Source organism: Talpa occidentalis, unplaced genomic scaffold (assembly GCF_014898055.3).
Source record: "Talpa occidentalis isolate TD23 unplaced genomic scaffold, MPIMG_talOcc4v2.1 talOcc4.13, whole genome shotgun sequence".
Classification (NCBI taxonomy): domain Eukaryota; kingdom Metazoa; phylum Chordata; class Mammalia; order Eulipotyphla; family Talpidae; genus Talpa; species Talpa occidentalis.
The window spans coordinates 4216521-4277468 of NW_023601322.1; the positions used below are offsets into that span (position 1 = coordinate 4216521).

General features: G+C 45.4%; 1 protein-coding gene across 5 annotated transcripts; it reads right to left on the reverse strand.

Moving 5' to 3' along the window:
* Positions 1–2694: 2694 nt before the first annotated feature.
* SOCS6 (suppressor of cytokine signaling 6) lies at positions 2695–36056 on the reverse strand. Of its 5 annotated transcripts, none has more exons than XM_054693991.1 (2): positions 36020–36056; positions 2695–8285 (listed from the first exon to the last, which is right to left on the reverse strand). In XM_054693991.1, exon 2 carries the CDS (start codon positions 8159–8161, stop codon positions 6554–6556), a length of 1608 nt encoding a protein of 535 aa, XP_054549966.1. In that variant the 5' UTR covers positions 8162–8285; positions 36020–36056; the 3' UTR covers positions 2695–6553. The 5 variants fall into 5 exon arrangements, with proteins under 5 accessions (XP_054549966.1, XP_037364311.1, XP_054549967.1 ...); XM_037508414.2 differs by lacking the exon at positions 36020–36056 and adding an exon at positions 34993–35065; XM_054693992.1 differs by lacking the exon at positions 36020–36056 and adding an exon at positions 33762–34165.
* Positions 36057–60948: the final 24892 nt, after the last annotated feature.

Sequence of the window (60948 nt, forward strand, 5' to 3'; positions counted from 1 at the left end):
GGAAAGAAGTCATCAGGATTTGAAAGTCGTGAACGTCCGTGAACCACGCCTTACCCTTGTGCCCACCTTGGTAGTGCTTGCCATTCCGCAGCTCCAAAAATTATATGAATTTTAATGAGAGCTATTTTCATAATAGGTATTTCGTAACAGCTATTTTTATAATCAAAGGGTATAGATCAAAGTCAGTGTCACAGTCTTGCTGCTCTGAGAAGCATTTTCACAAGAAAATCAGCTCATAACCTGGGTCAATCCGGAGACCGATTGGAAAATGAGAGCCACGAGAGCATGATTTCGTCCATTATTTAGGGACGTGCAGGTACATTTGGGGTCCCAATGTCACGGCAGGGAAAAGCATGATGTATCTTTTTACCTCCTGCTTTTCCATATATATATATATATATATATATATATATATTTTTTTTTTTTTTTTTTTATTTAAATGGCTTCATTTGGAGATCCGTGAGAACGCAGCGTGGTACCAAAGAAAGGAGAACAGGTTGTGAATTTTTACCTTTAATGGGATCATTTCAACAACTGAAATTTCCTTTTAATATATTCGCATGCTGAATCTCCACCCCACCATCCCCCTCAAAATAGAAAAACAATTCTTGTCTCTGAAAAGGGAGATTTTTTTTTTTAATACTGGAACATCATGCACGAGCGCAATGCAGAATTCGTAAAATGGCAGTGCTGGAAAGACGGTTTTGGGGTGGGAAGACTTCCGGCATGGGGATGGCAAGAGAAAGAAAGATTAATTCCATGATGTTTTGCATCCAGAGTAGAGTCATCCATTGGCTATGAAAGGAAAAATACTCCTCTCAGTTTGGGATGGGGTTTGTCTAGAATCTTTAAACCACCAAAAGGCCATTATGGGGTCACAGGCACCACGAGGAAATCACTACAATTAAATATTTAACTAAATGGGGAAAAACGCAAGTTCTTCTCATTAGGCAAGCCCAAGTTTTATGCTTGTTAGAATAAGCCATTCTTTAAATAATTTATGGAGACAAAACTTGCACTTCCATAAATGGGTCAGAGGGTACATGCAGTTCTTAAAGTTCCTAATGTTGTCTGCAGGCTACAGACACAGCAGAATCTTTACAGCCCTTGAGGTACTGTTTTTAGGAAAAAATGAAAATGAGAGATGAGGTGACGTAGGAACCTTTATGCCAAGGGAATCTTGTCTATATCCCGTAATTCATATATCTGAAAATTATCAATTGAAGGATTAGTAATCAGACTTAAGACACTTAATTTTTTTTAAAGATTTATTTATGCATACAAGAGCTGGGGTGCAGGCCAGAGGTGTGGAGGATAAGAGGATTCACTAGGGACAGAGCGGGGAGCAGAACAGGCAGAATGACTGAAACACACTGCCGAGGGGAGCAGCGGGCGAGTCAGGAGAGGTCTGCTGCGCCATGTGGGTTGCTCCCTGGCCGGCCTGGGATTGAACCCGTGCTGCAAAGGCTGCAGACAGCTTCACAGGTTGTGTCTTAACCCGCTGTGCCACCAGGGAGAGGCCCACTTAAGATACTTTTACATTTTAAAAGATGTTCCCATGTAGGCAATATTCATTAAAATTAAAAAGAGTACTAGGCCCAGCAGTACCTTTCAGATAACCTCATCTCTTTCTCTGCCCCTATCTTAATGCTCCTTAAAAATTATTGATTTATTGCACTGAACTTGAAAGCGTGTTCCTTTTTCTTCTCACTCTATGTTATCCATGGGCATAGACAACTAGCTTTATCCTGACATGCTTTTCATGTTTCGATTTCCATCAAAACAAAGAGCAACAGATTTGACAGGCAGGACTGGGGAGGCGTCAAGCAAGGGAACACAGGAGACAGACTATTCTGAAGCGTCCAAGTTGAAAGTGGTCTCAGTGGGTAAAGAGACCAAAGACAGTATTTGCAGCTGTCAGCTTTGAACCACTAAGGAGCAAGTCATGGAGGAAGAGCCCAAAGATCTTCATGGAATTCCTCACAAATCATTGTTTGACTCTTTAAAATTTTCATGCGCTGGGAAGAAGGAGAAGAAGGAATTTCAGAATCAAGATGATCTGCCAATTTTCCAGAGAAGGTTAGAACTTGCTGTCACGGAGTCTATGCAAGTCAAAATCTGTGATACCTTCTGAACAAGCTGAGCTTAAAATTCATCTTTGAACTAGCTAGGATGAAGAGGATTTGTTTCAAGGTAATAGAAGAACAAGAATCTAAAGCGAACGTTTAACCCTCTCAGCGTTTAAGAACTTCAGAAATGCACCACTGGGGTGGGGCGGGGTGGTGGGGGAGGACTGGACGCCATGCACACCGACAGCCTCCTGACCGACTGCGGCTCGGGGCGCGCTCAGCGCTAGCTCCCGTCTGCAAACACCAGCAAGTAGTAAGGGGTGGTTTACAAAACATCACAGTCCAAACGCTGTGCCACTCAGTCCGACCTGCTCGTAGTGGTTCAGTGTTAATTTTAGTCTTTGTTTCGACCTTGTGCCAATTCACTCCAGCCTTCTGGTTGGAGGCTTCAGGGCACGAGCCACACGGCTGACCCTCAAGAGCCTGGCTCCCGCGCGCGGTTCCCATTTCACTTCCCCATTTTTATCAAAATGTACTGGCTCCCACCCTCCGCTTCGGGCTCTGCCCTGCTCATGAGACAACCAGGATGAGGTAACCCCACGCTGGTCAAAATCAGACTCTGTATGTGGGTATCAAGTAGGAGAGGAGGCAGAGGTTGTGAACGAAATTTTTATTTACACACCGTATCTAGAAGCAGATACATAAATTCTTATACAATTAATTTCCAAAAATGTGCAAGAAATTACTATAATTTGTTTACAAACCAAAACACATATTAAAATCAATGGACTTTGGATAATTCATTCTGTGGTGTTCTCAGTACAAATGGTACACACCTGATTTGAAACATACAGAAAAAGTGTAAACTACAGCAATCGGGATTGCAAGTATTAATTCCATGGCACTCCGACGACTATAAAATTTCTTTAACCCAACATGTATACTTATTACAAAATTCTATAAGAATTTTTCATCATCTCTGGACGTAGTTTGGATTACTTTTCAGAAACAGCATCGATGCATTCACCATGTTATGACTGATTAATAAAAAGGATGCTTATAAAAACCTTCTTTACAGGATTACAAAAGTATTAAAAGAAATCAAATTTGTGATTACTAGCGTACCAATACTTTATTTTAGAATTTTAAAGTTACATATGGAACTGGTGATTGTTCCTTATTAGAGTATTCAACAAAACTGACTATTGCTGGTAGTGTGATTTCTTTTTCAAATTAAGACTTCACATTCCATGAAAAGCTATTAAGATTTAAAATATATTATTTTGGATCATTCATAAAGCGAGAATCTCTCACACACAATGTGAAATGTACAGTGATTAAAATTGGCGTTTCTGAAAGCACTGTCAAGATGGAAATTGAGATTTGTAGCACTGACGGACATTGCATATAACCTATTTAAGATTTTAGTAACTTTCACCCTCTGTCAGAAATACTGGCTCAGAAGTTACAAGGTACACTCTGCTTTCTTTCCCACGTGCAATCACTTAGGCTTCTGGCACAAGATCTTCCACGTCAAGATGGATGCCTTATGTAGCTGGTTTCCTTAAACACTATTTTTAGTTCTATGACCATTTCCTGGGATATAATATTTTTGAACTTCTAAATTTTCATATTATTGCACCAAGTAGAAAGAGGACAGTTTTTTCTTAGAAAGAGAAAAGGTGAGCTATTTTTCAAGTACTTTCTATAGGTTTATTATTTATAAAAATGCATAATAGTGTCCTGGAAAGCCTAGACATAGCTTCTTGCCTCCATCAGATTTTGTGAGGAAGTATTTAACAAAAAAACAACAAAAAAAACCCCTCTGATTCATTAATTGTGACAAGAGAATGCAGTTTTCCTGCTTTCTTTTTCTTTGTAGAAATAAATTTGTAGAAACATCTATTTAAAAATTGCTTATGGGTTCACGTCCATCCCATTTAAGCCACCGTTCAATAAAATCCAGAAAGTTACTCAAATCATATCTAAACCAAACTTCATTTCTTTTCCCCGAGCCCCTGTTTAACCAGACTGTCTCAGAACCACATAAAGCCAACCTCCACGTGATGTTGCGCCACCTCCTCGACGCAGAAGCAGGGAACGGTGCGATACACCTTCGTTGGTAAAGAACTACTTGCCGAATGTTTCATTCAAATCAATACACATTGAAACCCTAGCAATTTCAAACTGGATTAGAATAGGTGGTTTTGAAGTGTTTTACATTACGAATACACAAAAGCAGGCTGAAAGATTGGCTTTCTGATTAGAACAGCATCAAGACTTGCATTCCACAAAATAAAAACACAAAGGACAGTTTTCAAAAGAGTAAAGGAAGATCAGCATCGTCTGAAGTTGGAACCAAATGGCTGGATCGTAAACACACGGGATCGGGAGGGAAACGCGGGGAGCAGGCTGTGCCCACCTAAGACGGGCTTCAGGGCAGTCCAAAGACCTCTGTGCACCAGGATCTCACAAAGATACACATAAATGCTTCTAGACACAGACAGAAGCCATTTCAACATTTATTAACAACGCACAGTGACTCTGTGACTATACCTGTCATCTAATGTAGATGCACAGGGGCTTTTAACTCACCCTAGATATATTCTAAATTGTTTAAAAATAAATAGTTTTGCAAAAAAATAGTTTAAATGTCTTGCATTAATTTGATAACAAGTTTACAACTCTGTAATAGTTTTTAATCCAAATAGCTTACAGTGAACACTTAAGTTATATTATTACGGTTTACTCCATACTCCATCTTATTAGGCGAAAACATGACAAAGAAAGGAGACTCTGTGACAAGGTACAATGGACTTTTCCACCAAGATCAAGTACCTTTCCCCCTTGGACTCACCACGCCCTAACTCGGTATTACGGCACGGTGCCTTTTCTGGGTAATCCCAACGGCGACCCTAAAAAAGAGGAAACAAGGGGACTACGGATATGATGAATGACAGAGCCATGAGGGGTGACTTGAACATCTCCACCCACGTTATCAAATGGCGAAGAGAGGAAAATTGAGCAACAAAGGAAGAAATGGTGTAAATTACACATTTCATCTGAGAGGGAAACATCTCCTCTAAAGCTGGAAACAGTCTTCAGGACGGGGCAATTCTAAAACACTACGCTGAAGAAGCACGCGGTCATCAACACTGACTTTTAAAACAAGTAAAAAATATCGGGGAGAACGCCCCCAGCCCCCCAACACCTGAATCAAAGAGAGAGAAGAACTAATGATGCCAATTTACTTCTCAGCTAAATTAAAAAGAAACAAGCAGAAAACCTATTTTTAAATGACAGTACATATGGCAGGCAGCGAGGCCTCCGTGTCTCACACATGGTGTTAATTAATACTTCTCTTACACGAGGCTCCACAATTTCCTTAACTCTTCAGCTCAAGTCACCAGTTTCTGTTTTCCTGGTAGGGGGACGGAAGGCTCACATCTAGCATATCTTAATAGAAACCACAGAAAAGAAAAAAAAAATATGCTCACAGAAATGTTTTCTTTCTATTCAAACCAGTTTAAAATTTTGTGTACGAACTTTGTGATATAAGAGAATCTACTCCATGTATGGAAATCAGTTCTAGATCAAATTCACCCAAGAAAATGTTGGCTAAGGTACAGAAATCACAGATAAAAATATTTTACCTAAAGAAAGTATAGGGAACACAAAAAATTACTATCACAGAAACGAAGATCCGCTAGTATTTCTTTAATAGTTCCAAGTTCCTAAGTCTTCATAGGTTATGCCCATTTGTATCAGTTTAGTGACAGAAAAAGGCAACAATTTCTAAGTTGGTGGTATGCTTCTATGACTTTTTAAAATGTAAGGCCATTTTTTAAACTAGACAAACTAGGAGATGAAAATGAAAGGCCACAGAGAAACCTGACTTTTCGCATCCATGAATCAGCACAACCTCAAACAGAATTTAGAGGGGAGTGTCGTGGAGGGCACGGTGTGGACCTGCGTTCCCTCACGTCACCCAAGATCATGTCAATTCACAGCTGTGCATAAATCCTTCCAAACAATGAGATTAAAAATCATTTTCAGAGTTAGGTGTAAATTTTGTACTTGATTGCACGGGTGTTTCGTGTAACGCTACTTTTGAACATGGGCCACTGAAAGGAACCACCACTGGTGTTCTGTGAGCTTCATTCCACTTTACTTAGGGTTGAACACACATGAAATGTGCTTTTAATGCATAAAAATCACAGTGGATAGCAGCAAAGGACTGGTGGGGGGGGGCGAGGGGACTCTGACCGCTCACACCGCGATGACTCGCACACGGATGAAGACAACTCACACCTCCGAGACCTCAGAGAACCGAAATGAAGCCAAGACACGGGCGCAGCGCCCGCCTCACACGCAGACTGAACTCACACGGCACGACGGGCTCTGACAGCGAGGAACGTCTGTAAACTGTGTTTCAACCTCCTCTTCCCACCCCACAGTGCAAGACACAGAGTTGTCACCCGCGCTCAGTAGTGCTTCTCCTGCAGATAATCCTTCATCTTGTTTGGCAAAGGCAGTTTCTGGATCAAGTCTATCCGGGTGTACTGGCGGATCACGAAGCGGCACAGGTACTGCAGGGAGCGCACCTGCATGAACCGCGACACCGGGTTGGTGAGTCTCACGGGGTAGGTGGCGGAGCCGGGCAGGCGCGACCGCGAGTAGCAGAACGCGCCGTTCTCGGAGTCCCTGATGGAGTGCTCGATGAGGTCCACGATGGACGTGTGTCCCTCCACGTCCGGCTGCTCGTAGAAGCTGAACCTGCCGTTGGAGTGCTCGATGCGCGTGTGCAGCGTCTTGCCGTGCGAGCGGAAGCTCAGGCTCAGCAGGTAGCGGTCGTCGGAGCTGTCGCGCACGAGGAAGGACCCGTCGGGCACGCTGGCCAGCTTCCCCTCCGCCTCCCAGCGCGTGATCGGGCCCCAGTACCAGCCCTGCTTCGCCAGCTTCTTCAGCTCCTCCGTGAGGCTGGTCACCACCATGGGGCCGCTGCTCTGCACCGAGTCGTACACCCGCGCCACGCCGGGGGCCGAGTTGGGGTCGAAATTCAGGTGGCAGCGCACGCTCTCGGCCACGTGGGCGTCCGGGCCGCCCAGCGCGCCGAAGTTCCTTTGGATCGGGTTGGTCTGCAGTGGAGGTAGCAACGGTGAGAGCGGGGGCGCGTCGTCGCGGCCCGCCCTGGGGCTCTGCAGCATCACCCCCGTGGAGCCGATCAGCAGGCCGTCCACCGACGGGTCCACGAAGATCTCCGGGGCCACGACCAGGTCCTGCTCGGCCGGACCCTCGTCCTCCGAGAAGGCGCCCCCGCCCCCGCGGGCCGGCGCGGCCGAGACCTCCATGGGGGAGGAGCCGTCCAGACAGTAGGGGCGCGGCCCGTCCAGGGGGAAGAGCCCCTCGTCCAAAGGCACGGTGTACTGAAGGTAGTCCTGAGGCACGAGTCCAATGACGACAGGCACGTGGTCTTCCAGGTGCAGGCGCAGGTCCCCGTTCTGCGGCTCGGCGCGCCGCCCGCCCGGGCTCTGCGCGGGGCCCCCGGGCTCGGGCTGCAGCTCGCCCAGGTCCCTGCGCACGCCGTTGAGGGCCGCGCCGGGGCCCGCCGCGTGCACCAGCGCCTTGACGCGCACCTCCATCTTGATGCACGTCTCCTCGGAGGCGGTGGGGCGCAGCGGCCACGGCGTGGGGCTGTAGTGGTGGCTGCGCAGCGAGGTGGAGCGGATGGGCCGCGGCGCGCGCGCGTCCTTGAAGACCACGGGCGCCGAGGCGCTGGAGAAGGCGTCCTCGTCCGCGGGGCCCCCGGGGGCCGCGCCGCCCTTGGCCTTCGGCTTCTGCTTGGCCGACAGCCGGCGCTTCAGCGTGCCCATGAGGCTCTCGCTCTTGGCCCGGCCCTTCGCGCCCCGCTCCTCCTCGCCGCCCACGTCGCAGCTGGCCACGTCCTTCCCATAGCAGCCCCCGAACAGGGGCTCCTCTTTCGCGAAATCACCGGCTAGTGACGGCGGTTGCACGACCATGAAATCTGTTTCTTCTTTACTTTTATTCAAGTTGAAAGATTTTCGGAAGGTTTTGAGACTGATTTTCTTCATTATGACTAGCGACCTAGTCCACGGGATCAAGTTCTCTCTGCAGTATTATCCTCCAACATCTGGAGAGGCTGCAATGCTGCATCTACTTATTTTCCCAGCTTCATTCACCTACTGGAGCCATTTTCTAAAAAAAAAAACAGAATAAAGAAGACCAAATTAAAAAAATAAAAACATCACATTAGAAAAAAATATTTCCACAAATAGCTTAATTTATAGCTGCTGAACCAGGCCAGAGAGTGTGTTCATGGCAAGTCTGACAAAAACGTGGCCCTTCCTCAACATGAAAAAGAGGATAAACAGCAACATACTTTGGCTGGCGCGCCTCTCCTTTAAGGAGACAACAGGTTCTGCGCCCGAAGCGACAGATCCCAATACCCAACCTCTCCTGCCTCGAGTAAGAGCCCCGGTGGATGCAGAGGGACATCTGAAATGGGAAACCACCATGCAGAGGAATTGAGCGGTTCTGTTGTATACTATTAAGATGAATTGCTAGGGCCTCCCCGGTGGCGCAGCGGTTGAGCGCTGGGTTGCGAAGCTGCCCGCAGCCTCTGCGGCGCCGGTTCGATCCCCGGCTGCTCCCCGGCCACCGGAGGAGGGTCCCACATGGCGCGCAGACCTCTCCTGCCGCCCGCTGCTCCCCTCAGCAGTGTCCTTCGGTCCTTCTGCCTGCTCTGCTCCCCGCTCTGGCTCTGGTGAATTCTCTCACCCTCCCGTGCTTCTGACTGTCCCCAGTGCATGTATAAACAAAAACAAAGAAAGAAAGAAAGAAAGAAAACATGCCTCTATTAAAAAAAAAAAAAAAAGATGAATTGCTAACCTGCCCTTAGAAAGAAGCCAATATGAAATATAAGTAAAATAATCTTTTCACCTGGGAATAACAGTATATATAAAATTATGCCAAAATGTAAAAGGTCAACACATATTAAAAAAAAGAATCAATTAGTAAGAGGCAATATCCTGCATCATAGAAATAAACAGTAAGAAAAATGAACAAATTGTTTCTGGTAAAAATGCGGGGAACGTGTCTGCGCCAAGTGAGCCTGTTGGTGGCCCTGACGGCTCTGTCCGCGCCCCAACGAGCCAGGCGGGTCTCTCTAGTCAAGCAGCCGACGCGACCGGTGACTCACCACCCCTCCCACACTCGGCAGGTACTACTGGCTTCCTAGCCATTTGCCTTGGCCAATAACTTCACTATCAGAGAGAACTTCTGAGTATAATTCTTCACAGTCACAGAAATGATACTTATTTGTCTTAATAGGCTAAAAATGATCAGCTAAGGACTAATAAAACCTTGGTTTAAGTGATAATTTCCTGGCTCACTGGCAAATGAATCCAATTTTGTCCACCAAAAAAACGGGCATCAACTCAGCGATTTAAAAAAACATAATTACCAACACCCATAAAATGAAAGGATGTGAATATAAGAGAAAACAAACACCTTTAGCCTCAATAAAAGGAACGCTGCAAAGAATTATTTACAATAATCAAAATCAGTTTTCTTAAAAAAAATATTTATTTATTTATGCATACAAGAGCTGGGGTGTGGGCCAGAGGTGCAGGGTGGGGGAGGGTGAGTCGATTCACCAGAGACAGAGCGGGGAGCAGAGCAGGCAGATCCACCGAGACACACTGCTGAGGGGAGCAGCAGGGAGACAGGAGAGGTCTGCTGCGCCATGTGGCCCGGGATTGAACTCGTGCCACAGTGGTTGCTGATAGCTTGATTGTGCTGAGACTTAATCCCTTGCGCCACCAGGGAGGCCCAAAAAAATCAGCGTCTTTGATAAACTAGATCAAAGGACCATCATGACCTTATACACTCTGTGGAGTGTCACACAACACCTCTCAAACCCAGCTTGACCTTAAGGGTCAGGGCAGTGAACTTTCTAGAAAAGGTGAAAAATATTAATTCAGTTTCTATTTTAATTATAAGACGTTTGAACTCTGTCCCTGGCTTATGCTAGTCCCTCCTCCTGACAAATGCTTTGCTCTTTCTCATCCATCTTTAAGGGAATTCTTTACAAAGAATATATACGTCCTCATGAAATCCGCTCTGGTCCCCCAGCCAGCAGGAAGTTCTCACCCCCTTTTCTGGACTCCAAATACTGTATCTTTTTATAGCATGTCACAGTATGACTTAAAAATTACTTGTTTTTTATTCTTTTCTTACTCTGATAGCTTCCCAACCAGATTGAACTTCTAGAGACCTTTCTTATTTATTTGTCTATTCCTAACCAGGAACTACTGGTTCTACTATGTACTGCTTGAATTTTCTGATACTACATAAATACTTCCCTTTTTTAAAAAGATTTATTAACACATACAGGAACTGGGGTACAGGCCAGAGATGTGGGGTGTGTGAGAGAGGATTCACCAGAGACAGAGTGGGGAGCAGAACAGGTGGACTGACTGATATACACTGCTGAGGGGAGCAGTGGGCAAGTCAGGCGAGATCTGCTGCACCAACTACATAAATACTTTTTTTTTTTTTAATAGAGGCATGTTTTATTTATTTGTTTGTTTGTTTGTTTGTTTTGTTTATACAAGCACTGGGTACAGTCAGAAGCGCGGGAGGGTGAGAGAATTCACCAGAGCCAGAGCGGGGAGCAGAGCAGGCAGAAGGACGAAGTACACTGCTGAGGGGAGCAGCGGGCGGCAGGAGAGGTCTGCGCGCCATGTGGGACCCTCCTCCGGTGGCCAGGGAGCAGCCGGGGATCGAACCGGGGCAACAGAGGCCGTGGGCAGCTTCGCAACCCAGCGCTCAACCGCTGCACCACCGGGGAGGCCCTACATAAATACTTCTTGACAAGTAACAGAAAGAGGAAAATCCTTAGTGAATAAACCACAAATCTGGCTAAATCTCCTCTCACGAAAACAAAGCTATCTTTCTCCTGTTAAAATCTAGAGTCATTATCACAAATGATCAAGGACTCGCGATTCCAAAGAGTCCACACGGACACACCTGCACACATGACACAGCATGCATTAAGGCAAAGGAAATTCTTCCAAATAAGTAACGAGAAAGAGGTAAACATATGAAATAATCCCCCCCTCAAATACTTAATACAACAGTTACCTAAGCACACCTAGAAATAAAAACTTGATTCCAGAAAGATGAGGTGAAAGTAGAGCTGGCCATGGCATTATTTATACAGGGACTAAACTGTCCTCAGGAACAAACATGTAAGATTGTACTAAGCATCCCATAAGGCACAAGTCAAAGACTGTCGTTTATGCTTCCAAGCTGTTTTTCACAGAGCCCTCTACCACCTGTCTCCCTCCATCTGTAAACTACTCTACAAGATCCAAGAGGAATTGAAGATGTTCCATGCAAAACCAAGAGATGACACCTGAGAGCTCCAGAACAGGTCAGAGAACAAAATGACAAACAGAGACAACTCTGTTCCGAGGCAGTAACTTGAAACACGACCAATGACTCAAAGTTGTTACGTCCAAATAGGCTGCAAACAGACACAGGAGAGGGTATGGCGAGTTCTGATCTGCTTTCTAGTTATACTCTAACCTGGTACATTTCTTTATCCACCATGACGATCAGCTCCTCAAAGGACTCGCGACCATAGACATGGCCGTCCTCAGAGAACACATGGTCAGTGGGGAGAACACCCCGGGTGTTCACGGAGCCCGGCGGCCCTTGCGCACACTCGGGGAAAGGCTGTGTGGACAGTGCAGACAGGAAGCAATAAACCAGGAATCTACTCAGCACCGGTGACAGACACCACGAAGGAAAGGAGGCAATCAGGGAACGCTTGGGCTCCTACTGTAGATTCCGTGAGCACTAAGACCCCCTCTCAGGCCTCCTGGTGAGCCAGTAAGACCAAGGCTGGCATGATAAGAAAGAGCCAGTCGTGCAAAGGAAGGGTGAGTCAGCGAGAACAACTTTCATGATTGTGCACGCGCAAAGGCCCTGAGCTGGGGAAACACCACGTGCGAACTCCGAGAAGCCCAAAGTGCCAAAAGTCTAGGGTGAGGAGGAGGCGGAGGAGGAGGAGGAGAAGGAGGAGGAGGAGGGTGGGGCACGGCTAAGCCGCTGATTCTCAGTGAAATGGGATGAAAGAAAAGGTTTCAAATACCAACACAGTACGGTGTCTACATGCACTTCCCAGTTTTTTTCTTTTTTTAACGATTTTGTTTATTTTTGCATAGACAAACTGGGGTGAGAGCCAGAGGTGTGGGGGAAGAGGTGAGAGGATTCACCAGAGACAGAGCGGGGAGCAGAACAGGCAGACTGACTGAAATCCACTGCTGAGGGGAGCGGCAGGGAGACAGGAGAGGTCTGCTGCGCCGTGTGGGTAGCTCCCTGGCTGGGGATGGAACTCCGGCCGTCAAGATGGGCCTTCACAGTGGTAGCACGGAGCCTTCACCCCGAGGCCGCCGGGGAGGCCCACGCTTCCTGTTTTGAGTGTGTACACCATCTCACGCATACACAACTCCACCAGGAATTAACTTTGATGACAAAATAAAAAATGTAAGATGCTAAATCAATCACTTGGAGCCATCTGTGCTCTAGGACAGCACGACCCAAGCTTCTCGAAGAGAACACAGATCGCCCCCATTTGTGTCGAGACTTCAGGTTTAACACGTAATCATCAGAGAGGCTCACACATGACACAACTGCATATGAAGGTTTTATTCATAAGTAATGTCCATTTCCAAGTAATTCTTCATAATGCCCTGGGTTTGTGATATCATTCTTTCCCTGGCCGGCCGGGAATCGAACGCGCGCTGAGGCTGCAGGCAGCTGCACAGCACAGCTCAGCGCTCAACCCCCTGCGCCACAGCCAGGGGGTGGTGGTGGTGGGGGGGGGGTTGTGATATCATTCTAATGACATTAAATAACATTCAACTTCAATTAGAAGTTATTGATTGAAACATGACACCCAGAACAACAGGGTCTATAAACCCATTTGGGTGTCCCAGTTATAACAGCCATTCCATTACAAATGTTTAAGCGCACACATGTGTGCGTGCGTGCACGCATGTGTACAAATAATGCAGCTAGGAATACATACAGACTCATCGTGGGGGTGGGTGGGAAACATCTGGAGTCCAAGTCAAATATTGTAAGCTCAGGTTTTAGGATTCCTAATTAAATTCCAAAAAGTAGGCAAATAAGATGAAGGTGAGGAATGATCCAGAACATGGAGTCACCAGCAGCCCTGCACAGAGAGAGTGCACTGGAGGCTCTGGGCAGCCTGAACGGAGGCAACAGCGCAGATTCCTCATCACACACTCCCCTCGTTCCCCAGGCCAATCAGCAAACTGCAAGAAGAGTAAAGCCCTGCGGGCGCTTCCACTTTACTCAGTGAGCATCATCAGTCTTCACCTCAGTTAGGGTGAGGCCCGCAGGCTGGCCCTGATGGGGGGGGGCTCCCCTCTTCCACTGTCCTTCCCCTGCCCTCTCCCCTGGGGGCTGGTGAGGGCCTGTGGTGCAGGCTGCAACCTCCCTCAAGTCTGTGCGCAACTTCCCTCTCCACAACACCTGCATTATTTCTGTACTCTTTTTCCCCAGCAGACAACAAAACCTATGTTGTGTTGTCTTTCTTTCCTTCCTTTCCTTAAATAATGCAAGATTTACAAATGCAGGGATTTTAAATCTGCTTTATTCACAGATGTCTCCAAAGCTTCCGGACAGTACTAAGAGTACATGGGAGCCCAGCACTTTCCTGAGAAAATTCAGATGTTCAAATCTAATCAGGCACGGTGATCACACACCTACTCACCGCTTCACACCACACTTTACCATCATTTAGGGTAAAGACGTAAACGCCTTCACGGGCGGGGAAGGTCCTGCTTCCCCTGGTCATGTCTGCTCCATTCACTGATATTCTTCCTCAACACAGAACTTTTTAACATACTTCTCCTTTGATGTGTTTTTCATTCTCTTGGACTAATTCCTTTACATATCACGCCACCTGAGCATTCCCAGGGAACCACACCCCACTCTTCCTGACTGGGAGAACCCCCCAATTACACAGCCCCAGAACACAGCAAGTTTCTCCTGCCCAGGATTTCCAGCTGGGAAACACACTTAGATTTGCCATAAAACCTAATTAACACCTATCACCCCAGCAGATTACAGCCTACACAAAAGCACAGACTATCTCAGGTGTTCCTCAACATTTTATCTCAGCACCCACTTTGTACCTGCCCCAAAGGACTCCAGGAAGGGACTCAGTCGACATCTGGTGATTACCGTGTGGGAGAGGAACGACAGCCCTGCTCCAAGGGCCAGGCAACTCGCCCCCGCCCCACAGAGACTGTACCTGATGCTGAGGTCTTCACTTTTAAATTAACCTCATTAAATTTGGGGTACGAATGGTTCTGCTTCTTTATTTTCACAGAAAATAAAGAGACTGATGATCACAGCTAAAGTACTTGGCAATTGTTTACTTGATATTATTCCCTTTCAACTATTAGTCCATATGCAACTTAATACTAACATTAAATAAACAAAAGTCAATTCTAGACATTAGAAACTATAAAAAGTTCTATTGAGCCATACGGTCTTTTATCTCTTCCCTTCATTTTCCAGGCAGAGATTACTCTGGAATTTTTAAGAGTATCTGTTTTTCTGTTTGCACTTCCAAAAATATATGCCATCTTTTTATAGGATTACCATCTGTTTCATTATGCCTAAGTAAATGTTCTGAATTAGTTTTACTGCTTTTCTAATTGTAAAATTTTAAATTTACACATCCTTGAGAATGTGTGTAAAGGTTCAAGGAAGAGGTTTTCGGCATGAGTACTTTATCCATACGTGCAGGAGAAGGTAACATCTTCAAATAACCACCTTCTAAGGGAAGGATTAGAGGCAGTCATGCCTGTCACTGTAGCACCAAAGAAAAAGTATAAAGACAGCACTGGACAATGACTTAATCTTCAATGAATGAAATAGCTTTACTAGTCACATTTTATAAGTGAGGAAGCTGGATCGCAGAGATTAAAAATTACCCAACAAAGTTATGCAAAATGAAACAGCAGATTCAGAATGTGGATGTGAGACCAGAGTTCACATTCTTTTCCTTGTGACAAGCTGCCCAAACTTTCTGGTTTCAGGGACTCCTTTATACTCTTAAAAATGACTGAAAACCGGGCCTCCCCAGTGGTGCAGCGGTTGAGCGCTGGGCTGCGAAGCTGCCCTGCAGCCTCTGCAGCACCAGTTCGATCCCCGGCCCTCGGGTGAGGGTCCCACATGGCGCACAGACCTCTCCTGCTGCCCGCTGCTCCCCTCAGCAGTGTGTTTCAGTCAGTCTGCCTGTTCTGTTCCCCGCTCTGTCTCTGGTGAATTCTCTCACCCTCCCACGCTTCTGACTGTACCCAGTGCTTGTATAAATAAATAAATAAATCTTAAAAAAAAGACTGTAAACCACAAAAGATTTTGTCTACGTGGATTGTATCTATTGAAATGTACCCTACTAGAAATTAAAATTGAGTTTTAAAAATATTTAATCATTAATTCATTCTAAAATGGCAATATAGGGCCTCCCGGGTGGCACAAGGGGTTAAGACGCAACCTGTGAGGCGGTCTGCAGCGACTGCAGCATGAGTTCTATCCCCAGCCAGGGGGCTACCCACATGGCACAGCAGACCTCTCCTGTCTCACCAGCTGCTCCCCTCAGCAGTGTGTTTCAGTAGATCTGCCTGTTCTGTTCCCCACTCTGTCTCTGGTGAGTCCTCTCCCCCCCCCACATCTCTGGCCTGTACCCCAGTTCTTGTGTGCATAAATAAGTCAATCTTTAAAAAATAAATAAATAAAATGGCAATATATTAATTATAGGCTAACAAATAATATTTTTATGAAACCATTTTCACAAACCACAAAAATTCAGTAGGAGAAGTGGTACTGTTATTACATTACTGTAAATCTCTTTTCTGTCTGACTAAGACAGCTGGGTTCTCCTATTTGCTTCTGCATTCAATCTGTTCTTTGTTAAAAGTTCAAGATCAAGGCCTCCCTGGTGGCGCATGGGGTTAAGACTCAACCTATGAAGCTGTCTGCAATCTCTGCAGCACGAGTTCAATCCCCGGCCAGGGAGCTACCCACATGGCACAGCAGACCTCTCCTCTCTCCCCACTGCTCCCCTCGGCAGTGTATTTCAGTCAGCCTGCCAGTTCTCTTCCTCACTCTGTCTCTGGTGAATCCTCTCACCCCCCCTCCCCCACCACTTCTGGCCTGTACCCCAGCTCTTGTATGCATAAATAATCTTAAAAAGAAAAAAGTTCAAGAAGAAAATCCAGCCTCCTATATTTAACAAGCTTTTATTTTTTTTTAAAGATTTTTTTTATTTATGCATACAAGAACTGGGGTACAGGCCAGAGGTGCGGGGGGGGGGGGGCGGTGAGAGGATTCACCAGAGGCAGAGTGGGGAACAGAACAGGCAGAGTGATGAAACACACTGCTGAGGGGAGCAGCAGGTGCGGCAGGAGAGGTCTGCTGCGCCATGTGGGTAGCTCCCTGGCCGGGGATTGAGCTCGTGCTGCAGTGGCTACGGACAGCTTCATAGGTTGAGTCTTAACCCCTTGAGCCACCAGGGAGGCACCTATTTAACAAGCTTTTTGTGTAACTACATATAGTCTCCCGTAATACTATACCAAAACTCCACAAGTGAATTTCTTAAAAATTAGCTACACCATAAAGCCAGAACCATATCAAGATTTTTTACCCTCGATTAATTCACACTGAATATGCTTGCATATTGAATGAATCGTTTATGCATGTTATTTTATCAACTCTAATCTCATCAAAAAAAGTCTTTACATACCAGGAGCGGTCATGTAATAATAGATGAATGTTTTCCACAATTCTAGCCTTTGCCAAAAAGTTTGAATTTTACCATTATCACATCACTCAGTTGTTGTCACTGAAGTGACAGGCTCACTTTGATCATTTATTACAAAGTATCATTAAAAACCCAGGTTAAGTAACCACAGCTTGTCCATCAATTGCTCTTTTAGGTCAAAGTGGTATTTCATGGGAAACGTGGCTAGTTCAGCTAGCCACTCTAACAAGGGTGAAAAACACCTCCTTTGAGACCTACTCTGTTCTTAGTATGTAGCTGAAAGTGCTTTTTTCACACATTTCATCAGAAGATGTATACTCAAGATCAAAATGTAATAAAAAATTTTTACACTTGCATCAGCAACACCCTTAAATGTAACTGGAATTATTCTTTTTGGACCCTAAGTACATGGAGGTAAAGAATCACTAATATGAATATTTCAAAGTCCAAGCCACTGCCTAGTTCATGGCAAGGAACCATCAATTTTATCCAGCATTGCTTCTGCACTATCAGTGCAAATGGCAATACAGTGAAAAAGGCAAATGTTTGTGTAAAGGGACCCGCAGAGCACACACTTTGAGAACTGCTCGCATAAATGATCTGTAAAGACAGTACGACGGGAAAAAGAGAAAGCACGTAATGTGAGTGAAGCACCCATATAAACCCTCAACAAGAAAAGGAGTTTTTCTGCTATAAATGTCTCTCTGTAAACTGAAGGTTGCACTGTCCGTTTCTAAGCAAGTTTCTCAGCAGCCAGTTCATACCTTTCCGTTTCAGTTCCTCGGGTTCCACTCTACGACGGCTGACTGTCAGCACTACAATTTCATTATAAAAGGAAATCTTTGTTAAAAAAGGAAAAAGAAAGAACAGATACTAAAAACCTTCCAAAAAGGAGAGAAAGGTAATTTTAAAATGAGGGCAATAGCAAGTATAATATATGACAGAATTTAGGTTCCAATGTTTGTTATGCCAAAAAATGATGGGGATAAACACAACTATTAGAAGAAAAAAATTTCTGGTTTAAAAGAGTCTCCTCTTATTCTACTGAAACAACACTAAATCCAGTAGTCTCCAAGTTTTGAAATACCATAAAATCTCTATTTGCCATCACTTTCCACTGTCCTCCAGTTCAGGATGCCTGTGATTTTCTAAATGCTGTCAGCTGAATGACATACAGTGGCATCCTACTTGAGATCAGGAATGTCAGCAGACTCAGTCACATGTTATATTCCCAGTACCTAGATTACTCTTGGCTGGTCTAAACTTTTCTGAATTTCACTTGAGGGCATTATTTCAACATGAAAGCAATATTTAAAAAAAAAAATTCTTCCTACAAAAACAAATAATTAATTTATAAACACTAAAGATACAGATGACTGAAAAATTTTCTGTGGAAATGGGCACAGACAAAACCACTCTAAAGATTACGAATGGACCCTGGAAACCACCTCCCCCCCCAAAAAAAAAGATTACGAATAGGGCCTCCCCTGGTGGCGCAGGCTGCTGAGCACAGCGCTGTGAAGCTGCCTGCAGCTTCTGCAGTGTGGGTCTGATGCCAGCCGGCCGGCGAGAATCCCACATGACGTGGCAGACCTCCCTGCCGCGCCCGCTGCTCCCCTCAGCAGTGTATTTCGTCAGTCTGCCTGTTCTGTTCCCCACTCTGTCTCTGGTGAATCCTCTCACCCTCCCGCGCATCTGACCTGTACCCCACTTCTGAAATAAATAAATTAATTTAAAAAAATAAAGATTAGGAATGTGTTACATAGGAGAAATAAAAACTAGGCCTTTGACGAAGATTGCTTGGCAAATATGATTAACTTCTAATTCTACTTAAAAGTGCCAAATCTAGAAATCACAGATGATGCATTATGTAAGGACCGAGATTACATAATTCAGATTGACAGAGTTCAATGGATATATAAACATTGGTACTTCATTTACTTTTTTTCACTTAGAACAAAATATTTGCAAGTACATGAGTCCATACATCAATAGTCTGACAAAGAACAATCCTAATTTTTTTGTGAAAAAAACTCCTATAACAGAAAAGAATGAAAAAAAGACACACCAGCAATAAGAGAGCTAGGATAACAATAGTAATATAAGACAGTTATGGAAGACAGACAAAGAGAGTTGGTCAGATAAAACAAAAGGCACATGACACAAGGGATAATCTATAAAGATAAACCTGGCAATCATCTTTATACACAAAGCCTAAGAAAAGGAAATAAACAAAAATGAAGAATGCAGCAGATTTAAGTAACATCATTACTCTTTCTATTTAGCTATATGGGATTCCATGGTTCTAAAAAGTGAGACTCTCCTGTTCAAGAACTCATGGAGTAGTTATTACTACATGTGACAATATATTAAGCAACAACAGTGAAAACTTCAGTAGATTTTAAAAATCAGAACATTCTTATTAAATTATCTCAAGATAATAAAACCGTATAGAAAAAAAAAACAGAAAAATTAAATGAGAGAGGAAGAAAACAGATCCACGGGGTCAATAAGCACCCCAAATGATTCTCAATCCACTCACCACACAAAGGTGGTCAAAGGATTTGGGGGCTCTGGGTGCTGTTCCTGATCTCCACCATGGCATGCTTACAAGATTGCATGTAATGTGCATTCATTAAAACTCAACCAACTGTACATTAGAAGGGTGGGTTTCACTGTATGTAAATTGTATCTCAACTATAAAAAAAAAAAAATCACTAAAACGGAAATTCAAAACAAAACAAGATAACACCTTTCAGAGTTTGAAAAAGTGAAATACATACAGTATTGGCAAGGGTATGGAAAACTGGGTTCTCTAAGGAAGTGCAAACTGGTGCAATTTGTGGGGGATTATTTGAAAATATTTATCAAAATTTTAAATTTGCATATGTTTTAAACAAGTAATTATGCTATTAGAAATTTGTCTTCTGGACACACAGGCATGCAAAAATAAGGACATATGGAAAACAATATTCCCTTAAAAAAAAAAAAAAGGCTAATTTTACTTGTTCGTTTACTCAGTACTGGTCTACTGCTGGTAACTACAGGTCAACTATCAGCCTGACATGCAAGAGACCTTGGGGCAAGCCTTCTGAATGTGTGGCACCTCACTGAATACTCATGACCCTGGAAACTTGGTACTATGCAGGAGGCAGTACAACAGCAGGACACTTTCATCTAGAATCAAAACACCTGAGTTCAGGTACATCCAGCTCCCCCATTTAACAGCTGTGTGATTTCAGAAACTACAGTGTCTACCACTGAAGTTAGTTGTGAGAGGTTCAAGTGTGTTAATATATGTTTGTTCAATAATACCTGAGTAGCATGTGTGAGGCTGTGTGGGTGATTGTGGCTAACAGGAGTAAGAGCAGTGAGATCCCCACTGCACGGAGAGCAGGCATTTGTCTAAGATCACACAACTGAATCCACAGAATGAGCCCTCTTAGCCACTACACAGGCCTCTTTACTGCATAATTTGTGGCAAAAATGTGGACTTAACCTAATATCTGGAAATAATACACATCAAAAATCAATGGACTAGTTTAATAAATTGTAATTCATGAATATTATGTAGATAAAGAGGTGAAAGTTAGATGGAAAAATGCAAACTAAAAGCAAGTGCAAATGTGATGTCATTTGTGTACATACATAGTTTCTGTCTAAATACCTAAATGTCTCCAAAAACACCCAAATATTGGTGATTACAGCTCTAGTGAACAGAACAAGGGATCAGGAAACCCAGCAGACTTAAGATTTTCTCTAGTCAGGCTCTCTGTAACCACTGAGCAATCTAGGGAAAACAACGTTGTTTCAGCCACCTGGGATGTTGTAGGGTAAAGAAAATGTCAGGCTTTTCTGCCCTTCCGCCATCAGGATAGATGATGGATCCTTGTCCTGAATGCATGTCTGATGGCGGGCACCTGGAATAGGGTGTGGGCATAGGTAGATGGGATTCAGCTGAGCTGAGACTGTGCTTTTAAGGGCGGCGTCACGGGGACGCCAGCAGCAGCAGAAGCCGAAGCAGCAGAAGCCGAAAGAGAAGCCGAGAAAGAAGTAGCAGAAGCCGAGAGAGAAGCAGAGAAGGCTGTAGAGCCCAGATAGAGTGAAGACTTGCTGGGGGCTGGGAGGCCTGCCAGCCATATGCCTGGTGAACCCCAATAAAAGACCTGCAAAAAACCCACTGAGGACTCTGACTCCTCCTTTATCCAGTCTGCATGGGATCAGAAAACCTGCACTGTGGCCATTCCTGCCTTTACAGATGTGAAAAGCAGGAATCTGATGCCCTCGGGGGCAAAGATCTCAACTACTTTCCTTAAGCCATCTCCCACACCCCCCTCTGCTGTCCCCCCCTTGTTCCCAGTGTCAACTCTCCTGTGGCAGTTTTCCCCTTTCCACCTCGTCTCACCCCACTTTCCTAGAGATCACATTTCAGTGTTATAGTCCCTCTTTTTTTTTTAATATATTTTTAAAGGATTTATTTATTTATTTATACAAGCACTGGGTACAGTCAGAAGCGCTGGAGGGTGAGAGAATTCACCAGAGCCAGAGCGGGGAGCAGAGCAGGCAGAAGGACCGAAGGACACTGCTGAGGGGAGCAGCGGGCGGCAGGAGAGGTCTGCGCGCCATGTGGGACCCTCCTCCGGTGGCCGGGAGCAGTCGGGGATTGAACTGGTGCTGCAGAGGCTGCGGGCAGCTTCGCAACCCAGCACTCAACCGCTGCGCCACGGGGAGGCCCACAGTCCCTCTTCAAACACAACTCAGCCTTCGGGTGGCATGGCTCTGCTCCCTCTGCACCTGAGGAGTAAATGCTGCTCCACCCAAATCCAAACATCCGCTGACCCTGGCACCTCCTCGTCCACACCACCCAACAAGTGGTTCTCAAATCTCCTTAACTTCTGCCAGCTCACTGCTCAGCTCCTGCCTCACTTTATCACTCCAGGTCACATCCTTGTGTTGACATCCATCCACTGGGCACATCCAGAGGAGGAGACAGCTCCCGGTAAAAACACAAGGTTGATCCTCGGAGGCCTTCAGCTCCAGTGGGGAATGCGAGTACACAGACGTGTGCAGAAGCCAGAATGCCATCCTACCCTGGGTCAGAGACACCTCATTCACACCAGGAGAACGAGAAGCAGTTTTCTGGGATTCCATTAAAAAAAACTTCCCAGAATACATAAGAGGAAGCCAAGCCGCAGCGCAGCAGAGAGAAACCGCAGGCAGGTAGCTGACAAAGGACTGGTGCCCAGGAAATACATAGAGAACTCTGACAACGGAGTCAGACCAATAACCCATTTCTTTCCATGGGAAAAAGAGACTTTTTACCAAATATCTAAGTGACTAACAAGCACATGAAAAGGTGCTTAATAGTACTAGTCATGAGGAAAATTAAAAAATAAATAAAACCCGCAGGGAAAAAAAGACCTAGTATTAGCAAGAATGTAGAGAAACTGCCACCTCCCGTCCGCTGCTGGTGGGGATGGAAAAGTGGTGTGAGCGCGGGGCTAGGCACACCCGCATTTCTGAGCGGGCAGGACATGCAGACCCTGAGCACCTAAGGGCCACTCCCTCCACGCACACAGGCCCTCCTCTCTCAGCTTCGGCGCCAGGCTTTTCCCCTTCCAGGGGGGCCTGGTTCCTGTTTTTAGTTTAGTCCTGTCAGTCTTCCTTCACGGTTAGCCTCTTGTATCAGTTTATGAAATCCAACCAACAACAGAACCATGTATTTTTGTATAAAAGCCCTGCAGTTGAGCTTTTCAGTTAATCCAATATGCTAAATTCATGTACCTGGTTAATCAAAAATTGACCTGTGTGATAGATGGGATTAATTTGTATTTTTCCATACGGATAACCGATAAGCTCACGCATTCACAGAAAAATAATGACCCTCATAAGAATCAAGGAAATGCAAATTATAGTAATGATGCTTCACAAGTCAAATCAGCAAAGATTTCCCTCCATGATGAGAGCTAATACTTGAAAATGGATAAAAGCAGTTGTAAACAACATTAACTTGGCTACATGCAACTCCTAAAAACATCCAGTCTTTGATCCAATAATAGTGTTTTATGAATATTAAAGAATATAGAACCAAAGCATAACAATGTCCCTTGCATAATAAATGATAAAAAAAGATCTTAATTTTAAAAATCAGAAATATTCTTATTTCTGAATGAGAACTGTAAACAAAATTCTGGCACAACTACACTATGAAACTTTACAGAACCACCAAAATGTTATAAATAACATAGGGGAAAAGCTCATATTGTTCATTTGTTAACTGTGAAAACACAGGAAACAAAATCCTATGGAAATCATGGTCTCGGTTACGCAGAGAATAGGGAGGGGACAGAGTGGACCAGAAAGAAATACAGCAGAACTGTCAACTGAACTCAGAATTCTTTATAAATTATTTTAAAAATACTCAATAATGAAGAGTATTTTTTAAGAAAAAAAAAAATATGTAAACTTGTTTGTTCTTATGTTACTTTTCAAAGGGAACGGCTGAGAAAATCCATCAGATTAAAGCAACATGCCAGGCCCTTTCCTGGCTGCCAGTTACACCATCACTGGCAAGCAAAAAAAATGCATTAATAGATAAAAATATTGTATTATTTTTATTAGAACCTAGGAACTCTCCTCCTTCTCTTACCCAAAGTAATTTTCTGCCAATCTGGCAATAAATTTTGACTGGCCTGAAACACTCAGGCTAAATGACAAGCGCAATAAGCCCACCAGCTTGTGAGTGACCCGCGCCCCGGCCTGGCGCGCTTCCCACTGCTAATCGCTGCCGTCCCCGAACCAATGCCCGCACCTCCCTCCCACTCCACTCTGCACAACCACAACACTGGTCAACTCCACCTCCGCAGTCACACCTGTACCCTCGCAGGGGATGTGGCTGGAGAAAACCAGAACCTGGAGGCCACGCTCCTGGAAAGCAAACCGCTGCTCTCACACGTTCCTCGCCAACCAACCCACATTTCACACACCCGAGACGCTGGCCGTCGTCAACCTCGGCGGGTGTCTGGCTTCCTCCTTCACTGGGCAAACTCAGGAAATCAGAAGAAAACTGGAACGCGCCCATCTGTGTGTTTCCACGTCTGCACCCACCCTGTTCCCAGTCTCCATCACCTTTCTGAAGGCACCCTCCCCACGTGGACTCCATCTCTTCCACCTCCCCACAACTTCCCCACGGCTGATCACTGCTCACATCACACACCAACCCATAAATGACCCCACTCTCCCCACCTGCTCAGGGCCATCTCTTTAATGCCCTTTGCAGGGAAACACCACGGAAGAATCATGAATACGCCTACAATAATTCCCTTTCTCGCGTGTTCTCTTAAACCCAGACCAGAAACCTGCTCGACTACCCTGCACAGAAGGTGCTCTTGGCAAGGTCATGACAATGCCACGCAGCACATCCAGTGCCCGCCTGCAGGCCTCCTCTTACATGACTATCAGCAGGCTGCTTTCCACCCATCCCTCAGGGCTGGCGCACCCCAGCTCTCAGACTTGGGTCACTTCCCCATCTACACCCACACCCCTCTGCGGCTCACATTCTCAGGCCTTAAAGAGCATCACAATGTCATCCACCTCCAAATTCGCCTCTTTATTTAGCCTAGTTATAGTTAACTTCCTTCCTCACTCTGCTGCCACACTGTTTTAGAGATAGCTGAGACTCAGCAAGTTCAAAACTAAACTGGATCTCCCCTAGGCCACCCAACACCCGCCCTACCGGCGGTCCTCACACTCATGGGTGGCTGCTCCATTCTTCCAACTGCTTGGATCAAATCACTGATATCATCTGTGGCACACACACTCTCTCCACACCCAAATAGCCACAAAACCCCAATCTCAGCTATTTTCAACTATACAGAGAATCCAATCACCTTTCGTCAAGCTATCCGCAGCCACTCAGGACGAGTTCAGGCCCCAGCCAGGGAGCTACCCACATGGCACACCAGACCTCTCCTGTCTCCCCGCTGCTTCCCTCAGCAGTGTATTTCAGTCACTCTGCCTGTTCTGCTCCCCACTCTGTCTCTGGTGAGTCCTCTCACCCCCAACCCACACCTCTGGCCTGTACCCCAGTTCTTGTATAATAAATAAATCTTTTTTAAAAAAAAAGAAAAATGGAATTAAAGTTTCCAAATACTTCAAAATTAAATTAACTTATAACTATGGCAAAAACTTGTTTTTGTTTTTAAATTTGCAAGGATTAGCTGTCACTTTAGCAAGTCACAGACACAAGAACAGGGCAGCACCAAGTTTGCTTCATGCCCCTGAATCTTCTGAGTCTGAGTTTCCCACAAAAAATAGAGAGGCTGGTCTCCAGAGCACCTTAGCCCTGAAAGTACCCATTTCAATGAAAACAAAAATAAGAAGACACTAGAAATTTTAGCTGCACAGAACTTTTATGTGCGCATTTCGAAGCAGCTTTTTGCATGACTGTGTGTCAATGTTATCACTAAATTAAGAAATAAATGTTCATAAATAGAAGCATTTTAAAATGTTCATGGAGCTGAGTTGCTAGAATTGATTAATGAAATAAACTTACTCCTTAATCTCTGTGTTCACATTTAAACATGTGCATTTTTTAAACATTTACTTTATTTATGCATACAAGAACTGGGGTGGGGCCTCCCCTGGTGGCGCAGCAGTTGAGCGCTGGGTTGCGAAGAAGCTGCCCGCAGCCTCTGCAGCACTGGTTCGATACCTGGCCGCCAGCGAGGGTCCCGCATGGCGCACAGACCTCTCCTGCTGCCCGCTGCTCCCCTCAGCAGTGTGCTTCGTCGGTCTGCCTGTTCTGCTCCCCGCTCTGGCTCTGGTGAATTCTCTCACCCTCCCACACTTCTGACTGTACCCAGTGCTTATATAAATAAATAAATAAATCTTAAAAAAAAGAACTGGGGTGTAGGCCAGAGGTGGGGGAGGTGGGGGAGAAGAGGGTGAGAGGATTCACCAGAGACAGAGTGGGGAGCAGAAGAGGCAGATCCACTGAAATCCACTGCTGAGGGGAGCAGCAGGGAGACAGGAGAGGTCTGCTATGCCATGTGGGTCAGCTCCCTGGCCCAGAGTGGCTGGCAATAACTTGATATCAACAGCATTGAGACTTAACCCTGTGCCACCAGGGAAGCCCCTAAACATGTGGATTTAAAAAGCAGTCCATGTACATGCCAACTCATCACTGTCTTTATGTGTGTGCATATATACACACACACACACACATATATATAAACTGTTTAATGTACACATTTTTATACCTGCCCAGGCGTGGTTTTAACTAAAAACATAGCAAATTCCCTAAACACCCCCACTTTCACTACCCATGAGAAGGTATGACCTCAATAATTTATCTACCAAGTAGAGAAGATCCTCTGAGAAATTTTAACAACTGCTTTTGTTTTTATTCTGGAGAGAGGTACTATACTAACAGCACAATGACAAACTGCCTTCACTACCATTCATTCTTTACATTAATTTTTTATGTATCAAATCTCTAAAATATATTTAACTGCTGTAAAGCAAAAGTTTCAATTTTTAAAGGCAACATGCACATAAAAATAACTGGAAAGTAACAACTGCTTTGACTGCTCTGTCTGCAGATTTTTATACAAACGCTCCAATTTAAAAAGCAATTTGTCAATTATCCAAATGCTTTTGTATAGAACGTATAAGATTTTTTCACTCAATCTGCATTAGAGAATATGAACTTTCAGTTAATATGATCTTTTCTTCATTTTCTAAAGCACATCCAAATTAATAACAGGGTTTCAGAACAGCAGATTTAGGATACAAAAAGCATAAGATTTAATAAATATGTCAAGAGCAAACATAAACTTCATTTGCTGACCATTAATGATAAAGGGTATCTGAAAGAGTAATAATTATTGGGCCTCCCCTGGTGGCGCAGCGGTTGAGCGCTGGGCTGCGAAGCTGCCCACAGCCTCTGCAGCACAGGATCGATCCTCGGTCACCGCGAGGGTCCCACATGGCGCGCAGACCTCTCCTGCCGCCCGCTGCTCCCCTCAGCAGTGTACCTCGGTCCTTCTGCCTGCTCTGCTCCCCGCTCTGGCTCTGGTGAATTCTCTCACCCTCCCGCGCTTCTGACTGTACCCAGTGCTTGTATACATAAAATAAATAAATCTTTTAAAAAAAAGAGTAATAATTATTCAGATGAATGATGCAGACTAAGTAAATAAAAAATCTTACAAAATGTAGGAGATTATATGCAGTACAAAATGGTATCTTAACCATCAAAAGCAAGCACTTACGATAGGTAGCCAGACATGGGATCTCCTTTTACCTTTTACTTTTAAAATGATCCAACTTAAAATAATCCATGCTCCCCATCTTAGGCATTTCATACCTTAAGTTAACACGGGGCTCAATGACACAGATGTGGCTTTACGACACCACTAGTTGAAAACATCCGGCTTTTATTTATTTTTTTCCAAAGGTTTATTTATTTATTTATTTATTTATACAAGCACTGGGTACAGTCAGAAGCTCAGGAGGGTGAGAGAATTCACCAGAGCCAGAGCGGAGAGCAGAACAGGCAGACGCACAAAGTACACTGCTGAGGGGAGCAGCGGGTGGCAGGAAAGGTCTGCGCGCCATGTGGGACCCTCGCCGGTGGCCGGGGATCGAACTGGCGCTGCAGAGGCCGCGGGCAGCTTCGCAGCCCAGCGCTCAACCGCTGCGCCACTGGGGAGGCCCCATCCTGTTTTTCTTTAAACCAAAAATTAAATTTGGTTTTCCCACCAAGTAGTAAAATGATTAAAAATTACTAGACAGTACCAAAAAACTCTGGATGAGCTGCTGAAGAAACATACACTTCTTTATCTCCACTATCTCCCCAAAACATGAGGACAAAGAAAACTGGAAAGCGACACGAGATAACCACGTGGCCGGGACAAACTGGAGAAAGTGGGCCCAGGGCCCTGAGCAAAGGCCACACAACCCAAAGCTAAGGAAAGGCATCTCGAGCTGAAATAAGAGTCAGAGGTATTTACTCAAAGACAAAAAAGGTGTGTGTTGGGTGGGGGAGGGGGGAGTTCCTATTAAAATTCAATAGAAGAGAAATTAAGGGATTTTCCCTCAAAGAACCACAAAAACCTGATCTTAAATGTGAGAAAAAGAACTAGGATAATTAACATATTAATCTAGGAGGTCCAACATCCAAAAAAGAAAACATTCCATTCAGGAAAAAAAGCAAATGAAAGGAAGAAATTATAAAGCACATTTTTAAAATATTCCTGGAACTGAAGGACATTAGTTTACAGACTGAGAGGACTCACCACTCCATGGAGGGCGGGGAATCAGACATACGAGGGTGAAAACTCAGGAGACAATACAAAGGTATTGAAAAGTTTCCAGAAACAAAAATTTACATACAAATGATTAGGAAACAGATGGCAGCTTAGTAGTAACACTGATAGCTGGAGGTTGGTGGAGCAAGGCCTTCAGAATTCAAGCGAAAATTTACTTTCATCACAGCACAGCTTCAGAGGCAATGACTGGTGCGCTTCCACATCTCAGCATCCTGCAGGGGCATGTGACTGCTTCAGGCCACCGGACTGTGAGCAAGTGACATGCATCGGGCCTCCCCAGTGGTGCAAGGGGTTAAGACGCAACCTATGAAGCTGTCACTACAGCACAAGTTCGATCCCCAGCCAGGGAGCTACCCACATGGCGAGCAGACCTCTCCTGTCTCCCCGCTGCTCCCCTCAGCAGTGGATTTCAGTCAGTCTGCCTGTTCTGCTCCCCACTCTGTCTCTGGTGAATCCACTCACCTCTCCACACCTCTGGCCTGTACCCCAGCTCTTCTATGCGTAAATAAATAAATCTTTAAAAAAAAAAAGAGCCACTGCAGAAACCCTGAGGCCACAGCAGACTTGGCAAAAGCAATAAATAAGCTTATGTTACGCACAGAGGTTTACAGCATAACCTATTCTATCCTACTGCATTAGCCTAGAATTCTACACACAGCCAGATAATAAATCTTGTACTTGAGACCTAGACATTTCTGACATGCAAGGTCTCAAACAAAAAGACAACTCTCCCATCACCTTTCTCAGAAGTTACTAGGAAGATGCGCTCCATCAGATCAAGAATTAAACTAAGAAACAGAAAATAGGGACTCCCACTTAGGAAAGAGGAGAAACAAATGTCTACACTGACGGCGTAGGTCCTATTTCCCTATCTGAGATACTGCCCACTGTCCACAGCTCTCCCCAGTCAAGCACGGTCCCCTCTAAGGGCCAACTCAAATATGACTTCCTCCACGAAGACACTGACCCCAAACCCCTCACTTCCAGGTAAATGAAAACACCCTGCGCCAGCGGCACGAGGAGCCGCGCCCAGCAGACGCCCTTCTAAAACACACGCAGATTACACACCCGCGCCGAGTCCCGTTTCCTCATCTGTGCAAAGATGAAACTAGTCAATAAGCAGAAGGTTCCATCCAATTCTAAAATGAAGTATTTCTGGAAATGTGCAAAACCACTGAAATACTTACACAAGGCGATGGTGCACGCGCACTTATTCTGCCAGTTTGGTAGCCGGCAATGTTATTTTCTAAATAAGCTTAACTTGAAAAGCAATGTAAACAGACAAAGATGACTGTTATCAGAGGGCAGATAGTCCTTAAAACCAAAATTAGGCTCTAATTAAAAAATACCTTCATACTGTAACATTAAAATTAAACTCGCCGAGGAAACAACACAGTCACAAGTCTCCCAACGAAATGCCATCTTCCTGTCAGCGCGCAGGAGAGCAGTCCTTCAACCCGCCCGCCAGGGTCACTGGCGCGGCCAGAATAACATTTATCACAAAAATCACAAGCACAAACATAAACAGCACCAAAATAACTGTCTATTTAGAGCACGTGGTGAATTCATCTTGTCTAAATAGTGTTAATAACGCTGAGTTCTTAAAATTGTCACTGACGGAGATCTTACCTAATGGGAGCCAGGCAGTCCTCCGCCTTCCTAAGGGAGGTGAGTTAAACACAAGTGTGTGTGTGAAACACAATCGCGCGCTATCACTGAAGTGCTGTGTGCAGCAGAGGCCTCGTCAAAGGCCAAAAACCTGCTGGAACATTTCAGAATGGCACAGGGACACCATCCAGGGTTGCTAATGTTCTTCAGTAAGACTCAATCTTTTCTTCTTTCCTTCTTCTCTACCACTCAAGAGTGTGCTCCCAGGGGCAACAGGGCAGTGCCTGCTCCCTAAACATCGTGCCCAACTGCGATGCACTCTTAATAATTAAGAAAAAATATTAGGGGCCTCCCTGGTGGCGCAAGGGGTTAAGCACCACACTAGGAAGCAATCTGCAGCCTCTGCAGCACGAGTTCGATCCCCGGCTGGCCAGGGAGCAACCCACATGGCGCAGCAGACCTCTCCTGTCTCGCCCGCTGCTCCCCTCGGCAGTGTACTTCGGTCCTTCTGCCTGCTCTGCTCCCCGCTCTGGCTCTGGTGAATTCTCTCACCCTCCCGCGCTTCTGGCTGTACCCCAGGTCTTGTATGCGTAGATGAATAAATCTTTAAAAAAAGAAAAATATTAGTGTGATGGCTATTAGGAGCAATAAAATATTAGAGCAGACAATATGAGAATGGGACATGGGCGCTGCAGGTCGCTCTAAGTACCTCTGTTGTTCTCCCTCCCCTACCAACCGACTTGCGACGAGCGTGCCCAGAACCCAGGCGCTGTCGGAGCAGCCCCCCAAATCCTAGCACCTGGCGTCATCAGTGCTGGGCAGGCTCCCACCTCTCCCTCCTTTGTTTCCATTTTCTTTTCCCTTCTCTTTTTTAAATTTTTTTTTAAAGATTTATTTATGCATTTAAGAACTGGGGTACAGGCCGGAGAGAATTCACCAGAGCCAGAGCGGGCAACAGAACAGGCAGATTGACGAAATACAGTGCTGAGGGGAGAAGCAGGCGCGGCAGGAGAGGTCTGAGTGCCATGTGGGTAACTCCCTGGCTGGGGATTGAACTCCTGCTGCAGAGGCTGCGGACACTTTCATAGGTTGCAGCTTAACCCCTTGCGGCACCAGGGAGGCCCTCTTTTCCCTTCTTGGACCTTTTCCCCGGCTTACTGAACAAGAAAAACCAAGCCTTACCTAAATGTTGCTGATTAACCAAACTCTCCTTTTAACTGATCGCAGTGTATTTTAAATGAAGCCTCACTGTATCAGCACTTGTTATATCCCAAAGACTGAACTCATACCATTTCTATGCCTTATCTCACTTAATTTTTACACCTATGCTGAGAAAGGCACTACGCTAAGGAAAATAAGACTTACACGTTTACTTTAAAAACCTACCCTAGGGCCTCCCCTGGTGGCGCAGCGGTTGAGCGCTGGGCTGCGAAGCTGCCTGCAGCCTCTGCAGCGCATATTTGATCCCCGGCTGCCAGCGAGCGACCCGTGGACGCAGACCTCTCCTGCCGCACCCACTGCTCCCCTCAGCAGTGTATTTCGTCAGTCTGCCTGTTCCGTTCCTGGCTCCGGCTCTGGTGAATCCTCTCACCCTCCCGTGCTTCTGACTGTACCAGTGCTTGTATAAATAAAATAAATCTTTAAAAAATAAAAATAAAAGCCTACCCTATAAAATCAGTGCTGAAATTCAAACCTAGATCTGCCCCGCCACGAAAGACTGTCTTCACCAGCTGTAACTGGAGTAGTGTAGGTCTCTAATTCCAAAAGAGTTTTTCCTTCCTGCTTAACTCTATACCCGATAACTGAGGTTTTACCTTATAAACTATGCAAACTAACATCAAGGGAAAGTGCAATGGTGTGGTGACTGTCCACACACTATAAATAAATATGCTTCCAGAAGAGATGGCGGCTGGTAGTCTTGCTGACCGGCCAGTTGGCTATGTCACGGACGCACAGCTCTCTGCGTGGGGCTATCTGCACAGTGTGCTAAGATCTATTCAGTTCAAGCAGGAATAAATGAGCAACACACACACACACACAAAGCCAGATGTCTAAGATCTCCACAGCAAGTCTTTGCCTTTAAAGTGTAGGGATCAAGGTTAAAAAAAAAAAAAAAAACTGCACCCACTCTCTGGTCACCACATCCCTGCTCAGTGGCTGGGTCTCATGGGCTGTGCCGGGGAACAGAGGAGACAGACAGATCACACCCTGGCCTCATGAAACTCACATGGGGAGACCAAACAGGAAAAAAGCTACAAACAGTAAAAAATATTAAGACAGCAACACATAAACTGGTAAGAAGGGATGATGAGGCTACTCTGAGGTGATCCCAGCAAATCCCAGCAACGGACCTGAGAATGAACCAACCCCAGGAGTCACCGCAGACCTTTCTAGACAAAGAGAACGACCACGCCATGGGTCAGGAGGTCGGCAGCAGCTCAAATGCTGAGGAACAGAACGGCTGGAGCATAACTCTGTGGTGAGGCAGAGGGGGTGCTCAGAAAGACGCGGAACCGGGCGGAATCCTGAGGCCAGGGGAGAGCAAGTCTTCACTTAAGTAGCTGCTCGTCCTTGGGAACTTCTACTCTAAGGGAAAGGAAGCACGAGGAAACCGACCGCGGCCACAGGCTTGTTGACAGGCAGGAGTTACGCTCACTCTGGTTTTTCCAGTGGCAAAAACGCCACACTTCTAAATAAAGACCTCCAAACACTTCTAAGACTCAACGACCATTTGCAATCATTCATTCGTTCATTTTCCAACCCGCTTATCCCAGCTGATGGATGCGCGTGGCCGGGGCCTATTACTCAGGAAGCTCAAGGCACAAGGCGGGACCTGCTCCGGACGGGACACCCTCAGTGGTCGGGGCATCTCACACTCACTCACATCCACCCTCTCACTAGGACAACCGGGGCACACCTGTGACCCTTCGGGATGCGGGAGGAAGCCAGAGTGCCCAGAGAAACCCAAGCGGACCTAGGCAGAATGTGCCAGATGCTCAGATAGCAGCCCCCGCCTGGAATCAGTTGTTTTTTTCCTCCTCATCATCGTCATGGAGCGACCTTGTATCTCACACTGTTTGGGGACCTGCTGTACTCACACTAACTCTGCCACAAGGATTTTTATCCCCACTTTAGCCCCATATAAGGAAGACAACTAAGAGGTAAAATGTGCACAAGGTCACAAAGCTAGTAATGGACACTCTTTTTGGAAGACTCAACACCTCCCAAATGTACTCTGCAGCGAGAACCAAAGTCCTCAACGACTAGGTACGTCTATTCTCGAACAGCAACAAGACCAGCAGCCACCTAAACCTGTCCCCACAAAGCAGAACTGTACGTGTACGCAGAATCCACGAAGACGCTGAAGTCAGATGAGAGAAAAATGTACCCTCAGTCCTGAAGTCTTCACTATTTAGCAATTACGCCAGCAAGCTGCCCGGCACAATCCATCAGCCATGAGAACATTAACGGCAGCCTCGCGCGGGCGACAATTTAGATCAGGTCCCTCTGGTGCTTCTCTTACTACCTGGGCAATTCTTTCAATCAACCTAGTCACGTAAAAAAAAGTTTCCTTTTCTATGGTGTATAGACTAGTATTATGAGTTTCTCCCTTGTAAAAGAACAACTTTACAGAAGTACTCAGGCACGGCAGAAGTGCCCGTTCCCAAACTGGCAGAGGCGAGCGAGAGGGTAGACTCTGAAGCAGACAACCCCCACTTACCACAGGAGACGCAACAAACACAGCAGCCACAGGCGCTCCTCCCGGCTCTGGCTCATCTACCCGCCTAGCCTTACTACAGCATGACCCCGGCGGCCACGCCACACACCTTCAGGATAGCACGGGGTATACGCCTCGGACCTCACCATATTTGGGTGTGGAGACCAACCCATTGCACGCGGCTGCACGCTTCTTGACAACCCCGGGAACCGTCACCCGTTCAGAAGTGGACGTCTCCTTTTTTCCAGAAAACATGCCTTACTATGCTCAAGCAGTAACTTCTATGAGCAAATTAAGAGATACTATTAATAACACAAGTTTCATGAAACTTGACCTCAAGGGGGAAAACTAATCGTTTTCTCTAAGGACTCAAGGTACACAAGACGGTCAGAGGAAGACACCTGCCTCTGCTCCCCAGACAGAGGTCACTAGAGAAACACCAGACGGCGCGTCCCCGCCCAGCACCAGGTCGTGCCACCTGAAGCTCTGCTCTGCTACTGCCGACAAGAGGTCATGGGGGTGCAGGCAGGGGCTGACCACGGGGGTGCAGGCAGGGGCTGACCATGGGGTGCAGGCAGGGGCTGGCCACGGGGGTGCAGGCAGGGGCAGACCATGGGGTGCAGGCAGGGGCTGGCCACAGCGTGCAGGCAGGGGCTGGCCACGGGGTGCAGGCAGGGGCTGGCCACGGGGGTGCAGGCAGGGACAGATCATGGGGTGCAGGCAGGGACAGATCATGGGGTGCAGGCAGGGGCTGGCCACTGGGTGCAGGCAGGGGCTGGCCATGGGGGTGCAGGCAGGCGCTGACCATGGGGAGCAGGCAGGGGCAGACCACAGGGTGCAGGCAGAGGCAGACCATGGGGGTGCAGGCAGGGGCTGGCCACGGGGGTGCAGGCAGGGGCTGACCACTGGGTGCAGGCAGGGGCTGACCACGGGGTGCAGGCAGGGGCTGGCCACGGGGGTGCAGGCAGGGGCTGGCCACGGGGAGCAGGCAGGGGCTGGCCACGGGGGTGCAGGCAGGGGCTGGCCACGAGGGTGCGAGGTCCTGCGTCCTGGGGAGGCCAGCCAGGCACCCACTGAAAGACGGGGGAAGGGGCAGCGCAGGTTCTTCCTACCAGCCCTGAAGGGAAAGGCAGTAAGAGGGGGGCGGGAGGAAGGGTTCCAAAGAGAAGCTGCAGAGGGTCCTAACACCGGTCAGGGTTCAGGCGAGTAACCCCGCGGGCCTGTGCCCAGGCCAACCAGGGGGAAGCCCTTGGCAAGCCCAAATAGTAAGTGCTCCCCAGAGGCACCAGGAAAACAGCAGGAGGGCGCTGGAACCAAGGGGTTCAGGACACACAAGGGGTTCAGATTTTGTCCAGAGCAGGTGGCCCCGCGACTCACCCCATCCGGGCAGGCGAGGAGGACCGCGAAGAACCCGCAAGCGGGGGAAGAGCAGCTGGTCTGGCCGCGAGGCCCCCGCGTCCTTAAGGGGCGCTGGGGCGGGGGAGGGGGGGGGCACCGCGGGGTGGGGTCGCGTCGGGGAGCTGGGGGGGGGGCGGGCCGGCTCCCTCGCCGAGCGGGTGGGGGGCCTGGCAGCCAAGCGGGTGGGGACCTGGCAGCCGCCGCGGCGGGGCGGGGAGTGAGACCCGCGCCGGGACACTCAGCGCCGCCCCCACCGGGACCCCCGCGCAGGCCCCGCACCCCAGGTTGCCCTACCCCGCCCCCCCACCCCGGCAGATGCTCACGAGCCCCGGGAGGAACTGAATCTGAGCTGGGGCGTCTCCCAGCCGGCCGGGGATCCGCCGGCCGCCCCACCGGGCCCGACCCCCAAGGAGTGGGGAGGGGACCCCGCGCCGCCACCGCAGCGGCGCGTCCAGGGGCGCGCGGGTCACCCGCGCCTCCAACTTCGGCGCCAGGACGCGCCCCGAGAGAGGCCGGGCGCCGGCCGCGGGGAGCCCCCCGGCCCCTCAAGTTGCCAACTCCGGGGAGCGGCCCCCGCGGCGGCCGCCCCGCCCTCGGCCCCCCGCGCCGGCCCGGCCCGCAGCACCTGCCCGCCCGCCCGGCCCGCGGCCCCCGCGCCCCCCGGCCCCGGGCCCCCGCGCCCCGAGCCCCGGCCCCCCGCGGCCCCCGCGCCCCGGCCCCCCGCGCCCCGGCCCCGGCCCCCCGCGCCCCAGGCCGCGCCGGCAGGAGCCGGGTCGGGCCCCGAGCCCGCAGGCCCCGCGCCGCCCCAGGCCGCGCCGAGCCGGCCTCTCCCCGCGGCCGCGGCAACAAAGGCGGCGGCCGGGCCCGCGCGGCCGGGCGCGGGGCAGCGGCGGCGGAAGCAGGACCAGGCCCCGGCCCCGGCCCCGGCCCCCCGCCCCGGCCCCGGCCCCCCGGCCCCCCGGCCCCAGGCCCGCGCCCCGCCCCGCCCCGCGCGGCCCACACTCACCCGGGCCGCTGCGCTCCCGCCGGCCCGGCCGGCCGCGGCTCGGCCCGCTCCGCGGCTCCTCCTCCGCCCGCCGCGGCCTCCTCCGCCTCCTCCTCGGCGGCGGCGCGCGCTGCCGAGACCCGGGGCCGCCCGCGCCTCAGCTCGGCCCGGCGCAGGCGGCGTCCCGGCGCGGGGGCGGCCCGGGGGCGACGTGCGCGCGCGGGGCGGGGCCAGGGCGGGGCGGGGCCTAGGGGGGCGGGGCCGCGGGCGGGGCGGGGCCGAGGAGGGGCGGAGTCGCGGGGCGGGGCCAGGGAGGGGCGGGGCCGCGGCCGCCGCGCGGGTCGGGGATCCCCGGCCTCGCCCGCCCGCCGGGCTCCGCCCCCCGCTCGCGGCGCCCCGGCCCTCGGCCCCTCACCTGAGCCCCGCGCACCTGGCGCCGCGCCCGCCCCGCCCGCGGCTCTAAGAGGGCCTTTAGCAACAGCCGCCCAGTCCCCGCGGCGGGGGTGCGGTCGCGGCGAGGGGTCCCCCCGGGCCGCGGGGGTGCCGGGGACCCCGAGGCCGAGCGTGAGGCTTGACTTTTCCGCAGGAACTGACGAGCCGCGGCCCCTGTCAAGCAGCGACAGCGTGTTTGATTCTGGCCTATGAAAATCAGCAGGGAAAAAAATATTTCATTTTTTTGATGAAAAGCAGTTAAAGATCATTAAAGTCTAATTCCCTGATTATTGCTGACTTCGAGAGCGTGTCCTGAGCAGTGCGGTCGCAGGGCGGGGAGGGTCTGCTCTGCAGCTGCTGCTGCTCCCTGCTCGGCTCCCCCCTCCTTGGGGTGGGGCGGGGAACCTGGAACGTCCCCTTTTCCTGGGGACCCCCCCCCCCGTTACAGTATAAACTTTGTCAAAAGAAAAACGAAATAAGGTGCAGGCAGAGTGTCAGTTTTTCTTGTAAGCTTGTATTTGAATTGCACATGTATCAATAAAACTGTGCTTGAAAAAGTTCCAGCAACTGACAGCTCATTCCTAGGAGCCCCTGATATTCCACCCTCGTCTAGACACAAATTCTAGATTAAGAATTAAAAATATGGACCTTAAGGTGATTCGATCAGTTCTTCCGCCTGAAGGGTACAGAGAAGTGTGCGTCTCCAAAACGACCTCTGTCATCTTCAGTTCTTACTTGTAGCAAACTTCTACCATTATTGTTTCCTCGATTTATACGCAGCCTCATTCCCAGGTATCTGATCATAATGAATGTGGACAGAAATAGCGCGGCCCCAGAGGCTGGTAGTAATCACAAGCAGTAACTAGAAAAGAAAAAAAAACTTTTCAAACCTCCCCCTCTTGTTTAGCCCCTTGGGAGGAGAAGGCTAGGGACAAGTTGGAGTAGGGGGAGCCAATGTCTCCTCGGCCTATGTGAAAAGCAGGGACTGTGGGAGAGCTGGGGGACACTAGGCTGGCAGGGGACAGAGCTGCCTCCAGGAGGCCTGATCGAGGCCCTGGGTCTCTGGGGTGCAGTGGGGTGCAGCTGGCGTGGGGCATCCCAACTTTGACAGTTCTCACAGTGGCGTGTTCTAAACCAACTTCCTCAGATGAACCACAGTTTCCACTTCTGTAGGGGGAGTGGATTCTGATGTTAACGCTTCAGATAGTTGTGAAGGTGACGTGAAATCATGCACAAAGTCACCTCCTTGGTGCCTGGCCCATAAAGATTATTACTAGGTGCTATATATATTTATGGGTCAGGCATAGCATTAACTTCTTTTGTATACATTATCTCCTTTAAATCTAACAAAAGATTACCAGTCAAGTCATTATTTTCATTATACTCATGTTACAGATGAGAATACTGAGGCTTCTTTTGTACACATAATAAATAACTTTTCCGAAATCACACAGCCACTGTGGGGAAGAGTAGAATTCAGACGTGGGCCCCCCTGATGCCAGACTACGAATCCTTAACCACTAAAATTCAAATAACAGTGATAACAATATTAATAATACAACCACAACATTAGTGTAAAGATACAAGTGTCTCAATACACTGTGAAAATCTCCATACACGGCTGAATTCCAGACATGTGTTCTCTCCTGGGGTGCCCACTATTCAATATTCTTTCTACCAGCAGTTCAGTCTCTCTTTGAGGAAATCTTGTCTTTGCTCTGCCTATAACCAGCACGGCTGAGAGCAATGCCAACAACTGAGAGCCATAATTAGACTCAGACCCAGGACTCTGACCCTTGAGCAAGACATGCAAACAGGGAGGGTATGTGGGACAGGGACGAGATCAGATCACTGCAGTCGGGTAGCTGAGCCAGACTGTTCCTGGTGCCAGTCCCAAGAGCCTTCTAATAAACTCCTGCTGTGCTCAAGATAATCAGTATCTGTTGCTTTCCACCACAACCACTGCCTGAAAGACACACTTGCTGAATGAAAGATGGTGATGGGGAACATTCCTTCTGAAAGTCTATCCTCTTAGCAGGAATATGTTCTTAACAGGAGCTTGGTCCCGCCTCTGCCTCCCGCAGTCATAGCTAATAGAACCAGAAGGGCCTTCTCTGATCATCCTCAACAACCTCATTTTAGAGACACGGAAGCAGCCCCATAGCCTCATTTTATGCAGGAGGGATGAGACTCAGAGATCAGATGACTTGACCAAGTTTACAAAATCAAAAGTAGCTGAGTCAGGACTGGACATGCTCCTCCCAACTCTCAGCGTGGCTTGATTTCTCCTACTCAAAATCTTCCTCTTCCAGGAGGGAAAAAGAGAGGCGTCTAGACTTGAGAAAAGTGGGTAGAATCAGAAGGGGATGCGGTGGGCAGCCTCCTGAACCCAGACATTTTAGGTACATATTCTGCAGAAAGCACCCTTGGGGCCTTCAGGAGAAAGCTGCCCAAAGAAACCCAATTCACCCCTCTCGCCTCCCCTTTGCCTTGTGTTGAGGGCCACAAGTCATCCTCACTCAGATGTGCCCTGTCAGAAATGATCTATGATGGGGCCTCCCTGGCTGTGCAAGGGGTTAAGTCTCAGCACTATGAAGCTATCACCAGCATGCGTTCGATCTCTGGCCAGGGAGTAATCCACAAATAAATAAATAAAAAAATGATCTATGATGTAGGATCACATTTTAGGTTTAACCTCTTTTTGAGTACACCTCCCACTCTCCCCTGAATTGCAATCCCCCTCATTGCTTTGAATATTTTGTTGTATTCATCTTTGATGATGAAGATGCTTTGTTGGTTCTTCTTTTTATTATGCACACTATGTCACTGAATGGAGATTTTCCACACAAGAAATGTTTGATGCCCAAATAGAAATATTCCATTCCTCTCTCCAGCTATTGGAAAATAGTCCAGCAATAAATGGGTTTTTAAAATCCTTTTAAAGATCCACATCAAGATACAGGGGTGGCTGGCTTGTCCCTTGGGAAGTGACAAATACCTGCTCTGCAGAGCATCATCCTTCAGGGAAAGCACCTGAGCTGTTTCCAGCAGCAGCGAGATTCTGCTGGCTGCAAGTGTGTTGAAGTGAAAGCAACAATGTCTGTCTCCCGGAACAGTGGACCCAAGGACTTCTAAGCCCTGGCAGAAGACGGGTAGGAACTTACTTGTTTGCTCAGAAATGTGGCCCATCAGCAAAATATTGTACATGGCACTTCAGACTCAGTTTAATTAACGTTATTCTTTTTGTAGACAATTAATAGATCTCGCTCTTGTCTGCCCTTTTCACTTCCAGCATCCAGGCCCCTCTGACTGTGTAGGAATCTTTCACCGTGGAAAGTAACCCTATTGATTCAGTGCCAAAATAAATCTCATTAATGTTCCTTATAATGAACTGTCAATTATATGTATTTGCTTTTTCTGGAAACTTAGGGGCTATATTTTATAATAGAAAATCACATTGTATACAATCCTCCCCCGTCCCCCATTTACCCAAAAATGGAAGACTAGAAGGCCTGACAATGCAGAAAAAATTTACTGAACCTTCTATGACAGTGACTAAGATTCTAGATCAGAGCTTTGTTTTTTAGATTTGGGGTGATCCCAGGACAAATGCCTTCCTATAGCAGCAGCAGCACTCTGAGATGCCATCCGTGGCATGTCACCTGTGATCTCTCTGTCACTATCATATTATTTGACTTTCACATCATTTTTCACTGTCCCTGTCTCAATGTTCCCCAGTGTAACTATGCAATTCCACTCCAAGAATTGACTTGTAACTTAGATTATAAATTTAATTTACAATTAAATGTTCCTCAGAAAAAAACTCAATGTTATAAAAGGTCATTAGATGCCCAGATGAGCTCCTCTACTCCCCGCAAAAGCTTTTCTTACAATTAAATTATACAAATAGACTGGATATGAAATCTTAGGGAACCGACCTGGCCATGTCATGTGACAGCTATTCCAGTGTGTGAACAGTACGCTCTGAGCAATGAGCGGCAATGGAACCCACATGTTCAGTAAGAAATACCAACATATCAGTCCTTAAAGGGCTTACAGCATATTAAGCCTCTGATGGATGAACATTCTAGATTCTGGGTCCGCCTCTAATCTAATGTAGGGGTCACAGAAAAGTCAAAGTTGAAAGGGACTTTTGCAATTGGGGTCCTAGTATAGGTATTATTTAGATACCAGTACAGGTTGACTTTTGTTCCCCCCAAAAGAAATGTTTAAGTCCTAACCCTAGTACCTTAAAATGAGGTCATACAGGATTAGGGGCTCCTCTTAAGGGGACAAAGATGCACATGAGGGGATGTCCTGCAATGGTGGAGGACGGGGCTGGAGAGCCGAAGCTATAAGTAAAGGGTTGACAAACACGGGAGGCTGTGATAGACAAGGAGGGGTTCTTCTTAGAGGAATCAGAGGGAGTCTGGTCCTGCCCTACCTGAATTCTAGACTTCTTGGCCCCAGAACTGCGAAGAGAACATACTTATGGTATTTTAGGCCAGCCAACTGGCGGTACTTTGTTAAGAAATGAATAGAGGGCCTCCCTGGTGGTGCAAGGGGTTAAGCACTGCACTATGAAGCAATCCACAGTCTCTGCAGCACGAGTTCAATCCCCGGCCTGCCAGGGAGCTACCCTCATGGAGCAGCAGACCTCTACTGACTCACCCGCTGCTCCCCGCAGCAGTGTACTTTGGTCAATCTGCCTGTTCTGTTGCCTGCTCTGTCTCTGGTGAATCCTCTCACCCCCCCCCCACCCTGCTGCATCTCTGGCCTGTACCCCAGCTCTTGTATGCATAAATAAGTAAATGTAAAAAAAGAGAAATGAATACAGGTCACTTACTATGTTGTCTCATTCAAGAAAGCAGAAACCCAGCCATGTAGATTGTTGAGATGGATGGAGCAAGGCTTCCATTTATTCCATACCCAACAAGTATTTATGGAGTGTCTCCTGTGTTCCACGCATCGTTCCAGGTGAGATAAAGTATTGAACAGGCAGATAAGGTACTTGTCCTTGGGGAGATTAATTGCGTGGGAACAGGGGTCAACAGGAGAAGAGTGTGGAGGAAAGAGTTAACACTTAATAGCTAAGCAAATGCACAAAAAAATTATACATTATCAATGTGTTAGGAAGGAAGTAGGTGATGGGGTAGATAGTGCCTGGGCGAGGAGTTGGTGACATGTACGTGACTTGATCCAGGAAGACTCCTCTGAGATGGCCTCTGTTCCCAAAACATAAAGGACGAAGATGAGATGACAATGCAAAGACCTAGGCAGGGATGCATTCTGGGGAAATCTACAGGTCTAACAGAACTTGGTGTATTTGAGGAAGAAAAAAGATGGGTATGGCTGGACTGGGATGCACAGTAATGACTAGATAGGAAATGAAGTGGGAATTGAGGCTGGGCCCAAATCGCTGCAGGCCTCAGAGGTAAGAGTTTCAGTTTTGTTCAAAGGCATGGGAAGTAACAGACCTTCTAATGAGGAGATTATGCAAAGTGGTTTGCATTTCTAAAAGATCATTCTCCTTGCTGAATGGAGAATGTTTCTGACTGGACAAATTGGGCAGTGTCAAATGAAAATGAAAAAGAGTTTATTAGATAATCAAAGTGAGGTTTTTGAACCCGTGAAGCAGTCCCACAGATTTTACAGTGGGACTTATTCCAGTAAAAACAATGGGTCACTGACATTAAAAATGTCTTGAAAGAAGAGGCTTCTAGTCACAGGTTGTCCTGATTATTGCTGACGCTATAGGAAGGCAACATAGGACTAATCTCTTCCATTCGAATGAGTGGACCCCAGCGATGCAGAGGGAGAGTGCCCACTACTAGGTCTTTTCTTTCTAACCTAAGAAGACTGACTTCACCTTCAGGCAGCTTTTTTGTCCTGCAAGGCGCCTTTGGTCAGTCTGGGCCAAACTGGTCAAAAGGATGTTGGGACAGTCTGTCCAGTCCATGAGTTATTCCACCTGTCCAAACAAAACTGAAGCTAATCTTACCCTACTTGTCCCCAATTTCTTTTTCCTAGACTAGCTCAAACTGACAAAGGATAGATTTCTAAAATTGACGTTAAGATTTGTATGTGTATAGGGCTTAAACACAATTTTAACAAGGGGGATAAATTGTGTAGAAGCAACAAGAGAAAGGGGACTTGAGTTCCAGGAACAGTACATTAAGGTGACAAGGAACTGCATGTAGAGAGGACTGTTTAGTAAGGTTGTTTTACACACTCATCTCTCTTCAGTTTTCCGGGAGAGGGGAATATCTTTACAAGTGGAAGTTTATGTCATCTTCCCAAAGGGAAAGCTATGTCTTGCTTTTAGGTTGCGGGCTCTTCCATGTCTGCTGTTTCTCAGTTGCTTTCAGCTCAAAATAATCGGCATGACAAACCGGGATGTAGGCGCGTGCACGTGTGTGTGTGTGTGTGTGTGTGTGTGTGTGTGTGTGTGTGTGAGAGAGAGAGAGAGAGAGAGAGAGAGAGAGAGAGAGAGAGAGACAGAGATGAATCCCTTCAAAAGTGAAAAACTGCTGGATTGGCAACATTATTTTAGGATAGTTGTTTTAGAATTTATGATTCTGGTACATTCTTGAGAATGAAACAAGTCATGGATAGCAAAACACCTCCAATGTGCTAAAAATGAGATTTATCTCTTTAGAGAAAAACTACTGTAAGGGGCTGATGCTGGAACTGCATAACGTGGTGACATCTCCCTTAGCAAACCCAAGACAAACTCAGAGAATCTTAAGTACTGGAACATGCACGCTCCCCATCAATGACTATTAAGGCTCTTAGAGGCAGAACATAATTTATACAGAACTAAGTTTAACAATTAACAGCTGACACATTTGAGAAGTGGAAGATTTTTGAGAAGAAATATTGGCCATCAGAACTTGGCGTTGTGTAAGAGTAACTAACATACTAGGAATCAGTATGTATTTGCACTCCTGAGTCACTTCTTAACTAAGTGGCTGACCAGGGGACTCCAGATCAAAAGGCACTCTCTTTGAAAGAAGTAAGTGGAAGGGTTTTCAGTGAATGGCTTTCCTGCCAGGCTTCATTATAATGTCCCCTTGGTTCAGAGCCTTGGCAATGGGTACTGCATGCCCTCACTTTGAGAGCTAGTCTACACCAGACTTGCAAAAGGAGTGACTCCCAAACCTGTTTTGCCTGAATTAGCCACTGTAGCTGGCTTCAGGATGCAGGAAAAGAGGCCCGTGTCCCATCCTTCAACAAGGGACAGAGGGGATGTTTTATGCCCATTTTAGCCAAGTGATAGGAATCATCAAGAAAACCAAAGAAAAAGCTTGACCTCCCCTTGGCATTTGAGTTGGGGAGGCTCTAATGTCACACTCAACATGAAAACGCTAAAGAATATAGTTAGAATAGAGCTGCTGGACTCTGTAGTCACATGAAGAAGGTCACAGATAAGGGAGACACTTGAGGGCTTAGTAGACCCTTTGATTCGAGCTGGATCTAGGCAAATTACGAAGGACTCTGTCCTAGAGGTTGATAGAGGAAGAAAAAGAATCCCGATACCTATTCAAACAGCCAGGAAGATGCTGTGATCCGTGTCAAGGTGATTGCAGTAGGGGAGAGAGATGGAGCTTAATTCTGAAGACAGTAAAGACAGTTGAAATTTACAGCCAACAACTAGAGTTGTGGGGTGGGTTTGGGAGGTGGTAATGTGGATGGAAAATTACTAAGAGGATACAGGAAGGGTGGGCGATACTTGCTAAACTATCACTTTCTTGTGAGGAGACTCCAGAAGCCACAGTGGGCAGGAGCTGAGCTCTCCTGACACCCATCAGCAACACCTGAGTGAGTATCCGGGGATGCATCATCTGGAACAAGCTTTTAAGTGACTGCAGCTCAGCCCAGTCTACACTGCGTGAGAATGAAAATGCAGAGACCACATTTAAGAGGTTGGGAGGCTAAAAGGGAATTCTCATGCACTGCACTCTGTGCCTGCTACAGAAGCCCTCGGGAAAAGACATACCTGGCATCTCCAATGGGAGGCCACGCTGCTTTGCTGCAGGAGGAAGGAGGAGCCTCCCAGCAGCAGCTCAGCCAGTGAGAGAAGCTGGAAGCAGTTCATGAGAAGCCATTTCCACCGCCAAGCCCCCTGTCTCTCCAATGGACTCTTCATTTGTAACTGCTCTTCTCCATGCTATTCCTATAGGACACGTACACAAGTGTTATAGGGCAGCCCCGATATTGAACGGGTTCCCGCCTGTGGGTCCTCACCCGCGCGCTTACAAGGGACTTATGAATACTCCACTGCAGGCACACACAAAAGGTTCATAAAAGGTTTATTTACAAGGGAAAAGGAAAGAAGGAAAATGGACAACTCAGGGAGAAAATAGGGAAATAAAGTCTTTCATGCGTCCTACCCGATCCGCCGACCTGGAAACCCAAAGTCACTCTCCGAGCTGGCCAGACGCTGCGAGCTGGCGGGGAGCCAACATGGGGGACCCCTCCAAAGCCCACGTGTCTGGCTTTATACCAACCAGGCTGCTGAACCCCACCCTCAGGTCCCAGCCACCTTCCCTTTGGTGGGGATGGGATTTGGAGTTCCCAGTGTCTTTGGCTTTGGCCTGGGGTGGGGGTGGAGTCCACAAAGCCTGTATGGGGTTAGCTTTAGGACAGCCTTTTCCCACTAACACAAGGACCCCTTTTTGTTTTGTTTTGGGAATGTGCAACTGTTTTATCTCTAGGTGTTTGTATTGCTTTTTGTTGTTGTTTCTGAATAAACCCATTTCGCTGGTGAAATGACTGGTTGCTCAACAACTACAGTTTCACAAGAGACCCCAAACCAGAACCCCCAGCTAAGCTGTTCCCATATCCTTGACGCAAGAAAACTGAGCCGTATGTGACCACTGCTGTAAGCCACTGAGTTTTGGAATGGTTTGTTATGCAGTAGAAGAGGATAAATACACCCCATTTTACAAGAAAGGAAAGTAAGTCACAGAGAGGTTGAATAACTTGCCCAGGGTCACACAGCCAAAAGTGTCAAAACCAGGACTAACACAGGGTCTGGGTCATCACCCTCTTTAACCATTTCACGTAATGCCTTTCACACCACTTCAAAAAAATTGAGGCCTGGGGCCTCGCCGGTAGCGCAAGGGTTAACACGCAGCACTGTGAAGCTGTCCTCAGCCACTGAAGCATGCGGTTTGATCCCAGGCCAGGGAGGTGACCCACATGGCACAGCAGACCTTTCCTGTCTCACCTGCTGCTCCCCTCAGCAGTGGATTTCACTCAGTCTGCCTGTTCTGCTCCCCACTCTGTCTCTGGTGAATCCTCTCAACTCTTGCATCTCTGGCCTGCACCCCAGTTCTTGTATGCATAAATAAATAAATCTTAAAAAAAAATGAGGCCTGGTGTTCCACATGGGGTTGAAAGCTTTTCTAAGTGGCCAGTAAGTGTCCCTGATTTTAGTGTTTTATTTTATAACTTTTTCAGAATTTTAGGTAGACTTTTTAGAACGGTTCACAAAAAAATTGAATAAAAATTATTTTTTAACCATCAGGTCTTTGCATGTGTTCGAACTCACAAATATTTTATAATAAAGATTCTTCTGCGCTCTTTTCATTAAAATTTATTTTGTGAAGGGAACATACTTATCCTGATTTATCTCCAGTCTCCATGAATATTAACCTGGATTATTAAAATTTAATTTGTAATAGATTGCATATTTAATTTAAACAACCTAGTGAAGTATTGACATTTTTAAAAAATAGCATTTAATATCCACTCATGAGGGTTCAAACAAAGAAATTGCTTGATTTTTTAAAAAATTATTTGTGCGTACAAGAACTGGGGTGCAGGCAGAGGTGTGGGGGGTGAGAGGACTCACCAGAGACAGAGTGGGGAGCAGAATATGCAGATCTACTGAAATACACTGCTGAGGGGAGCAGTGGATGAGACAGGAGAGGTCTGCTGTGCCATGCAGGTCAGCTCCCTGGCCGAGGATGGAACTCATGCTTCAGTGGCTGTCGGCAGCTTGATGTGCTGAGACTTAACCCCTTGCACCACCAAGGAGGCTCCAAAATTGCTTAATTTTTTAGCCCCATGTCCTCATGAAAGGAAACTGTACCCCTTGACTGTGCTCTTGCTTGATTCTATCTCCCCAGTTTTCTCTTTAATCCTGACATCAGAATAACCCCTTGCCATTCTGTGCCCACATTTTATAGGAAGGAAAGGGTGCAAAGATTACATGAAAATAAAGTTGGAGATAAACTTGGTTTTATTACTACATTATCTCTAAACTGTTGATCAAGATGAGTCGGGGGTAACCAGAAGAGAGAGCTAACTTAGATTTATGTGCAATTGTTACCAGATAGAGGCTAACCTGATCACCTATGAGCTCATCTCCTTTCCCCCCCAGTTCCCTCAGTTGTCATCATGAAAAACAAGACATCAAATGAGACCCAGAAGCCCAGGAGGCTGTGTGCAAACTAAAGGAAAACTTTGGCAAAAGCCAAATGGGCAAGGCAATAAATGAATGTTACCAATAAACACTGAATTGGACATTTTCAGGGGCATATAGTGTATGTTTTATTATAATAGCAAACGAACATCTATTAAAAATAACAAATGAGTAATTTGGACCAAGATCCTCTTTGTCTTTTCCTTGAAAATGTTGCTGACTATGCATCAGCTCAGGAAAAATCTGGCAGCTCCAGGATATAACAGGAAAAGAGAAAGCAACCAGAGACCCAGGAGCTATTAAGGAAACGTGGGTGGGATTCAGATTTCCTTCTGTCATTGACTGTTTTCAGGTGTACTTTGTTTGAAAACAATTCTACAGCGACAGTGGAGCAGACACCAACACCCCAGCCCTCGGCTGCTCTTCCTGGGGGCTGAGGCTCTGCAGTTCCCCGCTGGGAAAGTGACATCTCATCGCTGAGTCGCTGAAAAAGTAGCAGCAGGATAAAGATTCTGTTCCAGACAAATGACTGGAATGTATTGAAGACTTTAGCTGCTGATTGGTACCAAGAAATAGACTTAATTTTTTTTGATAGATTGAGAGTGGACCAGACACACACATACAAACACCCCCACACACCATATACCATACACTCACACATACCACACACATCACACACACACAAAAATACACATCACACATGTACCACATGCCACTTACTACACACCACATATCACATACCACACATACACCACATGTCCCCCACACACAACCACACAGGCTCCACATGCCACATACCCATATACCACACACACACACACACACACACACACACACACACGTGAAAGGTGAGGAAGCAGATGGAATGGGCCTGAGTGGCGCTCAGGTATGCACCAGGTCGTTCTGAAGAAAAGACCAAAATATTCTGCACCAATTTGACTTTGCTTCGTCATCCAGACAAACCACTGATGCCCCCAGTTTCAAAGTCATGTCTTAACCTGGCAAAACCGGTGCCCTAATAGCAATCATAAAGCAACACAAAACTCTGACATTTTCTTTGTGATAAATAAATTCTCATTTTTTTTAACTTATCTTCTGCTCCTTCATTATTATACACTTTAGTGCACCTTGGTCTTTGGAAAGAGGAGGCAGGGGCTGGAGCCATGCAATTAAGAAACACAGATGCAACTTCAATAGCAGCTAATTTGCAGAAATGCTATGATTAAATATTATAATATTAATGCTGACCATTTAAAATGGCCCATTGTCTCAAAATATTTTCTTTGGATTTTTATCTTATTTAAATCAGGGAATAGAAAAACTCAAAAGTCATTTTTCCACTTAATCTTTTTTATACCTTTTAGTCTCTAACATCAGAAGCTGTAAATCAGCTACCTGATACTCTTTTTAAAAATTCCATCATGTAATTCAGGGCTGTTACAAGAATGAAATATTCCCTAAGTACTTCAAGAGAGGAAAGAAATTTTTCAAATTATTTTACACAAAGTCATACTTTATGAAGCGAGATCAGAGCCTGCCTGTGAATTTTTAAAAACTAACTAAAAATAAAAGAATAATAGGCAAACTTTTGGTAACTCTTTTCATTTTATCAAATCACTGAAAATAGGAATGTTGAGACTCACATTCAGTTCTAATTAAATTAATTGATACCAACAGCTCAGCTATTAGAAATCCAGGAAGCCTATAGAAATGTTACATGGATTCTTCTATTTTTAGAGTTTCTTTCAAAAAAGAGTCAAATATTTGCCCAAAAGTAATTCGCTTTTTAAGTGCCAGATAAAAGCTCAAAATCTTAACATGTGGAAGGAAGTAAAAGAGTGATTTTTTTTGTAAGTGGAGATGAAAATTGTAGCTCTGTAAAATATCTTCCATGGCTGATGAAAGCTCCCCGGGGGCCACAAGAATCCTGAGGTCTTTCGAGATAAAACCTTTTCATCCCTCCCTTGTCAGTATTAAAAATGTCTTGTTATTGGAGAAAGGCTGGGTTATAAGAAAATATCACTTAATGATTGATTAAGAACCACAAAACCCCATCACCAAATGAGAAACGAACAAATCCTCATCTCGAGGGCTGAAGACACTCTGCAGATATGTCCCAAAGGATCTCTTGAGGAAACTGGTTTCATTTCTACTGTGGTGAAAAGACTGGTGAAGAGTTTCTAGAGAAAAATCCCTCTGAAGTCCTGGGTGGGGCTCGGCTGCAGGAACAACCCAGGCCAGCCAGCTCCCGCCGCCTCAGGGCACATCCCCAGGGAGGGGTAAAGAAAAGCCTGGCCTGCAGGAATTAGTGGCTTCGCCTTTGACATGGGGTCACCAACCTCTGGTCCCCTAGGCTCACCTAAAGCCCACTGGGTGCTGACACAGGAAGGGATTGGGACAGAAGTGCATATGCATAGCATCTTGGGCTTGGATTCCTTGATTGCCCCCCTTCTGTCCCTCCTACCCTCCCGCCCCCCACGTTGGTGGGGCAAAGCTCTTGTTCCTGGTAGTGCATCCTGTGCAGAAGTTGCAATCCCCTTGGGTAGAGGTGGGAAGGAGAGATGCTGCCTCCACCGCCCAGCTCGCAGCCAGGGCTAGGCACGTTGGTTTGTTACTGAGGAGTGGGGGGAAGGGGGAGAGTGGAGGGGACCCCAACAGTAGATGAGCTTCATTGAATAGCCACAGGACACCCCTGAGGGTCTGCACTTGCTCTGCAAGGGTCTTAGTGCCGGAGGAAGCTTGGCATTAAACAGCCATGAAAGGTAGTGGGACAGGCCCACAAGGCAAGTAAATTTTGAGTCATTTAGTCCTTCCTAGAAATTCATCATCCCTAAAATATTTACCAGGTTTTATTATTAATTGATAACTTCTTCAGCAGGATCAGTAGATGGCATTTTAAAAATCCATCCATCCATCCATCCATCCATCCATCCATCCATCCATCTGCAATATCTATCCATTTATCTGTTCACAGCACCATCATTTAGGTTCACATCCATCACTCATGCTGCTTTTTCTGCTGCTACTCAAACAGGTCTCACCCTTCTCTGCTCTGTGCTATGGTTTCTGGCTCCGCCTCTGTGGCCACGTGGCCTGGGCCTTGGTGCCTGCTGGTGTCCCAGCAAGTCGGGAGGTGTTAGTGAGTGGAGATCTGGAGCAGAGAAAATTCGGGGTGCTTCTTGCCCTGTTCTCTTGTTCTGGGCTGCAGGTGGGAGAGAGGCTGCCCTCCCCCAAGCTCCTGGTCCGTAGAGCTGCCCCGGGGGCCACCACTCCCTCCCAGCTGCTGTCCCCTCCTTGTAGTAAGCACCTGAGGGTGGCAATGACTCCTGCTTTGTTATCACTTGTTAGTTTCCTAAACTCAGCTCCACAGTGTGTCCTTTTCTTAAGCTTTCTTTGACTCCGCCCTGTGGGTCAGCCTTCTGTTTCTGCCAGAGCTGTGATTGCTGGGGCTCCTCTTCCTTACACAGCGTGCAAATGCATGCAAGTCAGGTATGTGCTTGGACTTTTATTGGAGCTTCTATTGCAGAGGCACGCTGTCATGGCACTTTCTGGATAATCCCGGGGCAAGATCGGAGGGCCTAACAACTTGCTAGTTTGGCTGCACACCCCTTCCTGGAATTCCCACCCCTACTCATTTCTAGCTAGGGCAGATCCAAAGTGAAGTGAAGTGAAGTCACATTACATTGTCATGCTTGGAGAAACAGAGGAGTGACACAGAGGCAGACACACAGGTCGCCATTTTCCTGCCAGCTCACCTGGTGGTGTGCGTGAGGCTACCTGGCAGCTGCTCTTTCACCTTGAGATTCTTCTGTGACTTCTCTGATGCCTGGGCCAGGTGTGTGTTTAGCTATAAGATGAAAAAGACCAGCTTCCCCTGGCAGGACACTGCATCACTTTGGAAGGGATGAGAGATTCACAGGTCCAGTCTTCATGGCCACCCACTCACAATTTTGGGGTCCAGTTTCTTTATTCTCCTCCATTTCCCCGCCCGCTTCCCTTCCTGCCTGTGGCTCCACAGACTGAGGCCAAACACTAGGCAGAAAGACAACAGCGTAACAGCTACCGCCTGGCCAGTCCCCATGATTCTGTAAGATCAACCCGTATCATGTGTGAGTATTTGTGTAATAAAGACCATATATAGGGAATCCACATCCCCAGTAAAACCTTCATGTATTATACCACTGCTCTTTTCTCATAGGAAAATTAGATGGTCAAATACATCCTGTTACTTATCGTTTTTCTTTATTAATACCATTTCAGCTGTAATTTCAGAGTCTCATTATCTTCTAAAATATCTTAGAAATAACACTGTGAAATCATATTCTCTTTGAGAACATAATTAACTAATTAACGTCAATCCGGATGCCTGTTTTGAGGCCATTAACATCCTCCCTGAGACTAAGATCTGGAAGTTAAACTAGAATTCAAATGAACTGTTTTTGTTACTTCTCAAGCTATTGTGTGATAGTTCCTAGGTTTTGTGAAAATATTTAAAAAAATCATTAACTTACAGTTTTTAAATGACCCATGCTTTTTATTTATTTGTATTAATCCCATTCTTTGTGTCTCCCCCCTCCCCCCCATAGTCTTTGGATGTCTAAACTGGTCACAAAGTGAGTGTTGTCTATTTTGCTAAAACAAATCCCATTCAATAGCCACCTCTCCTTCCCGTGGTTTATTAGTGGACCTTCTTTCATGGGGTCTCTAACCCTCCCCCCATCCAACTTGAGTGCATTTCTGATTGTGACGTTCATTGCAAACATAGGAAAAATTTTCCATATTCTGTATTGCAGACTTTTCCCACATATTTGAAAATTCATTATTATGTCATCATGCCCTTAATAAACATATGAAATAAATCATCCTCATTAGTCTATTCTTTAAAATATTCTAGAAATGACTACATCTTTTTTTTTATTTTGAAATTTATTCTTTAAAGTTAAGACTCAAGTGGGGGAAGGAGGGATTATGGTCAAAATAAGGGGTGTGGGAAGAAAAAAAAGTTAAGACACAGGCACATAAAGCATATTAATTGTCTGATAACCATGTCTGAGAGAAAATAGGACACAACATTGATTGTTCACAATCAGCACAAATTCTCTTTTTTATCTTTCTATATGGAAATAAGAAAAACTTTTTTTTGTACTTTTAGAAATGTCTTTGCTTTTATGGATCACAAAATATGGTGGCTTGTACCTACATATTTTAACATTATATTAGAAAAAAGAAAAAATTATTTTCATAACGATAAGGAATGTGACCAGCACAGCTAAAAGTCACAAGACTTTTTGTCTATTTCAAAAAGGAACAGAGGGGAAAAAACTACAATCCTCAATTGTCAATTTGTGATTAACTGAGGAGAACACAATAATTATTTGGAAAAACAATTATACTGAAACCCTTTATATTCACCAGTCTGAAAAATATTAATGTAACCACTAAAATGTGTCTTTCTTCATGATGTGAACTCCTTCTTAAGAGATAAATAAGAACATTCATATTAATAAGAAAATGCATTATCTTATTTAATTAAATGCCATCCGCAATGGAACTCATCAATCTAAAGAGGACAGTGGACTTGGGTAATGTTAGACCATTATGGAAAGCAAGCTAAGACTTTCTTCTAATTTAAAAAATCATTTTCTAAATCAAAAAATATATTGGCACAGTGTTTGTTTTACTTAAAAGATGTTTATTTTAAATGCAATTGCCACGGAATCTGGCCAATGTTCCATTCCACTAATTTTATAGTCCTGGGGACCTCACTCCAAATTGATGGAAAGCATGGTCAGTAATTTCTGGAGCCAGAGCTAAGTTTGCAATTAACAAAGAATTTGTTTAGACTGGGTGAGGGATAGGGAGAAAAAGGAATAATTTCATAGAAAGGGCATCTGAAATGAACATTAAACTTTCCACAGTGAAATTTATTTTGTATAATTAACTGCTAACAAATTTATTTCAGGTGTAGAATACATGTTCCATCATTCCATAAAAGAGAGGTGGGCACAAAAAGCCATACTATGAAACCACAGTGATTACCTAGCACTTTAAAAGTCACTGGAAAAAAAAAGCAGACAACAATTTATGTGCTGTTTTCAAGATAGAAGGGAAGGAATCATTTGTTTTACCTATTTTGTTTCTTGCTTAATGTGATTGGACACTTTCGAGGTTGGGAGGATAGATCGACATTTCAACAGAAGATGAAAATTACCAAGTAATTCCTAGTGGCACTCCAATAAACAAATGAAAGGTAAAGTACTAACTTCCTTTCCAGGATAACAAAGTAATTAAATTGCCTTCCTTTAAAACAGGATTGATTTTGAAAAATTCCTTTTGAATTGACACAGGTTGAATTTCGCTATTTTCAGTTGTGTAACATGGACATGTCTTTTTCATATATTTTGATAATATTTAGCAATATTTAGTATCTTGGGTTAGATGCCTACCATTCTAATTCATAGTAAAGTGATTTATATATTCATTTTCAATTTCCGATATCTTGAACACAGATATTATTAGCTCATTAAGGGTCTTAGTATCTTAAATACAACAAACAGGAGTGTATCAGGGTCAGTATATTTGTGCCTCTGACATTTTGACCACATACTTCACTTGTTTTTCAGCAGCCCCTCCTGACACCCACGTGCAACTCTCCAGAGAAATTTTGGATATCCCACTGCTTACTGATTTTCCAATATGAATCAAAAGACAAAGATGCCGTTGTTTTGGTTCTAGGAAAATTTAGTGCCAAAAATAAGACTTTAGTGCTCTAAATCTATACAAAAATAGTCATTGGAATTTTTTTCACTCATATTTTATGAGGTCAAGTTATGTAGATGCTACTGAATGAATTTCTTCTCCAGACTATGCCTGCAATGCTAAAATTTTAATGCAGACCAATCTATTTTCTGGATTGTCTGCCATGAAATTACTGATTGATTTCTTTGGTTGGATCCTATTAACTGATTCCTCTTCTCTGTTTGGATAGATTTATAGACCTATTGAACATCACATAAAGGTAGTAATGTAGGAATGTTATTTAAGGAGGCTTCACAGCCAGTGTTGCAAACTAATGATGTTAAAATTTTTAAAGCAGTCTTGGAAAATTGGGCCATTTTTTTCTTCCTTTAGAAAACTGCAAGCCCTTGAAAATAATGAAAACTTGTTAAAATTATGTAACTATACATCAAACAGAAATGGAATTAAAAAACACAAACAAAATACTTTAAATCCATCATACTTATTGACATTTATTACATTTTCATGCTACTACAAAATTCATCTATAGTCAGAGCACAGTGCTCATTTAGAAACTTAAATCAGCAAATATTGCAATTAATATTTTATCTACATTTGAAGATAATTCTCCTTAAACACATTTTGTTTTCACTTGTGAAAAGCAACTATTGTTAAATTGATGAATAAGTTGCTTGAGACTCAACATTTCTGAACTCCTTTGGAAAGGAAACCAACATCATAAGACTATGGCGTGGTTTTGCTAAAAACAAGTGCTATCACACTAACCTCATTTCTTCTTTAGACAGTGTGACTAAAGGAGTAATTAAGGAGCACACTGTAGACTTGGGGTATTTGAACTTCAGCAAAGCATTTGATAAGGTCTCTCATATGGTATTTTTGAGGGTTGGATGGAGAAATGTTAGCTGGAGGCAAAGACATTGATAGATTGAGCTCTGGATGAAGGATCATAATCAAGAAATGAAATGGATGACATGGCAAGAAATGTCAAATGATTGTGATCAAGGGCAAGTCTTGTCCTTAGCCCTTTCCTGATCAAATTTATTAATGACTTGGATGAAAATATACAGCAGCTTGGATTTATAGCCAGTATTAAATAAAAAACTGAATAAAAAGATCTGGACAACTCACTGAGATGGAATTTAACACAGTAAGTTCTTGATATTTGTATTAAAAAAATGATCAAGAGTGATTGGAGGAAATTTAGCTCAGCAATTGTGCTGAAAACATGAGTCAATAGTAAGATGTGACCTTAGTAAACCACGCTGATGTTGGGCTCCATTTCTAGACCTATGATGTCCAATGGAAGACAATTGTCTCAACCCGCTCAATCAGACTCCACTTGGAATAATGTATTTTCTGTGTACAAATTAAACCCGCGCAAAAGAAAGTGACCAGAATTGTGAAGGAAACCCAAAGCATGTGATGTGAGGAACAGCTAAAGAAATGGAGATGTTGAACTGGAAGGTGAGAAGTGCAGGGAATCTAAAATCATGACCTTAGAACATGTGAAGAATAGTGAAGAAAAGCAAGATTAGGCTTGAGTGTTGACTAAAAGGCTTGGACAGACCATCCTGTGTACAGAAGAGGAAAGGCTTCTTATACAGATCAATGTTAGCTTGTAACAGTGGAAGGATTGATGGAATTAGAAAATCACCATTTTGCAACTGCCACTGAAATGATTGACTCAGATGGGGATAATCAATGAATGCAAAACCCAGCAAGAGAAAGGTTGGTGAGAAACAGAATATTCGTTTCATCCCACATTCTGCCATTATGCCTGTTTAGTTCCAATATGACTAATACATTAGGGAGCAATTTGAACATAACACCAATTCTGCACTTGCTTGTATGTGACTTAACCCACAGAATCATCTTCCCCACACCAGTGTACAAACCTTGGGTATTTTTAAGAGAAAGGACCACATTTACACAGTATTTATATCTCCCTTAACCATTTAGTACGTGTGAAACTGTGCTGCCATTTTTTTTTAAGATTTATTTATTTATTTATACAAGCACTGGGTATAGTCAGAAGCACGGGAGGGTGAGAGAATTCACCAGAGCCAGAGCAGGGAGCAGAACAGTCAGACCGATGAAGCACACTGCTGAGGGGAGCAGCGGGCAGCAGGAGAGGTCTGCGTGCCATGTGGGACCCTCACCCAGCGGCCGGGGATCAAAACGGCGCTACAGAGGCTGTGGGGCAGCTTTGCAACCCAGGGCTCAACCGCTGTGCCACCGGGGAGGCCCCATTTTTTTTTATTAATTTCTCCCTTTTTAAACTGTTGCTGATGATGCTTTTGTGATTTGTGCCTTAACCTTATCTTCCCATAAACCCTGTGTTTTTTAAATTTCGTAATTATGCACAGCTGATGATTTTTAGGATCACATTTGCTGAGATATAAATAACTCATTCTACTTCCTAACCACATAGTTTAAAAGTACCTGCAGGAGGGTGAACTTGCTGCCTCTGCCTTCTGTGAATTGATTGAGAGTAACCTTGCATGATGTACTTCTGGATGGACACAAGGTGAAGTACACACATCACCTATGAAATGCCTGTCAATATGTAAATAGAATCTTATGAAGCCTGGACACCTAAACAAAAATGGAATATTACTCAGCAATCAAAAAAGATAAACTCATGCAATTTGCAGCAACATGGATGGAGCTGGAAGGGATCATGCTCAGCGAAATAAGCCAGAAAGAAAAAGAAAAATACCGGATGGTCTTACTCATAGCAGGAATTTAGAATACCTAAATAAAGGACCAGGAAAAAGTGTAATTATAATAAAAAAAAATTCAAAATCAAGAAGCAACTGTAGACCAGAGATACACCACGGGCAGGGGCGGGGTGGGGGGCGGGGAGGAGAGGAGGGATTAGGGTCAAAATAAGGGGGAATTGTATGGGGAATATAACCAAAATGAAAATGCATACATTGTGCAAAAATGAAAAATGATGTAAGAATTATATAAAATAAAATAATAATAGTAAATGAAAAAAATGGAATTTATATTTTATTTTTTTTTAAGATGTATTTATTTTATGCACACAAGAGCTGGGGCACAGGCCAGAGGTGTGGGGGTGAGAGGAATCACCAGAGGCAGAGCAGGGAATAGCACAGGCAGACCGACCGAAATACACTGCTGAGGGGAGCAAGGGGCGAGACAAGAGAGGTCTGCTGCTCCATGTGGGTAGTTCCCTGGCTGGAGATCAAACTCGTGCTGCAGTGGCTGCAGACTGCTTCACAGTGTGGTGCTCAACCCCATGCACCACCAGGCCCCAGGAATTTATGTTTTATATGTTCGCATAAAATAGTATGGCACAGAGTTAACACACATGTTGTATTTCATTTGAAAACACAAACTAAAACAAAACCAGTTACAAACAGCATTTGCAGAAAATGGGAGAAATTGGAGAAGAGGGTATTGGAAGATTGTTGTTAATTTTCATGGGTATAATGTGGCATTGTGATTGTACGGGAGGCGATCCTTTTTGAGGAGATGCAGGTTGAAAACAGTTACAAGGAGGTAATGGGAGCAACAGAGGCGATCATTGTACTGTTCTTTCAAATTTACGTTAAAAAATAACAACAAATAGTTGAAAGAATGAATAAATAACACAATAAGTGAGTGAGAGGCCTGGGAAGGGACTATTGCTGATAATGGCCTTTCAGGCTCAATTTAATTTTCTCTACTTTGGCTTCTCTTCAATTCATTCATCTTTTACACTGTCTATCAGTTTGAAGTAAGTAGACTTTAGTTCCATAGGCCTAAGACGATTTAAATAGGAAACTGTCTTTCTAACTTGAATATTGACCAATATACCCAAATGAGAAGGTGTTATGTCCTAGTACTGACTCAGAACAAAGCTGTCATATAACCTGTTGACGCTTTCTCCCAGGGTCACAGGCCCGTGCCAAGTTAATTTTTATGAAGAAAAATAATGAGAAAGTGGAAAAGAGCTTTAGGTTCCCAATATTGTTGGTTGCAAATTAGAAAGTGTGGCAAGCGTGTCTGAGTTCTCAAGGGCTAGGACAGGCCTTGCCAGAGGGAGTGAGGAGTGTTGAGGGGAATCAAGGGGAAGACATGAGAAGTCAGGAGAACCAGCACATTCCCCAGACTGACCGGTGGAAGCAAGCTGAGGTTGATTCCCTTGTACACAGCTGATAGTCAAGATCAATCTATTATTTATTCATTATTTATTGCTTTCACATAGCTCTGTATTGACAATGGCTCAGACTGATGTTCTAGTAAGCATATCATTAACTTTTTTCTCTTTTCACATTTTTTTTAAAAGATTCATTTTATTCATTTATGCAAACAAGAACTGGGGTACAGGCCAGAGATGCAGGGGTTAGAGGAGGATTCACCAGAGACAGAATGGGGAGCAGCACAGGCAGACTGACTGAAATACACTGCTGAGGGGAGCAGTGGGCGAGACAGGAGAGGTCTGCTGCACCATGTGGGTAGCTCCCTGGCCAGGGATCAAACATGCCACGGTGGCTGCGGATAGCTTGATAGCACTGAGATTTTAAGCCTTGCACCACCAGGGAGGCCCTAAAATTATTTTTAAGTGAAGTGACTTCTTCTTACATCGTTGTTCATTTTTGGACAGTATGTGATTTCTCCCCTCAGGTATGATCAGTCTGTTATTTTATTTTATTTCATTTTTTTGTGGGACCCTCACCGGCGGCCAGGGAATGAACCGGCGCTGCAGAGGCTACGGGCAGCCTCGCAGCCTAGCGCTCAACCGCTGCGCCACCAGGGGAGGCCCTAGTCTGTTATTTTTAAGTAGCCAGTAACTTATCTCTCATTGCCTAATATCTGCACTGGAGCTTTGGCATCTTGCTTATAAATATTACGTGGCCATCATTTTCTGTTTCCTGGCATCATATTTGAAACCTTCCTTAGACCTTCGATTGCATTGTACTTTGCTTTAAAGGGTGCGAAAGTACAGGAGAAAATAGAGTGGTTTATTCTGTTTTTGTTTTTTTCCACTTCTTCCTCACGTTGGCTGTTGTTAATTGATGGGCACATACACTTAACTCAACAGTCTCTCCCAAATTTCTAAAGCAAAAGAGGAAACTATTCCCCCTCTGCCTTTTCATGACCTTTCTTTTTCCTCAAGGGAATCTTTGAAATTTATTTAACTAGATTTCAGCTGGACACAATGGATGCTTAGGAAGAGAGGGAAGCATGTAATCTGATTACGCGTGCCCCAATACTTCCTAGAAATAGCCCTGTGTGCCCAATTCCCCTAAGGAGATGCCTTGCTGTTGCATAATCCACAGAGCATCTTACAATTATACAACCACTTACTCCTCTTCCTGCTTCCAATTTTTCTGATTAACTTATCTAGCCATGCCATTAAAGCCCACATATCATTTTTCACCATTAATCAGTTATGCATAAGTTTTTTCCACTGCTGAAGTATGTTCATCAGGAAAAATCACCTCAATTTACATTTTAATTGACCAGTGCACAGGGGTATCTGCTCATAAGATGGTGGTCTCCAGTAAAGTGGGAATGCATGCTTAGTAAGATTAAAACAATCTTTATTTTCCAGTTCTCTGATGTGATTTTCACAAATGTACTAAAGTACAAAGTAAGAACTGCTTGTTTGTCAACTGGTTTTACCAATAGCTGCATAATTACGGTTGTTATATAAAATACAGGAGGTGATTTACATTTGAATTTCAGGAAAGCAACATTAGTTTTGTCGGTAGGTGTGCATACAATATTTGGGACATATTTATACTAAGTATATACATTATTTACTTGAAATTCAAATTTAACGATATGCTTGTATTTGTTAAATATGGCAACTCTGAATATATACACAATACATACAAACCTTGAATACAAACAATTACATACAAAGCCAAAACATCTACGTAACTGTCTAATATCAACAAAGATTTCCTTTGTTACCATGAATACCTTTGAAAATGTTTTTGATAATTATCAAAGTAATTACTGTATTTAAAGTAGATAAATCTTGCTAAATCTCTTTGTAAAACATAGTAGCACTAACTATAAATAATCCTGAATAATTATATCAGTAATACCAGGTAATCTAGTGGTCTGCTATTGAGATAATCTGGTCATATATTTCTAAATGTCCATTATTTTTGCTGATTCCATTTTTTATCACATAACAGAAAATTTGGCATAGACAAGTCTTCGGCCAACACTTATTTAGTTGATTTTGCACTCTTCATCTTTCTTAGAAGAATTAAAAACTATCTTTTAAATCAATTCATGTCTGTACAAGAAAATTTAAATGCCAGGAAATAAAAGCCATGAACATATGTTTGTGAAAACGATCATGACATTGTAATCATTTTGGTTTTCCATCTCATTTTTTGACTTCCAGGGACGTATATTAGTTTCCATTTACTGCTGTAATGAACTATACAACCTTAGTGGCTTAACAGGACACAAATTTAATTACCTGACAGGAAGGAGTCAGAATTCCCAGATGAGTCGCACGGGCTAACTTGAAGGTGTGAGCAAGGGCTGATTCCTTTTGGTGACTGCAGAAGAGAATCCACTTCCTTACCTGCCCCGCCTTTACAGTTTCCTTGCATTCCTTGGCTCTTGGCCCCTTTTCACTGCCCTCCACCCTCTTGCTCTGTCATTACTTCCATGTCCTGTTTCTCCCCCACATTATTCTCATGATTCAGTTGTGTTCACCTGGATAACCCAGGATAATCACCTCTTCTCAGGATCCTTAATTTAACCACATCCATAAAATTCCTTTTACCATGTGAGGACACATATTCACAGTTTTGGGGAATCAGGGTGTGAATCTGGGCGGGGTTGAGGGTTGGAGTGTGGGGAGATGTAGTATTCAGTCCACCACGGGAAGGTGCTGGCACATTGCAACTCATGACCAATCTCCATGTCCATACAACGAACAAATTACGTATATATTTGTCTATGTAAATTCGTTATGATACACACCCATACACACAAGTTTCCATTTGTATGGTTAGTATTTAAGAGCAGTGTTTTACCCTAACATGAACTAGTTTGATGATTACAAAACAGAGCAGACAAAAGAGGGTTGGTTCATTGCTTCTCATGCGTTGTGAACAATCACAATAGCAAATGTAATTTTGAGTGTTTATTATGTTCTAGGTATGACGCTGAGTCTATTTTATTTCCTTTAAGTTTCAGAACAGCCCTGTGAGGTAGCTCCTATTATTATTCTCATATCATGGTGACAATAAGAGGTCAAGGGAGATTAACTTAGCAAAAACAACAATTAAACTAACTTAAAAAATGGACTCAGGCACTGTAGCACTTTATATGCACTATCCCA

Excerpts from the sequence above, each read along its gene's own strand:
- SOCS6 (XM_054693991.1), bottom strand. The coding sequence starts at position 8,161 with ATGAAGAAAATCAGTCTCAAAACCTTCCGAAAATCTTTCAACTTGAAT.